At 37.3% G+C, this 72,089-nt stretch overlaps 2 protein-coding genes across 5 annotated transcripts in view; one reads left to right on the top strand and one right to left on the bottom strand.

Moving 5' to 3' along the window:
- Positions 1–145, bottom strand: part of LOC111141342 (NADH:ubiquinone oxidoreductase subunit B3) — an 8,194-nt gene extending 8,049 nt beyond the window's left edge. Inside the window, exon 1 of one of the 2 annotated variants that reach the window (XM_022493817.1) lies at positions 6–145. The gene's annotated coding sequence lies outside the window, so the exon portion shown is untranslated. The remainder of the gene's footprint in view (positions 1–5) is intronic. The other variant, XM_022493824.1, reaches the window with a different exon arrangement.
- Positions 146–23,980: 23,835 nt separating this feature from the next.
- LOC111145521 (family with sequence similarity 126 member B) lies at positions 23,981–69,619 on the top strand. 3 transcript variants are annotated; one of them, XM_022500420.1, is made up of 12 exons: positions 23,981–24,067; positions 31,986–32,063; positions 32,776–32,877; positions 37,860–38,039; positions 42,593–42,673; positions 44,260–44,375; positions 49,806–49,901; positions 53,650–53,766; positions 58,228–58,315; positions 61,915–62,074; positions 62,821–62,988; positions 67,278–69,597. In XM_022500420.1, exons 2-12 carry the CDS (start codon positions 32,013–32,015, stop codon positions 67,874–67,876), a joined length of 1,758 nt encoding a protein of 585 aa, XP_022356128.1. In that variant the 5' UTR covers positions 23,981–24,067; positions 31,986–32,012; the 3' UTR covers positions 67,877–69,597. The 3 variants fall into 3 exon arrangements, with proteins under 3 accessions (XP_022356128.1, XP_022356147.1, XP_022356139.1); XM_022500439.1 differs by lacking the exon at positions 62,821–62,988 and having other exon boundaries at positions 67,278–69,619; XM_022500431.1 differs by lacking the exon at positions 23,981–24,067 and having other exon boundaries at positions 31,831–32,063.
- Positions 69,620–72,089: the final 2,470 nt, after the last annotated feature.

The raw sequence follows: 72,089 nt of genomic DNA, 5'->3' as shown, positions 1-72,089 counted from the left end.
TTTACCTGACAGCAATCTGACCTCTCACGACACTCAAGAGTCAATCTTCCAGCCGGCGCCAAGCGGAAACGGAAGTTGTCCCCTGCAGTGCCTTACGGCAGGAAAGCGGAGGTGCCATTTAACGTTCCGCACTAGGTCACGGATTCCTGGACCGAGTGCGGAGTACATGAAGGGTGCTAGAAGTCGACATTTTTTCCGCGCATCTGTGCATAGGGGGTCCGACTGAGGTAAGAATAATTGTAGAGGAGAGAATGGGAGGGAAGAGGCTATGTTTTCCTTGCTGGGAGACCGGAATCCTTAGACACTGCACAGAGGGGAGGGCCGCGAGCATGCTCCAGCCAGTAAGTGAGGCAGTTGTTAGAGCGTGGAAGAGGCCAATGGGAAGGCTGGTTGTTGCGCTGCAGTTGGCAGGCTGCTGCGGGAGGCGGTGGCAGTGAGAAGCCGGAGGCAGCGGGGTGACAGGTAGGCGGCGGCGCTGTCTTTGGGGGACGCGGAGTGCTAGATCAGGAGGGATTTTCTCCTCGGGCTGCGGGAACCGTAGAGAGGATGTGACGAGGGTGGTCTTGGAAGGCGGTAGCTGGAGTGTTGGTGGTTCCGGAACCTCGCGTAGACCAGGTAGCAGCTTGGAAGGGTCGTGAGGAGAAATCCGCTGAGGCTGGTGGAGGCTGACCCTTGCGGGGCGACGTGGGGGCCTAGGGCGTGAGGGGCTGCGGTGGCAATGGCAGAGAGAGGAGAGAGGCGGGAGCCAGAAGCCAGACGACATCGTGAGGGATGGAGGAGTTCCTTGCACGAAGCTCTAAGAAAAGGACGCGGCATTGCAGGCACCGGAGAGAAATCCTGGAATTGCTTCTTATGGCCATTTCTCGGGGTGGGAAGGGTGTGTGGAGAAGAAACATAATTTACTGGCGGTCAGATCCTTCAAACTCTTTATAGCTATACATTATGTAACCCTTGGCTGTTATTTACCCAAACAACTAGGTTGTCGCCCTTGGAAGAGGAGGTCTTGCAACCTGGTGATGTGTTAGAATAGTTTTTTCCTTGGTTTGAGCTCTTACTACGTCGGCAGGCTCCTATCGGTGAAGAAGCATGAAGGATAGTCAGGAAGCTTATCCCAAATACGGACTTGGGTTGAGAGAAATGTTAGTTTGAGACTAGTAGCCAGGTTCATGTTTTGTAGTTCATGAATTTGTTTTGAGGGTGACGGCTGATTATAAGTATATATATATATATTTTTATCTTCAGGAAAGTGGAGAGCCTCAAAAATCTATTGTAGGAGGTAAGTGCAAGTTGGAAAATGACTAGAAAATTAGTTGTTAGACCCCCCCCCCCAATATTGTGGATGTTAGGGACTGTGAAAATAATGTGGTGGTTTGAAGGGGGATAGGGTGGGGAGAAGAAGTCATCTTTTAAATAATTTGCTTATTAGGTCTGATAAACTAGTTATGAATTATTTCTTAGGTTTAGGAATTACGCTCTTTGAACCACTCCAGCTGAGGTAAAATGTATTTACAGACACAACGAACTGTAAATTATTATCTTTTGTCTGAGTTTTTATAATTGTTTGCACAACGGAATGTAGAGTAAAACAGGAATTTCATTCAGTATTTGTATGGAAGGACGAACTACATTTAAAATTAGATTTTATAGCACACTGGAAAACTTTAAAAGAAGCATTATAAATTGATAACGTGTAAGCTGATTGAAATGTAGCCTTTACCTGAGAAGATGAGGACTAATGTAGTAGAGCAAGTGTGTAATTTTCCTTTTTGTGTTAATGATAATTTATACTAGTATATCCCAAAACCTAAATTAAAAGATTCATTTTGTTGTAAGAATCATTTGGCAAAAAGAGGTGGAGTTTGTTCTGAAATGTTAGTATGGAGATATTTATCAAGACTTAAGTTAAAAATTTTGATACTTTTGGTGTTTCACTCTTTATCTTCCTATCTTTTTGCAGGAGTGGTACTATCTAGTCAGAAAGAATACTTTCTGTTTTAGGTAGAATTCTGTAGTACCTGTGAACAAATCTCTGCTTTTGTGCAGGGTGGTGTGAGTGTGTGTGTGCGTGTGTGTGTCTCTGTGTGTATGTGTTTCTTCTTATGTAACCGGCCTACTAGGGCTGTCTTAGAGAACTAATGGCTGAGTTTGAATGACCAGTAGGTGTCATTGTAGAACGCAACGAAGTTGCAGATTGAGTGGGAAATTACCCAGTGATTTAAGAAACAGTCGTCAGAATTAGAATGTAATAATAATTGGCTTATTATTTATGCATCATTAGAAGCCCCGTTTTCTGACATATTTCAGTATTGGAGATGTTTATAAGGAATTTGAAACACTGGCTGTAAAGAAGTATCATTTTTGCTTTAAAATAGACCTTATTCAAAGCTTCTTAAATCCATCTCTTAAGCCATCTTGACATGCAGTAGGGACTTAAGATTGATTGTTTTTAATTCTCAGCTTTGGTGTTTAACAGTAGTTTATTAAATTCTATAATGATTAAGATTTTCAGCTTGACTGAGCTTTATAATAGAAAAAACCAATGCTGTTACATAATAAAAAGCTAAAATGATAAAACATGGACAGAAAGTCTCTGAACAAGTTATCAGCTGGACCAAAAAAAGTACTTTGCTGTTGTTCTTTTAATTCAGGAACAGAGGAATTTCTGTCTTTCATTCCCTGTGGTTTCTTAGCTTTTTTGATGTCCAAAATAGCTTTTTTATATTTTTATCTGGCTAGTAGACTATGTGCCTTTCTCAGGATGATGAACTGAGTATTTGTCATTGTCTAAAATATAGCATCATGAATTCTGGAGGGAGCTGACACAAAAGCTCTGAAGGTGGCTTACAACTGGTGTGAATATAGCCCTTAACCTGCAGAGCCTTCTAAGCTCTTAGCTCTTTGTAGCTCTGTTCCTTTGTCTGCTGTTGATACAGTGTTAAAAAATAGAGTTGGACCTAATTCACAAATTCTCCTGAAGGTGGAGAGTTACATATGTATCAGAATAACCTGGGAGTTAAAAAAAATAGGCATACACATATACCTATTATATTACCTCCACTTCCCTTCAGAATCTTAGTGGTAGGAGGAATGTGAAGGGAGGTAGATATATCGTGAAGGAAAAAAAGATCTCCTAGGTAATATGGTTCATCGCTGGCGTCCACTTTAGAATTAGTGATCTAATTTATGGCTCTCATGTTTATGGGATGAAATAGCAACAGTATTCACTTGAAAGAAAGGGCTACTAAATCTATCAATATTTTTATAGTTCAATAAAATTTCACCATTTTAATGTCATAGCCAGGCTAGATTTTCTGACCAGGAGCTAAAGTTGTCAACATAAAAATTGTCCTGAATGTTTTGGATTCGTTTTTACTTGACAGTTAGCTGCTTTCCATAAACCAAACTAATTTCTTCCACAATTCAGACCTGTGCTAATTTGTACAGATGTTGAGTCATATCTTGTTCTCTTAATGTCTCTGAAAGCTATCTAGTTTTAGAATTAAATAGCACTGGAAAATACAAATTGGGAGTTTTCTTGATTAAAGTTCTTTTGGGATATTGCTATGATACAATGAAGATACACATTTATCTTTTTTTTTTTTTAAAGATTTTATTTATTTATTTGGCAGACAGAGATCACAAGTAGGCAGAGAGGCAGGCAGAGAGAGGAGGATGCAGGCTCCCTGTGGAGCAGAGAGCCCGATTCGGGGCCCGATCCCAGGACTCTGGGATCATGACCTGAGCCGAAGGCAGAGGCTTTAACCCACTGAGCCACCCAGGTGCCCCCACATTTATCTTTTGTGTAAATATTTACTAATATATATGTTAATATATGTTAAAACTTGAAACTGTGAGTGTGTTGAATATAGGCCCTTTTTAGAAATTCATGATCCATTTGGGAAGGGTATGTGCTATGGTGAGTGCTGTGAATTGTGTAAGACTGATTCACAGACCTGTACCCCTGAAGCAAATAATACATTATATGTTAATAAAAAAAAAATGAAAGAAATTCATGGTCCATCTTTAACAAAGTCTAAACTTTTCTGTTTGGGTCTCTGCCATGGAGACAAGTATAAGAAAAAGTAGATGAGTAGACTAATTTTGGAGAAAGATGTAAAAACTCAATTATGTAATATATTAAGAGGTATGACTTTGATCCCTTACAGAATTATAGTTCTTTCTAGGTTTGAAATATAACTGCTAAAAAATTCATAAAATATGGTAAGTGACACCAATTTATTGAATGGCAAAGCATGGGTTACAAAACATTTATTTTGTTCTATGTAAAACACTTAACTCCCAGAAGTGTTTGAATTCAGTTTATCTGTCACTTTTGTTATTATGGCCCCTTAACTCTTTTTTTTTAAATTGAGGTATAATTGACATAATCCTTGATTCCTGATAGTGCTTGGTTCATAATTAATACAGACTTTTTTGTTAGCTACCAAGATTTGTCAGTTTACTTCTTTAAATTCCTTTCCCCATATATTTTTTTTTAAAGATTTTATTTATTTATTTGTCAGAGAGAGAGAGGGATAGAGAGCGAGCACAGGCAGACAGAGTGGCAGGCAGAGGCAGAGGGAGAAGCAGGCTCCCTGCCGAGCAAGGAGCCCGATGTGGGACTCGATCCCAGGACGCTGGGATCATGACCTGAGCCGAAGGCAGCTGCTCAACCAACTGAGCCACCCAGGTGTCCCTCCCCATATATTTTTTGAAAAAATGTGTGGAGGGAGTTGGATGTTGAGTGGCGAATGAAACTAATCTTTTTATATGTCCTTTTGTATGGAGGATTAAAAACACTTTTTTAATCAGACTTTATATTTTAGAGCAGTTTTAGGTTAACAGTAAAATTGAGTGGAAGGTACAACAATATACCACATACCCACCCCACACACATGTATAGCCTCCTCCATTATCAGTCTACCCCATAGAGTGGTACATTTGTTACAATTGATGAACCTAAATTGATACATCATTATCATCCAAAGTCCATAGCTTACAGTAGGGTTTGGTCTTGGCCTTGTACATTGGACAAATGAAAAGTGACAGGTATCCACCATTATGATATTAAACAGAGTAGTAGTGAGGCTTTTTAACCAGCAAATATTCCTTTTGTAGTTTTTTTCTTTCTAAATGAAAAAGGGAGTAGGGAGTATACCTCTGTACTTTCTACTTGATGATTGTAAAATCTGAAGTTAGTATGAACTTGCAGTCTGTCACAGCACTTACTATTTATTGTTTGTGGAAAAAACCTAGAAGGAACAAATGTTTCTGTTCAGAATTCTGTGGTCAAATCTCTTCTCATTCTGTACCTTGTTCCTCTGATTTTATTCGCTCAGTTAGCATCTAAATGTGATGATACTTAAGTCTGTCTTTAATCCAGAGCTTTTCCTTGATCTCTGGTTCTTGTTTTATAATCTAATTGCCTGCTGGATGAGGATGACTTGCAGGTCCCTCAAATACAGTATGTCTTAAAGTGAATTCATATTTTATCTTTTATCATCTTATGTGCTGAAGCTGGAACCTGGTATTATCTTTGACACTTTATTCATATATCCTTCATCTCAACAATGCTGGCTTCTGTTGACTGTACCTTCTTACTACTTTTTAAATTTCATTTACTTCTCTCAATTTCTACAGTCTTTAGAAGTACGAAGAGTTAGGACTTAGAGGTGTACTGTCTGGATTAGAATTCTGGCTTCACATTTGTAGCCTCAATTTCTTTGTCATTAAAAACAGAGTAGTACAACTGCACAGTTGCATTCTTGGGCATTTATTCCAGAGAAATTGAAACTTATATTCACATAAAAATCTGTACATGAATGTTTATAGCAACTTAATTCCTAATAACCCTAAACTGGAAACAACTCAGATGTTCTTCAAGGGAGTGGAGTGTCAAATTATTTTCTATTTTCTTGATATAAGGATGGAAAACAGTCCAAAGAAAATGGTACATTCACTAAGAATTTGAAACATTGAGACTTAACAAGTACAAATAACGTTAAGTATAATATAAAGTTGTTAAATGGCAAGCGAGGTAGGGCAGGTTCAAAATATTTATGAAGTACAGTAGTCTGTATAATATATGGGAAATCAACCTTATTTGATAGTTGTGCATACAACAATATTACCTGAAAACTTGGAGGGTTATTCTGTAGAAAGGTTACTGAACAGTTTTTAAACAGCTGATTTAACATCTTTCATCAAAATATTTATTTTTCCTAACCTCTTATTTTCATATAATTTGGTCTTGGCAGTGACAGTTTTATAAGCCATGTTACTTTTCTAGAACATAAGTCCTAAATGTTGGCAAGAAATTACAGTACTGCATTATGAAATCTTGTCACTGTACCAAACTACTATAAACACCCCTCCAGCTGAGCTATAATGGTGCTGTACCTTCTTAGAGTATAGGCTCCTTGTTTTATCTTGCTTCTTAGTCTGTCCCGTTTCTGTGGAAATGTCTTACATTTTATCATCATCAAGTTGAAGCAGAGCTGAGACGGCTGTTGGCATCTTAGACCACACATTGTTGCTGAGTCTCTTTTTCACCTTATCAATGAGGAATTGTGTTTAGCTGCTAGAAACAGATAAGAAATAATCATTGCTTAAACAAGATAGAAGTTCATTTCTTTGTCTTGTAGGAAAAAAAATCAGAAATTGGCAGTTTAGGACTAACAAGGCACGTCCACAAAGTTATCAAGGATCCAGGCTCCTCCTGTCTTTTTCCTATGCCATTTTTAGCATGTGGCTTCCATTCTCAAGGACACAGGATGGTTACTGGATATCCTGTCATCACATCCAAGTTCATGGCAAAGGGAAGGAAGAAGAAAGGCAGAGAACAAAAGGGCAACCTCTCATCTTTTAAGAAGCCTTTCTAGAATTATTCACACAGTACTTCCTCTGATCTCATTTACCAGAACTTAGTCATTTGGCCATATTTGGTTACAAGTGAGGTTCAGAAATAGTTGAGCATTTATACTATATCAGTGGGGGTGCAGGTAGGCATCTGTATTGGGTGGGAACCAGGAGTCTGCCATGCTTGCTTCTCTCTCTGCCGAGTCTGCTGCTGACTGCCCAGTTGTTGCTGTTAAGGGGTTCATCCAGTATACTTGAATAAGTGCTATGTGCTAGGCCTTGTTAGGAACTGGAAATGCAAACACAACGGAGGAGTAGTCCCTGCCCTAGAGAAGCTGTAGTTTAAGAATAGGACTAATAAGCCTGTACACATGTTTCTGGGAATGAAAAGTATTAAGTACTGTGTACTGTTAGGACTAGTTACTACTGTGATTCTGCCTACTGCATCGATTTACAAGAGACTTAAGATGGAGAGGGAGAGGTCATTGCTTTGAAAGAATAATAGTAATGAAAAGAAATCAGCTGTTCCCTGCTTCCTAGGGGAGAGGAATGAAGGCTGTTTCCCTTCTCCATACGCCAGAGAAAGAGGTCCTAAAGGAATCACTCTAGGGACACCTGGGTGGCTTAGTTGGTTAAGCATCTGCCTTCAGCACTGGTCATGATCCCAGGGTCCTAGGCCTGAGCCCCACGTCGAGCTCCTTGCCCAGCAGGGAGCCTCTTTCTCCCTCTGCTTGCTACTCCCCTGATTTTGTGCTCTCTCTCTCTCCCTGACAAATGGATGAATAAAATCTTCTTTTAAAAAATTAAAAAATATTAGAATCACTCTTGATGTTTTGTGTGCTTAAGAAGAGAGACTACTGGGGCACGTGGGTGGCTCAGTGGGTTAAAGCCTCTGCTTCCAGCTCAGGTCATGATCTCAGGGTCCTGGGATCGAGCCCCGCATCTGGCTCTGCTCAGCAGGGAGCCTGCTTCCTCCTCTCTCTCTCTCTGCCTGCTTCTCTGCCTACTTGTGATCTGTCAAATAAATAAAATCTTTAAAAAAAAAAAAAAAAAAAAAAAAGAAGAGAGACTGTTGTTGGAAACTTTTGTTTTTCCAGCATGAGGCAGAAGCTCTTTAGCCAGAGATATGTGTCATGAAGTAGTGATGAGTATCAATGATACTTTGGTGTCTGCAACAACTGTAATTTGATGTGAAACCCCCTGTGATACCTGTTTGTGACCCAAGACACAGAAAATGCTGTGCATTTTTTTGTTTTGTTGTTTTGCTTACATTTATAATAAAATGAAATGATAAATCTTAGAGATTAATAGTAAGAATGATATGGGGTGCTTGGGTGGCTCAGTTTGGTTAAGTGACCAACTTTTGGTTTTGGCTAGGGTCATGATCTCTGGGTTGGTGAGATGGAGCCCCATGTCAGGCTCCATGCTCAGTAGGCAGTCTGCTTGAAGATTCTCTCCCCCTGCCCCTCCCCCCACTCGTGCATGCTCTCTCTCTAAAATAAATACATAAATCTTTAAAAAAAACCATAAAAACAGAAAGAATGATACAGTTTTCTTCCTATCAAAGTTTATGAGTTTGATTCACAGATTCCAGGAGGTCTGTGGATTCTAGGTTGAGAATTTGTGAATGAGGGGGAAAGCAGGGCTTTGAATGGATACTGGGTTGTATGCTAAGAAAGGCTTTGAAGAGAAAGTGACTGTTTGAGTCTTGAAAGAGTAAGGTGGTTGGCTAGAGGGTAGTATGAAAGGCATTCTAGAGAGGAGGAGAGTAGCTTAAGAAAATGCATGGAGGTGTGAGATAGCTTGCCGTGTCATGGAATTATAGGTTAACATTGATGAGGGACATCTTTGTCGAGCCAGGGCATAATTTCTGTTCCTACTGACTGGGCCAGTTTTTTCATGAGCAGATTAAGCAAGTACAGTGACAGAGCTTGTGTAGCCAGTCCTTAGATAGGTACCTCTGGTCGTCTTTCTGCTCAGGCATGGTGAACATGTAAATCTGCCTACTGGGAGGATTTCCCTTTTATCATGTGTTTCAGGACCACCTCTGTGTCAGGGTAATGCCTGCATCTCCTGTGGAACCATGTGTAAACCAGGCCAGAATTTTTCTTTCTTGATCATACGGGACTCTGCAAGTTCATAGATTAAGGGAATGTTGACATTTAATAGGTTATTTGAGCCATTTGTGTGCCATGGGTATTTGAGTAGGGTATTTGCTATTTGTTTTTAAGGTTTATTTGTGCTTTCAGGGCCGTGCTAACCTTGCGTATAACCTTTCATAGTCAGAATCAGCAACTTCTGTAGTGGTAATAACCAGTTTCAAATAATGATTTCAAATTTTAAAAAAGAAAAAGATTTGTGTTTTCTCATGTAAAGCGTTGCAAGTCTGGGTGACTGCAGGGCAGCTATTTCCCATATGATGGGTATGCAGTACATCTTTATATTTTTCTCTGCTTCTGTTGTCATAGTGGCAAGGGAAGAACAAGCTAGAGAGTACCTACTGGCAATTAAATGCCTCTACAGGAATCATTTCTGCTCTCTGGTCAAAGCAAGTCATGGGGTCACATCTGAATTAAAGAAGGTAGAGAACAATCATCTCATGTGCCCTAAAGGATAGGAAGAGCTAATGTCTGGTACAGTATCACTTCCACTTAATGATGGAGATGCTGTTAGCACATTCCACTTTATGGCTTGGTGGGTTACAACACCCAGTTCTTTAGGATAGATCAGGTCAAATGGCCACTTTGGTGCCCCATGGTCATTCTCTATCAGGACCCAAAAGCCAGGCAAGGAGTTCTTTCTCAAAAGTAGCATAATCATCTAAGAAGAGGGCAAAGCTTTATTCTAAAGCAGTGATTCTCAGGGCACCTGGGTGGCTCAGTTGGTTAAGTGCCCGACTCTTGGTTTTTGGCTCAGGTCATGATCTCAGGGTCATGGGATTGAGCCCCTGTCAGGCTCCACACACAGCATGGAGTTGACTTGGGATTCTCCTTCTTCACTTGCTCATGCTGTCCGTCTCTCTCCCTCTCTCTTTCTCTCTCTCTCTCTCTCTCTATATATATATATATATATATAATATTTTTAAAGCAGTGATTCTCAACCAGGGGCAATATTGCTTCCCAAGAGATATTTGGCGATGTTTGTAGACATTTTATCACAACTTGGGAGTGGTACTACTTGTATCGAGTGGGGGAAGAGCCAGAGATCCTGGTAAACATCCTGCCACAGGACAGCCCCTTACAACTTTAGGAGTGACCAATCTGCTAATTGTACCAATGTTGAAAAACCCTCTTCTCTGTGGGGCTTTATGCCTAGTGGTTTGTGTTGTGATTCTCTTATCAGGGCCTACTGGTAGCTTCATACAGCTGCTTTATCATCTACCAGAGACATTTCAAACACCACTGAGTTTGCTGGATCTTAAGGCCCAAATAACAGAGTGTCTTGCCCTGCCACATTGGCCTGCGTCACTGCCTTGTCACATTCTGGGCCCCATTTAAAGCTAGCAGCTTGATTGGCTTTTCAAGAAATGGGACAGAGCAGCGCTTTAAAATAATGGTTTATTTTGTTTCCAGAATTTAAAGAGGTCCACCAAGGACCATGTTTCTTTCTAAGTGGTGGTGATGGACTAAGTCATGACAGCATGACCTTAATTTTGAAGAGAATGTCTTGGCATATTCTAGACACTAGATCCCTAGAGACTTCATCAAGGTCTCAGGTCCTTAAATTATTGTGTGATTCTCCACTCTCTGGCATGCCTATATCTTTCCAAGGTATCTTACTAACCAGGTAAAATAAGCATGATGTTCTCAGTGTAATGAACAAGTATAATATCCTGTGGGTTCGTGAGATGTTCAGAGGTCTTGTAGTCTAGACTGATAAGACATGGCTTCACCACTACTAGCCAAGTGACCTTGTGCAAGTGATTTAACCTGTTAGTGACAGCTTCTTCATCTAGAAGTTGGGGATAAGGACAGTGCCAACCATATGGGGTTTTTATAAACAGATGAATTTTTAAAAATGCTTAGAGGATGCCTGGCTGGCTCAGTCAGTAGGGCATGTGACTCTGGATCTCAGGGTTCTGAGTTTGAGCCCCACATTGGGTGTAGAGATTACTTAAAAATAAAATCTCCTGGGGCGCCTGGGTGGCTCAGTAGGTTAAAGCCTCTGTCTTCTGCTTAGGTCATGATCCCAGGGTCCTGGGATTGAGCCCCACATCGGGCTCCCTGCTCAAGTGGGGAGCCTGCTTCCCCCTTTCTCTCTACCTGCCTCTCTGCCTACTTGTGATCTCTGTCAAATAAATAAAATCTTAAAAAAAAAAAGTAAAATAAAATCTCCTCTCCTAAATAAAATCTTAAAAAATAAATATGCTCTTAAAAAATAAATATGCTTAGAATAGTGTCCCGCATATAATAAATGCTGTATAAGTATTAACTAATAAAATAATACTAGTAATAATATAAAATCTTTATGGAGAAAATGTAAGCGGGTTTTTTTTTTTTTTTAAGATTTCGTTTATTTGAGAGAGAGCCAGAGCAGCGGGCAGGGGTAGAGGGAGATGGAGAAGCAAACTTCCTGCTGAGCAGGGAGCCTGACATGGGACTCAATCCCAGACTGACATGGGACTTGATTCCAGGACCCAGGGATCATGATGAGCCGAAGGCAGAGGCTTAACTGACTGACCCACCTAGGTACCCTAAGGTGGGTATGTTTTTAACTTTAGCATAGGGAAGGAATTCATTAAAAAACAAAAAGCAGGGGCGCCTGTGTGGCTCAGTGAGTTAAGGCTCTGCCTTCGGCTCAGGTCATGATCTCGGGGTCCTGGGATCAAGCCCCACATCCGGCTCTCTGCTCGGCGGGGAGCCTGCTTCCTCCTCTCTGCCTGCCTCTCTGCCTACTTGTGATCTCTGTCTGTCAAATAAATAAATAAAATCTTAAAAAACAAAACAAAACAAAAGCATAATGCTATAAAGAAAAAAAGATTGACAGATGTGACTGTTTTCTTAATTTGTAAATCTAAAGTTTAAAGGTAAACTCCTTTGTGTATACATTTAATTATATTTAAAATTAGAAACAGTATATCTGTTTTCTTGTAGTATTCCAAAAGAAGTAATGGTCATGATAAGGAGAAAAGAAGAAATATTTAGGCACTTAGATGCCCACCTCTACTCTATCCTCCTTTACCCAATTTCCTGCTTTCTCTTTTTCCTGATAGTAGCTCTGGATTATAGTTAAAAATGATTAACTCATGGGGTGCCTGGGTGGCTCGGTCCGGTAAGCCTCTGCCTTGAGCTCAGGGTCCTAATTCCAGGGTCCTGGGATCAAGTCCCACATTGGGCTCCTTGCTCAGTGAGGAGCGTGCCTCTCCCTCAAATATTTTTTGCCTTCAGGAAGAGCTTCTCCTGAACTTTGTCAGTTAACTAGGTAAGAAAGAGAATTATTTAGAGGTAAGAATGCCACTAAACCTAGATACTGCTGCCTTCCTTGACTCTTTAAATACCAAGTATTTTTAAAAGTTATTTGTTATTTGAAAGATTTTTTTCTAAAATTCATCGCAATTTCCTGGAATAAGTTGTATTTAAGGCATGCCCATCTTTACACCCAGAATATGGTCTCTGTTAGTTCCCACTGAAAGGAGCAAGGCTTCCTTAGAGAAGTGTTTGATCCTGTCTAGGGCAAGAGCTGTACAAGATGAACCTGTGACTTCTAGTTGTATCAGGAAGTTGGAAGACTATTGTCATTTACTAGGTTTATGTCAAAAGAGCTTTTGAGCTATGTTGGGGGTTCCCATGACCAGTTCCAAGTTTCATGATTTGTTAGAATCACTCATAGGTCATTATACTCAGTTATACTTTATTACTGTGAAATGATAAAAATTAGCAAAACAAAAGACATACAAGGTGAAATCTGGAGGAAACCAGGTGTGAGCTTAACAAGAGTCCTTTCCCAGTGGAGTTGAACAGGATGTTCTTAATTTCTCCAGTAATGAGTTGTGACAACATGTGTAAGATGTTGCCTACCAGGGAAGATCTTTTGAGCCTAGATGTCCGTGGTTTTTATTGGGGTATCAGTCATACATACCATAGTTAATGAAGTTTCAGACCTCCTAAAGAAAACCTGATTTTACCATAGTCCTGTTGTTCATATAGACTACTTTGACAGACTGATGCAGTTTGATTCAAGGCCACAAGAATGCAAAACACTTACCACAACGTTTCAGGAGTTCATTTTCCAGGAGCTGTTAGAATTGAATGTGTTGACCCAAAATTATGTTGAAGGCTAACCCCCATTCCCTCAGAATTTGACCCTATTTGGAAATAGGGTCGTTGCAAATGTAATTAGATAAGATGAAGTCATACTGGAGGAGGGTGGACCTTTAATCCAGTATGAGTGGTGTCTTTCTAAGAAGAGGAGAGAAGACACAGGCGCAGTAAGAAGATAGCAGTGTGACAACAGAGACAGCGGTTGGCCAGGGAGTACCAAGGATTGCTGGCAACTCCAGAACCTGAAAAGACAAGGAAGGTTTCTCTGCAAGTTTCAGAGGAAGTATGGCCCTGCTGACATCTTGATTTTAGATTTCTAGCGCCCAGCAGAACTGTGAGATAATAAATTTATGCTGTTTTAATCCATGCAGTTTGTGGTACTGTGTTATGGCAGCCTTAGGAAAGTAATACACTAACCAGTGGCCACAGTAACAAACCCTTTTTGGGAATGTGCAAGGTTTGAACAGGTAGGCTTGCTGAATTATTGCCTTGACAGGAGTCAAGCATGAAAAGGCTTCCACTGGGCAAAGTTGGGACAGTTTGAGTATTGGTAAGAATAATAACTATAGTGGGTTGAAACATACCAAGTATATTTAGCCCATGAGTTTATAATGATACTTAAAGCAAAACTAATTGCCTACCAGTAGAGGATCCTTGTTAACCAACTCATTTTGGAAGCTGGTTAAAAAAAAAAAAAAGGGAAAAACATTAAGCATTTATCCCATCTTTCCTGTAAAAATGCTATTTATTACTAAGTAACCAAGTACTAGATAGAGAAATTTCTCTTTCTAGAAATATTCCAACTAATTAAAGAAGAAAGAATAATAGAATTAGGTAATTATTTATAACCATTTGGTAATCTCTAAGGAACCTTAGGCTGCTAATATCACAGAACGTGACAACCAGATGTTATAAAGTTACAGACAATATGAATGGTTCCCACTCCCTGAAAATAAACCTAATCTGGTCAAATTGCTATATCCAACCACAATCTGAGAGCTACAGAAGGCAGAGGAATATATTAAATCATCATAAGGGTGTAGTCAGCCAAATCCAGACATGTGGAAAATGGTAAATAACTGTTTTCTTCAACAAATAAATTACAAGATAGATAGACACAACTGTAGATTAAAAGAGATTTAAGAGATGTCATCCAGGGGCGCCTGGGTGGCTCAGTTGTTAAACGTCTGACTTCAGCTCAGGTCATGATCCGAGGGTCCTGGGATCCAGCCCCGAATCAGGCTCTCTGCTTGGCAGAAGGCCTGCTTCTCCTTCTCCCACTCACCCTGCTTGTATTCTCTCTCTCTCTCTCTCTCAAATAATAAATAAAATCTTAAAAAAAAAAAAAAAAGAGATGTCATCCAGTCCTGATATGTGAACTTCATTTGGATACTGATTCGGTGTTTTAAAAAATTGGCATAATTGTAAATTTGAACATCAATTGGGTATTTAATTATATTAAGGAATTACTTTAAAATTTCTTATATGTAACGATATTGTGGCTATTTTTAAAAAATATTTTTTAAAATTTTATTTGAGAGCGCATGTGAGAAAGCAGAAGTTGTGGGGAGGGAGACAGAGGAAGAGGAGTAAATCGGGCTTCCCACTGAGCAGGGAGCCTAACATGGGGCTAAATCCCAGGGACCTGAGCCGAAGGCAGATGCTTAACCAACTGAGCCACCCAGGCATCCCTCTTTTTTTTTTTTTCTCTTGTTTTTTAATGTAAGCATTTATAACTCCAAATTTCCTCGTTAGCACTGCTTTTGTTGCATCTCATAAGTTTTGTATATTGTGTGTTTATTTTCATTTGTCTCAAGTATTTTGCAATTTATTTTGTGATTTCTTCTTTGACTTCTTGGTTGTTTTAAAGTGTGTTGTTTAATTTGCACAATTTTGTGGATTTTCCCAATTTTCTTCATTTCTGACTTCTTCCTATTATGATCACAGGAAGTACTATGTGTGATACCTGTTTTTCTTAAATCTACTGAAACTTAACTTGTGGCCTAGCATGTTTTCCATCCTGGAAAATGACCCAGTTATACTTGAAGAATTTATCTGCTTTTGTTGGGTATAGTGTTCTGTATGCATGTGTTAGATCTTGTTGGATTATTGTGTTGTTTACATCCTCTGTTTGCCTTTTTTCCTTTTGTGGGGTACTGAAGTCTCCAGATATTATAGAACTATTTCTCTCTTCACTTCTGTCAGTTTTGCCTCATATATTTTGATGGTCTCTCATTAGGTGCATAAATATTTGTTATGTCTTCTTGCTGTATTGATCTTTTATAAGTCCTCCTTTGTCTCTTTTTTGAATTAAAGGTTATTTTATCAGTTATTAGTATAGCCATCTTTGATCTCTTTTAGTTACTATTTGCATGGATTATCTTTTTGTATTCTTCTACTTTCAATCTGTTTGTGTCCTTGGATCTCAAGTGACTCTTGTAGACAGCATATTGTTGGATCATGTGTTTTTATTGTTCTGCAAAACTTTAGTCTTTTTGAAGAATTTAATCCACTTACATTGATTGTAATTACTGATAAGGATTTCTATAGTTTTGCTATTTGTTTTCTGTATATTTTATCACTTTTTTGTTCCTCATTTCTGTATTACTTTTGCATTTAGTTGATTTTTTTAGTGAAATATTTACATTTCTCATTTTCTTTTGTGTATATTCTGCAGCTGTGTGTGTGTGTTTGTGGTTACTATGGGGATTGCATTTAACATCCTAAAGTTAAAACACTGTAATTTGAATTTATACTAACTTCAATAACATACAAAAATTCTGCTTCTTTACTGGTCTGTTCCCACCCCTTTCAGTTGTTGATTGTATCTTTGTACATTGTGTGCTCCAAAACATAAGCAAATTCTTTTACTCCATGCAGTTGACAACAAAGTAAACATCAAGGTTGGTAACTGTACATGACCTCTGAAATTACTCATATCAGAGAGATCTTATGATAATTGTCTTTCTCTGATTGACTTATTTCACTTAGCAAAATACCCTCTAGTTCTATCCATATTGTTGCAAATGGCAGCATTCCCCCCCCTTTTTTTGATGGCTGTGTAACGTTCCATTGTGTATATACCACATCTTCTTTACCCATATCCATTTCTCTCTCTCTTTTTTTTTTCCAAGATTTTATTTATTTATTTGACAGACAGAGATCACAAGTAGGCAGAGAGGCAGGCAGAGAGAGAGAGAGAGAGAGAGGAGGAAGCAGGCTCCCTGCTGAGCAGAGAGCCCAACATGGGGCTCCATCCCAGGACCCTGGGATCATGACCTGAGCCGAAGGCAAAGGCTTTAACCTACTGAGCCACCCAGGCACCCCTATCCATTTCTCTCTTGATGGACACCTGGGCTCTTTCCATAGTTTGGCTATTGTGGACATTGCTGGGTGCAAGTGCTCCTTCAGATCACAAAGATATAAATGTTATATCTTTGGGGTAAATACTTGGTAGTGCTAGTGCTAAGTTGAACTGTTTTCAACTTTTTGAGGAAGCTCCATGCTGTTTTTCAGAGTGGTACACCAGCTTGCAGTCCCATCAACAGTGTAAGAGGAATCCCCTTTCTCCACATCCTGACCAACATCTGTCATTTCCTGACTGGCTAATTTTAGTCATCCTGACAGGTATGAGGTGGTATCTCATTGTGGTTTTGATTTTTATTTCCCTGATGCCAAACGATGAGCATTTTTTCATGTGTCTGTTGACTGTTTGTATGTCTTCTTTGGAGAAATGTCTGTTCAGGTCTTCTACCCATTTCTTGATTGGATTATTTGTTCATGGGGTGTTGAGTTAGATAAACTCTTTATAGATTTTGGATACTAGCCCTTTATCTGATAAGACATTTGCAAATATCTTCTCCCATTCCCCTGGTCATCTTTTGATTTTTTTGACTGTTTCCTTTGCTGTGCAGAAGCTTTTTTTTTTTTTTTTTTTTTTTTTTAAGATTTTATTTATTTATTTGAGAAAGAGACAGAGAGAGCATGAGAGGGGAGAAGGCCGGGGGAAGAAGCAAACTGCCTGTGGAGCTGGGAGCCCGATGTGGGACTCGATCCCAGGACTCCGGGATCATGACCCGAGCTGAAGGCAGTTGCTCAACCAACTGAGCCACCCAGGCACGCTTTGTGCAGAAGCTTTTTACCTTGATGAGGTCCTAATAGTTCATTTTTGCCTTTGTCTCCCTTGCCTTTGAAGATGTGTCTATCAAGAAGTTGCTGCAGCCATGGTCACAGAGGTTGCTGCCTGTGTTCTCCTCTAGGATTTTGATGGATTCCTGTCTCATGTTTAGGTCTTTCATCCATTTTAAGTCTATAAAACATATGATATAAGGAAATGGTCCAGTTTCGTTTTTCTGCATGTGGCTGTCTTGAGTTTTCCTAACATCACTTGTTGAAAAGATTGTCTTTTTTCCACTGGATATTGTTTCCTCCTTTGTCAAAGATTAGTTGACTGAATAGGTGAGGGTCCATTTCTGAGTTCTGTATTCTGTTCCATTGACTTAATGTGTCTGCTTTTGATCCAGTACAATACTGTCTTGATGATTACAGCTTTGTAATAGAGGTTGAAATCCAGAATTGTGGTGCCATCAGCTTAGGTTTTCTTTTTCAACATTCCTTTGGCTATTCAGGATCTTTTCTGGTTCCATACAAATTTTAGGATTATTTGTTCCAGCTCTGTGAAAAAAGTGGATGGTGTTTTGTTGGGGATTGTATTGAATGTATAGATTGCTCTGGGTAGCATAGACATTTTAACAATATTTTTTCTTCCAATCCATGAGCATGGAACGTTTTTCCATATTTGTGTCTTCAATATCTTTCATGACTGCTTGATAGTTTTCTCAGTACAGATCCTTTGCCTCTTCAGTTAGGTTTATTTTTAGGTATCTTATGATTTTGGGTGTGATTGTAAGTGGGATTGACTCCTCAGTTTCTCTTCTCTCTCAGTGTCAGTGTGTATAAATGCAACTGATTCCTGTGCATTAATTTTATATCCTGCCACTTGCTGAATTCCCGTATGAGTCCTAACAATTTTGGGGTGTTGCCTTTAGGGTTTTCCACACAAAGTAACATGTCATCTGCAAAGAGTGAGAGTTTGACTTCTTTGCTGATTTGGATGCCTTTTATTTATTTTTGTTGTCTGATTGCCGAGCCTAGGATTTCTGGTACTATGTTGAACAACAGTGGTGTTAGTGGACATCCCTGCAGTGTTCCTGATCTTAGGGAAAAGCTCTCAGCCTTTCCACATCAAGAATGGTATTTGCTGTGGGCTTTTTGTAGATGGCTTTTATGATATTGAGGTATGTTCCCTCTGTCCCTACACTGTGAAGAGTTTTAATCAAGAAAGGATCCTGTACTTTGTCAAATGCTTTCTCTGCATCAATTGAGAGGTTCATATGGTTCTTGTCCTTTCTTTTATTAATGTAGTGTATCTCATTGATTGATTTGTGGATGTTGAACCACCCTTGCAGCCCAGGAATAAATCCCACGTGGTGGTGGTGAATAATCCCTTTAATATGTTGTTGGATCCTATTGGCTAGTATCTTGTGAGAATTTTTGCATCCATGTTTATCAGTGCTGTTGGTCTGTAATTCTCCTTTTTGATGGGGTCTTTGTCTGGTTTTGGAATCAAGGTGATGCTGGGCTCATAGGAAGAGTTTGGAAGTTTTTCTTCCATTTCTGTTTTTTGAAATAGCTTCAGAAGAATAGATATTAGTTCTTTTTTTTTTTTTAAAGATTTTATTTATTTATTTGAAAGACTGAGATTATAAGTAGGCAAAGAGGCAGGCAGAGAGAAAAAGGGGGAAGCAGGCTTCCTGCTGAGCAGAGAGCCCCATATGAGGCTCGATCCCAGGACTTTGGGATCATGACCTGAGCTAAAGGCAGAGGCTTTGACCCACTGAGCCACCCAGGCACCCCTAGGTATTAGTTCTTTAAATGTTTGTTAGAATTCCCCTTGGAAGCCATCCAGCCCTAACTCTTGTTTGTTGGGAGATTTTTGATTACTGCTTCAGTTTCCTTGCTGGTTTTGGGTCTGTTCAGGTTTTCTATTTCTTCCTGTTTCAGTTCAGGTAGTTTATATGTCTCTAAGAATACATCTGTTTCTTCAGATTGCCTAGTTTGTTGGCATATATTTGCTTATGATATATTCTTATAGTTGTTTGTATTTCTTTGGTATTGGTTGTGATCTCTCCTCTTTCATTCATGATTTTATTTATTCAAGTCCTTTCTCTTTTCTTCTTGATCTTGGTAAGTCTGGATAGGGGTTTATCAATCTTATTCTTTCAAAGAACCAGCTCCTAGTTTTGTTGATCTGTTCTACTGGCCTTTGGCTTCTATTTCATTGATTTCTACACTGATACTCATTCATTCATTCATTTAAAAGATTTTATTTATTTATTTGACATAGAGAGAGAGATCACAAGTAGGCAGAGAGGCAGGCAGAGAGGGAGGGGGAAGCAGGCCCTCTGCTGCACAGAGAGCCCGATGTGGGGCTCCATTCCAAGGCCCTGACATCGTGACCTGAGCTGAAGGCAGAGGCTTAACCCACTAAGCCACCCAGGCACCCCTCTGCTCTGATCTTTATTATTTCTCTTTTCCTTCTGGTTTTAGGCTTTATTTGCTGTTCTTTCTCCAGCTCCTTTAGGTATAATTTTAGGTTGTGTATTTGAGACCTTTTTTGATCTTGACAGATGTTTGTATTGCCATATACTTCCCCCTTAGGACTGTCTTTGCTGTATTCCAAAGGTTTTGAACAGTTGTGTTTTCATTTTTTTACTTCCATTATTTTTTAAATTCTTTAACTTTCTGGTTGACCCATTCATTCTTTAGTAGGATGCTCTTTAACCTCTATGTATTTGAGTTCTTTCCAAATTTCCTCTTGTGATTGAGTTCAAGTTTCAAAGCATTGTGGTCTGAAAATATGCAGGGAATGATCCCAGTCTTTTTATTCTGATAGAGATCTGATTTGTGACCCTGTATGTGATCTGTTCTGGAGAATGTTCCATGTGCGCTTGAGAAGAATGGGGATTCTGTTGCTTTTCGATGGAATGCTCCGAATATATCTGTGAAGTCCATCTGGTCCAATGTGTCATTCAAAGCCCTTGTTTCCTTGTGATCTGCTTAGATGATCTGTCCATTGCAGTGAGGGGGTTTTTAAAGTCCCCTACTATTATTGTATTATAATCAGTGTGTTTCTTTAATTTTGTTAGTAATTGATTTATATAATTGCTCCCATGTTAAGGGCATAAATATTTACAATTGTTGGATCTTCTTGTTGGATAGATCCTCTAATTATGATATAATGTTCTTCCTCATCTCTTGTTACAATCTTTGGTTTAAAATCTAATTTGTCCAATATAAAGATTGCCACCCCAGCTTTCTTTTGGTGTCCATTAGCATGATATATGGCTTTCCACCCCCTCACTTTCAATCTGGATATGTCTTTGGGTCTAAAATGAGTCTCTTGCAAATGGCATACCTATGAGTCTTGCTTTTTATCCAGTCTGATACCCTTTATCTTTTAATTGGGGCATTTAGCCCATTTACATTCAGAGTTACTATTGAAAGATGGGAATTTAGTGCCATTGTATTACCTTTGAAGTCACCATTTCTGTATATTGTCTGCGTTCCTTTCTGTTCTTTGTTATTTTGGGGCTCTCTCTTCTCTTAAAGGATCCCCTTTAATATTTCTTGCAGGGCTGGTTTAGTGATCACAAATTCTTTTAGTTCTTTTTTGTCCTGGAAGGTTTTTACGCTCTCCTTCTATTTTTTTTTTTTTTTAAGATTTTATTTATTTATTTGACAGACAGAGATCACAAGTAGGCAGAGAAACAGGCAGAGAGAGAGGAGGAAGCAGGCTCCCCGCTGAGCAGAGAGCGCGATGCGGGGCTTGATCCCAGGACCCTGGGATCATGACCTGAGCTGAAAACAGAGGCTTTAACCCACTGAGCCACCCAGGCACCCCTCTCCTATTTTGAATGACAGCCTTGCTGGATCAAGTATTCTTGGCTGCATATTTTTCTCATTAGGACCCCTCCACCTAAATTTTTTTTTTTAAGATTTTATTTATTTATTTGAGAGAGAGTGAGAGAGACTATGAGAGGGGAGAAGGTCAGAAGGAGAAGCAGACTCCCCATGGAGCTGGGAGCCCATTGCGGGACTCAATCCCAGGACTCTGGGATCACAACGTGAGCCGAAGGCAGTGGCTTATCCAACTGAGCCAAACAGGTGCCCCCCACTCCCTAAATTTTTAAAGGATGTTTTTGCTAGGTAGTTAAAGGATATTTACTGTATTCTAGATTAGTAGTTATTTTCTTTTGTCCTTTAACTGTCATTCTGTTATATCCTGGTTTCTTTTGTTTCTGTTGAGAAATTTGCTGTCAGTCTTACTGTTTCTTTGAAGGTCAACTAAAGTTTTTCTTGAATTTCTATGACTTTTTTTTTTTTTTTTTTTTAGAGAGAGATCACAAGTAGGCAGAGAAGCAGGCAGAGAGAGAGGGGGAAGCAGGCTCCCTGCTGTGCAGAGAGCCCGATGTGGGGCTCGATCCCAGGACCCTAAGATCGTGACCCGAGCTGAAGGCAGAGGCTTAACCCACTGAGCCACCCAGGCGCCCCTCTATGACTTTTTCTTTTCCTTCACTCCTTCCTTTCATAGTTTAATTATGATATTGTAGGCATGGTTTTCCTTGAGTATATTCTGCTTGGAGTTGGCAGAGTATCTTGAATCTCTGATTCTTTCATCAGTTTTGTAAAATTCTGTTATTCTCTCTTTGAATATTGGTTATATATCTCCTCTCTTGTCTGGGACCTCGGTTGTATGTATATTAGACATTTTGAGCATGTCTTCCATTTCTCTTAAACCTCTCCTCTAACTTTCCCCCTACCTTCTACTCTTCTTTCTGTCTTCTTTCCTACTTTCTTTCTCTAGCTATAGTTCAGTATTTCTTACTGACTTAGTCTAATAATTGTATGGTCTGCTGTGTCCAGTTTGCTATAAATCCAATATATTGAGTTCTTAATTACATATATTCTGTTTTTCAGTTCTACAATGTACATTTAATTATTTCTATATATCCTAACTCATTGGTGAAATTTTTCATTTCGTCAGTTTTGTCCATTTTTTCCTCTATTTTCTTTAGTATGTTATTCAGAATTATTTACAGTTGTTGTCCTTGTGTGTTAAATCTTACTCGATCATCTGTGGATCTGACTCTGTGTAGTTTTCTCTTAATTATTGGTCATATATTTGTCACTTAGCATATTTAGTAATTTTTTATTGTATGGCAGACCTTATGTATGAAAGAACATTGACTATGAAAGAACATATTTAGTAATTTTTTGAAAGTAATTTCAAAAGAATATGAAAGAACATATTTAGTAATTTTTTTATTGTATGCCAGACCTTATGTATGAAAGAACAGTAGAGGCTTCAGATAGTGTTACCTTCCTGATATGTTTTTTTCTGTTGTTCAAATGTCTGAGGGGCTTATTTTTTCCAGTTTATCAGGAGTTGAGCTGTGTTAAAGTATAATAAAACTCCATTTCCTATACTTATTTTTTCTTTCTTAAATTGAGAACCTAGTGAATATCTGTTTCATTAACCCTGGAAGATTGTTGGAGACCCATCTCTACAGAGATTCCCAGTATAGCTTTCAAGACTGCCAGCTTACACTGCTTCAAAATCTGACAGTTGTCTTGGTGGCTCAGAATTCCCAAGGTACAAAAAGAGTTTCCTTGGGGTTCCTGGCTGGCTCAGTTGGTAAAGCATGGGACTCTTGATCCTCAGAGTTGAGTTCAAGCCCCATGTTGGGTGTAGAGATTACTTAAAAATAAAATATTAAGAAAAGGGAGACAATGAATTTCCTTGAAATCAAATATCCCTTCTCAAAGTATGACCAGCTCCTGGTGTATCTTTCCAGAGATACTATATTAGTCCTTTTCAAGTTTTTTTAACCCACAGAAATCAGGAAATGAAAATCGTATGTGACAGTCAGTAGATAAGAGCTAACAAGTCAGCTGCTATCATTCTATTAGGAGGCCCTAATGCATCTTTAGTTTGAAAAACATCAGAGACTTTGCAGATGATAATGTAACTTAACTCCAAGAGAATTTTATTGCATTATTTGTATTTTTTTAAATCACATTTCATTAATGAACATTTTGGGGTATTTTAGAATTTAAAGTTGTGGTACAGTTCTGAGTCAGAATGGTAGAGCATAATGTCAGCAACTACTTGAAAATAGTTTTTACTTTATGAGGAAACTATACTTTTAGCAATTTGAAAAGGATTCTCTCTGATCAAAAAAGCTTTTGTATGTTTTGTACTCAAATTTCAAGTAATAGCATTTTCTGTGTTCTTTTAAAAAAATGATAAAATTTCAGTTCTGTTAATCTTATCCAAAATGATTTTGTAGCCATTGATACGTCTTAAGTTTGATGTTATACTGCATATTGAAATTTTAATGAGTGTTTGTACATGTATGTACGAGAGTGATATCACCGTAACATGTTTCAAAAGTTGGATTCATAGAATTTTTGACTGAAAAGGACTTAGTTTTATAGATAATTCAAGTGAAGCTCCAGAATATTTAGGTTACCTACTTAAGGTCTTATGGATAATTAATGGGAAATTTGAAACTAAAAGTGAGACTCCTTTTCCCCAAATCTAGTATTTTTAAAATTAGGTTTGATGATGGTACACAAGTATATGCTGGTTATTATAGAAAGTTTTTTAATCCCTCATTATTTATAAAAATAGATAATTGTGTTATGTTTTTTATTAAAGTTGTTTTTGTTACATTTCTAAGAATACCATCTCAGTATTTCATAGTTTTCAATTTTTTTTTTTTTAATAGCGCTGGAAAATTTGTCTCAACAAATGAATTCCACACTTGAATTCTGCCGCATTCCTGTGCCACCTCCTCCTTTAGAAAACTGATCTTAGAACAGAGGTAAAATTATGGAATTTAACTTTTTAAAGGATAAAGAATGAGTTTTCCACACAATTAGACATGTTAGAATTTTTGGTTATCTTTGGTGGGTAGCTTCTACTTATTTAGCAGTTTTACCTAAGAGACTTGAAATAATCGCATCTTAATTATTGCCCTGAGTTTTACTTTTGAAAGTGTTTCCTTTTTAATAGTTGTGCCTTTTAACCTTGTTGCCAGATCTTTACAGTTATTGAATAATTGAATATATTCAGCAAAATCATATTATATAGCTACACTGAGATAAGTGATGTCCAATAGAATTTCTGTGATGATGTCCATGTTCTGTGTCTGTGCTCTCCAGTATGGGAGACAATAGCCACATGTAGCTCCTGAGCACTTGAAATGTAGCTAGTGCAATGAAGGAATTGAATCTTTAACTATTATTTTATTTAAATTCATTTAAATTTAAATAGCCACATGTAGCTAGTGGCTATCATATTGAATGGTGCACTGTGGTTTTTTCTTAAAGAAGTTGTTATTTATAATAATCATGTGTCTTTGAATGCTTAAATTTCAGAATTATACCTTGAAATATTTTCATAGTTGTTGGCCTAGTTTGTAAAACCACTTTTTACTATTTCATATGTTTCCCTGATAATTGTATAGCTTTGTTTATCCAATAACGTTGGTCTACTAGAAATGCTTGAGAGCAGTTTTCATAATTAGTTTTTCTCACTGATGTATTATTTAATCTTTAAAAAAAAACCTTTGAGAAAAATAAAATATGATGAAAACAGGGAGGAAGGCAAACCATAAGAGATGCTAAAGTCTAGGAAATACACTGAGGTTTGCTGGAGGGAGGTAGGTGGGGGAGAAGAGGTAATTGGATGATGCACATTAAGGAGGGCACTTGATATCATGAGCACTGGGCGTCACATGCACTGATGAATCACTAAATTCTACCCTGGTAACTAGTAATAGACTATATGTTAACTAAATTGCATTTAAGTAAAGGAAAAAAAAAAAAAAAACTTTGACGTAGGTACTTCTGTTATTCCCTCTTTATTATTTATTTATTTAGTTAGTTAAAATTTTATTTATTTTTTTGACAGAGAGAGACACGGTGAGAGAGGGAACACAAGCAGGGGAAGTGGGAGAGGGAGAAGCAGGCTCCCCGCTGAGCAGGGAGCCCAGTGCAGGGCTTGATCCCAGGGCCCTGGGTCATCACCTGAGCCAAAGGCAGATGCTTAATGACTAAGCCACCCAGATACCCCATTATCCCCTTTTTATAAATGAGGAATTTGAGGCCATAAATCAGTAAAATCAATATAATTAATAAGTTACTTTTCCTCGGATACATACTTTGTACAAAGGTCATAGAATTGGAATTCAAACTCAGGCAATCTAGTGCCCATACTGTAACCATTAGGCTGTACTGCCTCTTATAATCTCATTTTCTGTAAATTGACAGTTTCTTGGGGAGAAAAAAAAAATACATGCTTACTGTCAGCTAAGACATAGTCTCTACACATGTACGCAATGGAAAGCTTATTATACTTGGATGAGTCCTGTGATTTTGCTTTCTGGCAAGTAGTTATTGACTTCTTTCAGATCATGTTCCAGCAGTTTATTATTTTGCTCATTATGTTGTCTTCAGAGCTTGCTAATAAAAGTTGCCATTACCATGGTCACCAAAAGGATAACTATTTTCTGTGATATCTTTTTTACTGTTAAATACTATGAAATTGAGGCAGTATGGCCTGAATTGAGCTGCAAGCTGGAATATCGGCTTGAGTTTTGCTTTTAAGATTTCACTATTTTTTTAAGTAGTCTCTAGGCCCAACATGGGGCTCAAATTTGTGACCCTGAGATTGAGTTGCATGCTTTACTGATTGCACCAGTCAGGGAGCCCTTAATGTTTGCTTTTAAATATAGTTTTTATATCCCAGGTAAGGGGATGGATATAATATGCAACAGAAAAAAACTTCAAAATTATGTATTGTATGGATAAGTAAAGAGAAAACCTGCAGTACATCTGTAATTGTATTCACAGCTACCTCTAGATACTAAGATACTGGGATAGTTCAGAAATCCATATTTACAAATTTCTCTGTAACTATACAATTCTATTTTCAAATAAAGGTACTAAAATATATTTTTAGGATTTTAAATGTAGTAAGTAACTTACCCTTGTAGAAAACTGAAGCCCAGAGGGTTTAAGTGATTTGTCCAAAGTCATATAAGCCATGTGATGTGGTTCATTGATTAAATAAACACGCATAATTATCTGCCATAAGTCCAGATACCTTACTGTGCTTGTTAGCTTTGAGTACATAGTGAACATTCAGATGGGAGCGAAACCGACATGGATCCTGTTTTCATGTAACTTGCTATCTATCTTGTTGGGGAAGATAGACAATAACTAATAAGTAATAAGATCTAAGAAGCGAGGTACAAAATCCAAAGCACTAGGAAATGAACATATTTGTTGGAATGGAGAATACTAGAAAAGGGAGAAAGGAATGCTGTTTAGATAAAGTTGTTAAGACTGGCTGGCTGAGACTGACAGGACTGGAGAAGCCGGCTATGTAAATAACAGTAGTAGGACAGCATTCTAGGCTGGCACAGTGTATACAGAATCCCTGCGGTAAAGGGGTGCACAAAGCTATGGAAAAAACGGAAAGGTGAGTATGGCCAGGATATAGGAGGCTGTGTGGGGAATAGTATGAGTTATAAGAAAGGGACCAAGGTACATTTTTCAACTGTTGGTTTTAGAGTAGACATTAAATTAAAATCTGAGTTCTGCCAGTTAAACCGTGTTACCTTGTGTGGGTCATTTGACCTCTTTACACTTTAATTTTCTTGTCTATTATTTGGGAATAACAGAGGCCATATTAAAGTAGCATATAGTATCAGGAAAATTAAGTATATAATACTTGTAGCAAACATTTATAGTGGTTATTTTGTGATAAGAACTGTTCTAAGTATATAATAATTGTATGAAATTAGTACTGTGCTGCTGTTTTCCTTTTCGAACTGAGAGGAGGCACAGAGGAATTAAGTATAGCTAGGAAGGGGGTAAGAGGGCTTACACATAGCTGTAGTAAGTGACCTTAAACTTAGTCTGTTTCCAGAGTTCATGCTCAAAGTGTGTTCTAGAGATCCCTTAAGTAGGTTTGTAGGGTCAAACAGTATTTGCTGCCTTCATTGTCATTCTCTGATAAATATACAGTGAAGGTTTTCATCAGCCAGTTAAATGCAGAAGTAATTATGAGATTTGCAAAATATGTAAAACAATAAACACTACTTTCCTTACCAAATTTGGTTTTTTGGTTTGTTTTTTTTTTTAAAGATTTTATTTATTTGTCAGAGAGAGAGCACAAGCAGGCAGAGTGGCCAGCAGAGGCAGAGAGAGAAGCAGGCTCTGCTCCGAGGAAGGAACCCGATACAGGATTTGATTACAGGACCCTGGGATCATGACCTGAGCTGAAGGCAGCCCCTTAACCCACCGAGCCACCCAGGCATCCCACCAAATTTGTTTTTGCTATGGAAAAATAAAATTTCGATTTAAAACATTTATGTAAAAAAATATGGGGCACCTGGGTGGCTCAGTGGGTTAAGCCTCTGCCCTTGGCTCAGGTCATGATCTCAGGGTCCTGGGATGGAGCCCTGCATCAGGCTCCCTGCTCGGCGGGGAGCCTGCTTCCCCTCCTCTCTCTCTGCCTGCTTCTCTGCCTACTTGGCGATCTGTCTGTCAAATAAAATCTTTAAAAAAAATAAAAAAGAGAAATCCAGTAATAGAGATACAAGAGTTTATTTTTCAGTTCCATTTTGTCTATTGGAAATAAGTCCTTTTTGTCACCACTAAAATGAAATTATGCTTTTCTTCCTTACATGGTAATAAATTTATCATTAAGTATTTACCTCCTTTTCTGGAGCACTCTTCAGAGAGTGTGTAAATTTCTGTTTTTCCCCTTAATCTTGTGGTCCACTGAGCTTGTTGGAAATAATGAAGTGATAAAGAGACGTTACAAGTTATGTTAACAAAACAGCCCCTTTTGTTTATACCTTCATAAGAGACTTGAGAGGAATGGAGATGTTAGCGGGAGAAACTAATGTTGGTTTTGCTTTACTATACTTCATTTGAAGTTTAATAAAAATGTAACCCAGATTACCTATCTTCCAGGTACTTTGTAAGTAAAAAACATTCTTCTTGTCAATTGCTGTTCAGGTGTTTTAATTTCCAGACACTTGGTAGGAACTCTCAGAGCAAATACTGTAGCAAGCCTGGAATTTTTAGTCTTCATACTATTGGGAAATTTGTATCTAGCTTTGAAAAGGGATACCAGTCCTTTCTCTGCATTGTAGCCAGATGAGCTTTTCTTTTCTTTCTTTCTTTCTTTCTTTCTTTTTTTTTTTTTTTAAGATTTTATTTATTTACTTGACAGAGGGAGAGCGAGCTGAGGCAGGCAGAGAGGCAGGCAGAGGGAAGGAAAGAAGCAGGCTTCCCGCCGAGCAGCGAGCCCGATGCAGGACTTGATCCCAGGACCCTGGGATTATGACCTGAGCCAAAGACAGCTGCTTAAGCGACTGAGCCACCCAGGCGTCCCAGATGAGTTTTTCAAGCCTTGAATTTTATTATTCATCTGCTTAATAACCTTAGCCCTTTCCACACTTAATGCAGACTACAAATTCCCATTTATACCATTTCCCCACCTTCAACTCTTGTCCCTTGCTTTCTGTGTTCCTGGTCTTCTTTTAGATTCTGTAACTTCTAGGTTTCTTCTTGTGATAGGGCCTGTATATAGGTCATTGCCTTTTTCTAGAATGTTCTTTTCCAAATTCCTTAACTCTATTGATCTTTGTTACCTCAACTTACCTTAGAGAAGTCTTTTTTGATTCCTTCATCAATATTAGGTTCCTTTTATTATGCTTTTGTGTGTCTTTTCTTCTTACTCTTCATCTCTTTCCAAAATTTGTGTTTAGTTTCCTACACTAGATAAATGATCTGTTATATAGTGAAACTATGTCTGGTTTTGTTTATCATTGTATTACCAACTATAAGCATAATGGCTGTTATAGTTGGTGTTTAAGAAATATTTATGGTATGGATCAATGAATATCTGACTGACTCTTGCCTTTGCTTTTTATTCAGTTGCTTCCTTGAGTTCTGAGAAACTATCAGAGGCAGCTACTTTAGGATATTTAGACAGTTGTTCATAAAAAATTTTTTATTGAGGTATAATTTGCATAGAGTAAGAAGCACATTAATCATAGTTATATAATGGAATACATTTTTAGGTGAAGAACTAGGTTTCAGAAAGTATTTACTACCACTTAGTTGGTATAAAAGAAAAAAAGGAGTTCTGACATTGATTTGAATAATCATTGTAATAAATGTATGAAACTTAGAAAATGACTTTTTTGAAGGGCATTATCTTTTGGATGTATGGTTGTGCTCTGTTTTGTGAAGTTATTTTTTTATTATAATTTTTTATTTTTTTATTAACGCACAATGTATTATTAGCCCCAGGGGTACAGATCTGTGAATTGCCAGGTCTACACATTTTGCACTCACCATAGCACTACCCTCCCCAATGTCCATAACCACCCCCCCCCCCCCCCCCCCCCCCCCCACCCCTCTGTTTGTTTTGTGAGATTAAGAGTCTCTTATGGTTTGTCTCCCTCCCTATCCCATCTTCTTTCACTTATTCTTCTCCTATCCCCCCAAATCTCCCATGTTGCCTCTCAATTTCCTCATATCAGGGAGATCATATGATCATTGTCTTTCTCTGATTGACTTATTTCGCTAAGCATGATACCCTCTAGTTCCATCCACGTCGTTGCGAAGTTATTTTTAAGAGTCTCATTTCTTCAGCAAGAGTCTGTAACTTGGGTGTCCATGTCTATTAATAATGGCTTTAGTTGATCTGAACTCCCAGAAATTGCTTGCAAAATTGAGTATGTATAGGTATAGCATTTTAATTTTTATGTAGTGTTCATTAATCCTTTTTGTTTAAGACAAAAGCTTGTTGTTGAACATTTCAAACTTACAACAAAGTGATGATAATAGTGCAGTGAAATTCGTGTACCAGTTATTCAGCTTGAGTGGGTATTAATTCATGGCCAATCGTATTTCATCTATACCTAATTCACTTTCCTTACTTGGTTCCCCATGCCCCTGCCCCTGTCCTGATTATTTTAAGGCAAATGCCAGACATTATTTCACCAGTAAATATGTTAGTATGTAACTCTAAGAGACAAGCACTATTTAAAAAAAAAAAAAGAAGTAACTATAATACCATTAACAAATATAAAATAGCCTATAATAATTCCTTAATATAATCAAATAACCAGTCATGTTCAGCTTTTTCCAGTTGTGTCATGTTCTTTTTAATTGTTTGAATCAGAGTCCAAAAGAGATTTATTCTTTGGCTATTGATTTTTTTTAATCTCTCTTAATCTGTAGGTTTCCCTACTGTCTCTTTTTTCTCCGGCAATTTATTTTGACTAAATTCATCAGTCTCTCTTTACAGCATTTGCTACTTGAAAATAAAGGACATGTCTTACTCTTTGTACTCCTCCCTTATACTTGGTATAGTGCATTATATAGAGACATTGAAGAATCCTTTTGGAATTGAAGGGTAGAATAAGGAAATCTGATTCTTTTTTTTAAGGTAGAAATTCAGTGTGAAATTTGACACAGTCTTAGGAAATATTATCTTTTTAATAAAGAAACTTTTTTATTTCAGTTGCTTTGAAGATGTTTCCTTCCCCCTCAAAGAAGTTCTTTATTTCATCTAGTTCTTTTGAGCCTTTATTTATTATTTTTTTAAGATTTTATTTATTTATTTGACAGAGATCACAAGTAGGCAGAGAGGCAGGCAGAGAGAGAGGGGGAAGCAGGCTCCTCGCTGAGCAGAGAGCCCGAAGCGGGACTCCATCCCAGGACCCCAAGATCACGACTGGAGCTGAAGGCAGAGGCTTTAACCCACTGAGCCACCCAGGCGCCCCTCTTTTGAGCCTTTAAATTTAATTAAAAACGAAGACCTTTTAATTGTCTTCCTCACTTTAAAAATAATACATGTTTTTTTTTTTTCTATAATTCAAGGTTACATGATTAGAGTATCCTCAATATTCCTTCTCTCAGAGGTAGACAGTTTAATTTAGTATATATGTGCCAGGCTTTTTTCACATTTTATATGTGTTTTTAATGGAATTATAGTTTATATAATTGTACAACTTGCTTTTTGTACTTGGACATCTTTCCATTATAGAAAACATATAAATCAATTTTCTTCAAAGGCCTTATTTGTATAGTACATATACATTTATAATCAGTTTGCTGAATATGTGACCCTTGATTTCTAGCTTTTCTGTCTTTGTCATTCATAATCTGTCACATGGTTTGTTCTGTGATATGTAACTAATTCCAGTTGTGTATTTGGTAGAGGCTCTAAAGGTAGACTTTTCATTCGTCTTGGGTAACGTGCAGTTTGATTTCACTAAACTTATTTTTGCCACTTTGAAATATGATTGTCGAGGAAAATATAAATGTATTAGGGACAGGGTGCCTGGGTGACTCAGTTGTTATGTGTCTGCCTTCGGCTCAGGTCATGATCTCAGTGTCCTGGGATCCAGCCTCACATCGGGCTCCCTGCTCAGTGGAGAGTCTGCCTCCCCATCTCTGCCTACTTGTGATCTTTCTCTCTGTGTCAAATAGATAAATAAAATCTTTAAAAAAAAGTATTAGGGAAATAGGTTTCAAATGTACCACTAAAAATAGAATTTATTTCTTAAATATAAATTTGTTTTAATTGAGCTCCAGTCTGAAGTATGTGCTAGGTTAGTTTCTTTGTTGAAGAAAGGTGCACATTGTTTACCTTTGGTAGTTTAAGTACCCAATGCTATCCTCAAGTTCAGTACTTTTTTCTTTCAGAAATAAAAGAGGAATAGAGGGTAGAAGATGCTGGGATCTGAACGTGGTGTTGTGGAAGAATGGTTATCAGAATTCAAGGTAAGTTGGATTGAGGATAAGAACGTGTCATATGATTCTGTATGTCAGTAATTCAAACAATAAATCCAAGTGTTCTGTGGAGAAACTGAAATAAATGCTATGATATGAAGTAGAAATGGCACAATATGAAATAATGTGTTTCTATATTTGTAACACTTTAAAAAGGCACTAAGGTGAATAATGACTAGAAGGTAATATATAAAAATGAAAATAGGATTGCTGAGAGGTTATATGAATTTTTAAATACATTCAATAAAAGGGGAAGCTTCCAAGTTTTAATAAGGCACAGATGTAGGATTTGTGCCTTACATTTTTATTTCCTGTAATTAAAAATCACCCATTGATTTGATTTAAAACTGTAATTTCTGAATACTATAGAAATAAATGTTTTGTAAACATAAAATCCAAGAATTAAAATATATCCTACACTTTTTTTTTTTAGAGTAGATTATTTGGGGTGACCTATTTCAGCAAATCTTGATATAATGTGTGATTTCTAATCATTTTTCTTGGTTGAGTAGTTTGAAGAACTATATACTATAACATTCCAAGTTAATTTGTTTTTTTAATTCTCGTGGTTATTTCTTGTATTATTTTTACTTTTCTTAGTTGACTCTATCATAAATCTTTTCAAGAGGAACTGAGGATAAACAAATTTCCTCATTTTCCAAATACTAAGTTTGCTTTTGATTTCCTTGGATATTTCTTTTAGGCATTACCTGACACTCAGATCACCAATTATGCAGCAACTTTACACCGGAAAAAAACACTGGTACCAGCCCTCTATAAAGTTATTCAGGATTCAAATAATGAGGTAGGAAAGTTTGTAAGAAAAACAGTTTTAACATAGTAAGATGAAATATGTGTACTAAAATGCATATCTAAGTTTTGTAGTTCTCCCTTCTCTTTTTAAAAATCCTTCTTATGGGACTGGAAAACTTTCTGCTGTGTTTCATTCTGATAGTTGCTTTGGCTTCCCTTTGCCCGCCCTCTTATTATTTTAAATGTTTTGATCAGGTTTGTTTCTATTCAGGACTGTATGTTTTGATTCTTGATTTGAATAACCATCATCTCATTGGGTTACTTATTTAATTTGAAACTTCTCTGTTTCCTGTTTGGAATGCTTCCTTTTCTGGAATCCGAATTTTAGCCATACACTGATTCAAAGTTTTTTATTTTAAGTATTGTTTGCAGTTGTTCTATTGATGATACAGAACTGTGTATATTTCTCCTATCTGTGAACTCAAGCTGGTGACATGAAATGATGCTGCTAGTAAATTAGCTTGAAATGATTGGAGAAAGCACTATTTAAGTAGTAAAGATCAGTAAACTTAGAAAAAGAGTTTCCTATTACTCACCTTTGCGATTGAAGGGGGAAATGCAGCTGTTTTATCATATGTTAATTTATGCAAAATACACACATTATCTTTCCATTAACACAATAGTATGACACAGTTTTATCACCACTGGATTCGTGTATGCTTTAAAATGAAAATGAAAGGAACACACAGGAAAGTAGCTTCTTATCTTCCCAGATACAGCCTCCAAGAGTGCCTCTGCTGTGTACTGGAATGAGTTTGAAGAAGTTCAGGTAATCATCTCCTAACCAGCAGCTTAATTTAAAGTGCATCTTAATTTTTGTCCTACCACTAAAAGCTTGCTTATTGACCTCCTTCTCTCCTGTCTCCTAAACGCGGATCGGCTCTCAGTTGGGCTTGTATCTGTTGCTCTTTGTAGCGGCAGCTGCGGGATCATTTGCTGCTTTTTCTCTTGCTGTGTATTTATGAATGTTTTACAACTTTAGGTGTGGTAATATGTATTAAATATATATTCGTATCCTTTTTGGTTAGGAGTTTTCAGAATTCTGTTTGAATAATGAATGTGTGTATTTCCTGCCCCTTGTTTTGCACTGTCTTAACATTTAAGCTTTGCTTGTTAAAATTTGTTTTATGCTTTCTCTTTAGATTGTAAGCTCTTCACGGGCAGTGGTCTTATATTCTATATTTATTACTTTCCTAGAATATATTTTGTCATGTACATGATAAACGCTTAAATATTAATTAGAAGAATAGTAAAACACAAAATGACATTCTGAAATGCTATCGTATTCGTTAGGACTCAAAAGTATTTAAAAAGGATTGGTTTCCTTTTTTCCTTTATACTTTAGAAGATATGACATTAAAAAAGTTATTCACATTTCTTTATAATGTAATACTTTGCAATACTTATGTGTGAGACCTTGTCATGGCTAGAACTGGGAAAAATTACAGCTTGAGCGCTTCAGGCTCAACAGTGGTCACTGTAATCATCCAGTTACCAGAGCAGATCTGTTTTTCCACGTCTTCTCTTGTCAGTTCATTAGGTTCTAACCATGTCGTCCTATTTCAGAAAAGCAGAATGTTTAGCTCTATAGCATCACAAACCATTTCTGGACCTTAGTCCTAAAAGGAAGCCCTTTTAGTACTGATTTTGTTATATTCTGAAATACAATCAACTGTTTTATTTAGTTAACAGGAAATTATTTCAGAAAATTATCACATGCCATATATAATATTAATTGAAACATATGACAGTCTTAACAGTTTTGCTTTAAAGACCTTTAAAGTTCTTCAGAAAGTGAATTTCCTAGTTTGGTATTATATATCATATCCAACCTGTACTGCAGCTGAAGTTTTAATCTCTAGATTAACGTATTGCATAGTTTTCCTCCTTTCCCTTGTTCCAGATCCTTTGGACACTTTAGCAGTTCTTCCATTTCAAGGAGCTCTCCATCCAGTCTGTTAATCCTATCACTTTTTCCTGATTTGATTGCCTTTCCTTCTTTCCTCACATATCTCACTTCTTTCTTCATCCAGCTAAATTTTCATGGTACATCATAGTCTATTTCCTTGCAAACATTCTTAGCTCCTTTGCTTCTCATTCCATTAATTTTTCTTCTTTGGGAAAATCTCAACACTGGATAAAACCCAGCTGTTCACCTTCATGCTTATACCTGAGCAGCTGAACATACTTGGAGAAATCAGCTGCAACAACAACTTTGTTGACTTTCTCCGCTTTTATCTTTTATTGATTTAGTTTTTGAGAGAGAGAGAGAGAGAGAGAGAGAGAGAGAGAGAATGAATCAGAAGCAGACTCTGGCTCAACAGGGAGTCTGCCACAGAGCAGATACGGGTCCCATGACCTGAGCTGAAATCAAGAGTCAGATGCTTAACCAACTGAGCCACCCAGGCACCCCAGTCCTGCATTTAAAGTGCATAAAGTCGGGGCGCCTGAGTGGCTCAGTTGGTTAAGTGTCCTAACTCTTGATTTTGGTTGAAGTTATGATCTCAGGGTGCTGGGATTGAGGCTTCCCATTGGATCCCGTGCTCAGCGGGGAGTTTGCTTGAGGATTCTCTCTTTCCATTTCCCTCTCTCTAAAATAAATCTTTTTTTAAAAAATGTAGGACTAAAAATCTCAGTCACATAATACTGTCCTGCAGTCTTGCTTTACCTTCTTGGTACACTGTCCCCACTGTGGGTTTTACACATTCCCTTTCCTCATTAGTCTTACCCTCCTTTCCGTCATCTTCAGCTTGCTTTCTATAGCATTAAAAAAGAAGGAGGTAATTGGGAACTCTCTTTTCATATCTATCACTTTACCAGCTTCTCCACCTGCATTCTCCTGCCTTTTCTGCTGCGATGGATGAAGTGTCCCAGTTTGCATCGAAGACTGTCTTCCACTTGGGCCTGGATCACAGCTTCTCTGGCCACCTCAAAGATTGTTCCTGCAATTACACCTTTTCTTGCCCTCATCATTGATTTCTCACCAAAATTATTGGATTGCCAGCTACTCCTCCTCCCCCTTAAAAAAAAAAAAAAAAAAAGAGTAAAAATTTTGGTTTTGCTATGCCTAATTAAAATGTGGTTTCTTACATGCCATTGTGGTTCTTGCTGCTGAGGAAGGGAACTTAAGGTCTTTATAACAGAAGCAAATTGTAATTGGGGTGACTGGCTGACTCATTCGGTCAAGTGTGTGACTCTTGATCTCAAGGTCATGAGTTTGAGCCCCACGTGTGGTGTAGAGTTTACTTAAAATAAAAAGGAAAAAAATTGTAGTTGTACCATGGCTAATAAAATTTAGAGACAGCAATTTTGGAGTCTCTACTGAAGAGAAAAATAATTTGAAACACGGATATATATTTTTAATAAATAAATTTATGAGAACAGTGATCTTTAATTCCCCAAAAGAGCTGATTGATTTTGTCAGTACTTTAAAAAGATGTCAGCAGTTGACTGTTTTCAGAAATTACTTCATCACTGACACTAAGTGGAATATGCTCTCTGTAATTAAACAATCTTCACCTTCTACCCTCCACCTTTATTCTAGTATAAGAAATGTGGTGTAGTGGGAGTCAGCTTGGTGTTGGAAGACCTGAATTTTAAGTGTCTTCTTCTACCACTACTTTTGTGACTTTGGGCAAATTGTCTGACTGGTTGAGATTTCTGTGTAAGGGGAAAATTGGAATTCTTTAAAGAGTTTAAATATTACTGGGGTGCCTGGCTGGCTCAGTTGGAAGAGTATGTGACTCTTGATGTTGGGGCTGTAAGTTCAAGCCCGTGCTGGATGTAGAGATTACTTAAAAATAAAAAAATCTTTAAAAATATACTATAGTAGTGATTTCAAATAAAGAGACTTAGTAGTTTCTAGATACTAGGGTGTTTGTATTTTTAAATTTTTTTTTAGCTTTCCTTAAGAGCTAAGCTTAATTCCTCTAAATACATTAACTGTATGATTAACATTGGATTTGTTTACTTTTTTTTTTTTGGATTTGTTTACTTTTAATTTACAGTTGTGAAAATATTGACTTATTCTAGAGTGTTAGATTATTACATACATATATAACTACATTTAAGCAGATTTCCAAATGTGTATGCATTATTTAATCATTCAGAGTTAAGCATATAAATAGAGCTAAACATATAAATACTTAATGATTCATTTTTTAAATTAAAATTTAAACGTAATTTTATAGTTTCCTGTCAGTGTTTTGTTTGCACTGTAAAATCATACCCAGTTTTGTATAGACTGTAGTTATTTCAACAAAACCATCTAGATTGGTAGTAGGAAAAAGGGAGAGGTTTATTTAAACAACTTGTTTTCTTTAGTTTTCAAGGTGATGAAGATCCTCATAAGTCATAGGGAAACTGTATGAAAAATTAAACACTGGAAAAGCTGTTTCTCTATACTTGCCTTCTTTTCAAAAATCTTTCAAATACATGTAATTAAAATTTAAGTCAGTCTTAAAACATAAAAGTAATTTGTTTTACTTGTATTTAAAATATTAGCTATCACTTTGGATGTCTAAATATTATAAATTGCAAAATCCCTTTCTTGATTTTATTTAAATCATAGTCTATGTTGAGATTTAAAGATTATTTCCAACAAGAGCATTTGAAGTTATTTTCTTCCAATATGGAATATCCTCCAAATGGAGGATAGGAAGGGCTAGTAATAATAGAAAAGGAAACTTACTAAATACAAATGTAGTACATTGGTGAAGTAATTAATAAGTTTAATGATACAGTGTATTGAAAAATATGTTGATATGGGCACAAAATTCTTATAGCTAGTAGATTGGTCAGTTTAATATGTAGTCTGTACATAAAGATTAAGGTTTGGGTCCCATTGATTCAACAATGCAAAAATTAATATTGAGAATTTATTTTTAAAATATACATGTATATATGCATCAAAAACAAAAACACAGTGACAGCCAAAAGAATGGAAATAGCTAATGCACTTTATTTTTCTTTTAGCTTCTGGAGCCTGTCTGCCACCAGCTGTTTGAGCTCTATCGTAGCTCTGAAGTTCGACTTAAGAGGTTCACACTGCAGTTCTTGCCAGAATTGATGTGGGTTTATTTACGGCTCACAGTTAGCCGAGACAGACAGAGTAATGGTTGCATTGAAGCACTTCTGTTAGGAATTTATAATTTGGTAAGTTGAAAATGATAGTTTGGGAAATTTTAAGTATATTTTATTTAAAGTCTTTTGAGGTAATACTTTAATACTTACAGGCACCTGGGTGGCTCAGTGGGTTGAACATCCGACTCTTGATTTTGGCTCAGGTGGTGATCTCAGGGTCATGACATCAAGCCCCACGTCTAGGATTCTCTCCCTCTCCCATTATCCCTCACCTCCTCACTTATGTGCATGCACACTCTGTCTCTCTCTCTCAAAAAAAACAAAAAAAAACAAAAAACAAACAAACAAAAAACAAAACCAGACACCAAAAGAATACTTACAAAAAAAATGAATTGAGAGGTTTACTGAATAATTTATTTAAGTTAATATAATTGAGTCTAGAGAGACTTAATAAGTATTTGCTGATAATGGTATTTTATAAAGTAGGTGAAATTACTGGAATTGATAGTGTTAATATTTTGTGACTTTAAGTTTCTTTATTTGACCAATGTTTCTGAATGTGCTGCATTTAAAATTTTTGAAATTATTTCTAATAATCATTTGATAATATGTTTTTGATACTCTACTGTTTGAAACTCTTTTTCTAAGAGATTCTTAATTACCATAAACCTTATTCTGGGTTTTTTTCTTCAAGTGTCCAGTTAGAACATTGGTATTGAAATTCCTGCTCTTGCCGGGCGCGATGGCGCGCGCCTGTAGTCCCAGCTACTCGGGAGGCTGAGGCAGGAGGATCGCTTGAGCCCAGGAGTTCTGGGCTGTGGTGCGCTATGCCGATCGGGTGTCTGCACTAAGTTCGGCATCAATATGGTGACCTCCCGGGAGCGGGGGACCACCAGGTTGCCTAAGGAGGGGTGAACCGGCCCAGGTCGGAAACGGAGCAGGTCGAAATTCCTGCTCTTTTTCTCTGTATTCAGTACTCATAGTAAACAAGCACTCCACATAATAAAATTAAGTTTACTAGTTGAGAGGTAATAAAGTACCTCATAAAACATTGAGTCTCCCAGTAAATAAATACTCTTCTATACCAGTGCTTAGTCTTCAAAGTATTATCCCTTAAAAAGTCATTAGAAAACATTTCTTTTTTTTTTTTTAATTTTTATTTATTTATTTGACAGCGATCACAAGTAGGCAGAGAGGCAGGTAAAGAGGGGGAAGCAGGCTCCCCGCTGAGCAGACAGCCTGATGTGGGGCTTGATCCCAGGACCCTGAGATCATGACCTGAGGTGAAGGCCGAGGCTTTACCCACTGAGCCACCCAGGCGCCCCTAGAAAACATTTCTATCACTGTAACATATATCTGGAGGAAGCAGTATGGCCTTTGGAATCACTTGTATTTTGTTTAAAACCAGACCTAGCCATTTATTGGCTGCATTAAATTTGGGCATGCTACTTAATATCTTCACTTCAGTTGCCTCATCTGTAAAACAGAAATAAAACATGGTTAGTTGAATTAAAAACAAATAGAATCTGCATGTTGCTTGAGGAATTTAATAAATGTCATTAGCAGCAGCAGCGGCAGCACTAGTATGAAAATTAAGGGTGAATTTGTTAACATGAAAAACTAGTCTAGGTAGAAAAGTCTGTTTCTAACTTGCCTGATTGTTTTTTCTTTTAAAGCAGGAAATTTAGGGGTGCCTGGGTGGCTCAGTTATTAAGAGTATGCCTTTGGCTCGGGTCATGATCCCAGGGTCCTGGGATTGATTCCCACTTAGGGCTCCCTGCTTGGTGGGAGGCCTACTTTTTCCTCTCCTACTCCCCCTGCTTCTGTTCCGTTTGTGTCTCTCTCCCTCTGTCAGATAAATAAGTAAAATCTTTAAAATAAATAAATAAAGCAGGAAATTTGTTTCATATATTACCCACTCCTCTAGTGTTTAGCACAGGCACTTAATAGATGTTTATTGATTTAATAATTAAATTTAGTGTTTTAGATTATGCTGAAAATTAAGTTATCCTTTAATTTGTTAGTGTACTAAAATTTACTAGTGGGACAAATGAAGCAAATATTTTTATAGCAGAATACTGACAAGTTCTTGACAGTGCTTGTTGGTGTTGGATCTTTTAGCATCTTAGAAATAGGTACTATAAAGTAAATGCTCAATTATATCTCAGAAGTGTAACCAGGCTTCTTTCTTCTATTTCCCTTTCTGTCTGTGTTCTCTCTCCTCTGTGGCCCTCAGTTTTTCTTATTGCACTGGGTTTCTTTCATATATTTCTTTCTCCTCCTGCCCTCCCCAGAACTTCTCCCTTGCTTCACATAGCCCCAGGGGAAGTTGTATATTGCCCTCAACTTAAACAAATTTCAGAACATCCTTCTTCAGAGATATATGTAAATATAAATAAAAATTATTTGGTTTAATTTGAAATTTAGGAATAAAAATTAAAGTTTTATTGCCTAACTTAAATTAGGTCCGTTCACCTTACTGTAGACTTTCTCTGAGTCATAATGGCCCAAATGTGGTAGTAACTAGTTTGACTATACAGTCATAAAATGACCTCCCTAAGGAATTTTTTTTTTTTTAAAGATTTTATTTATTTATTTGTCAGGGACAGAGGGAGAGCGAGCGAGCACAGGCAGACAGAGAGGCAGGCAGAGGCAGAGGGAGAAGCAGGCTCCCTGCCGAGCAAGGAGCCCGATGTGGGACTCGATCCCAGGAAACTGGGATCATGACCTGAGCCGAAGGCAGCCGCTCAACCAACTGAGCCACCCAGGCTTCCCGACCCTAAGGAATTTTTAAACCCATTTTCCTGCCAAAATTGGAGGTACGGCCATTGTTCACATATAATTGGTACTCTCCTGTGACATATTAAACTCAGAAATGAGTCCTACAGGGAAGTTCTTATGGGTTTGTGTTTTGTTGGCTAGTTTTTATTGTTGTTTCTTCCTTTTGTGCTGTGTAACTGCTCAGTCTCTCTCTAACTTCTAGGTACGCTGTGGGGGGCAGCCTTCTCTCTCTGGGTTTTATGCTAGTTATGTATACTAATAAGAGTTGTCAAAAAAAAAAAAAACAGACTAAAATGAGGCAGTGGAGAAAAGGAGTGATGCCGGAGGATTTCAGCCCTCTATTTGCTAGCGTCTTGTAGGCAGATCTTTATTGATAACTGTAGAAAGCTGGAAGTGCCAGAGACTGTAGAAATGAAGGACACCATTGTCCTTTTCATTGAATGATAAAATGCTTTTTTTTTTTTTTTTTAAGATTTTATTTATTTGTCAGAGATAGTGAGCACAAGCAGGGGTAGCAGCAGATAGAGGGAGAAGCAGGCTCCCGGCTGAGCAGGGAACCCGATATAGGACTTGATCCCAGGACCCAGGGGTCATGACCTGAGCCAAAGGCAAACACTTAAATGATTGAGCCACCCAGTCGTCCCAGATAAAATGCTTTTAAAAGAAAGCACAAGAATTTTTTTGCAGTTCAGTAGAAATTACCTAATTATGAACTTAATCACAGGGACTAATATTCATTATGTTAATATTTAACTTAATTCAGGTCATTAGTCTTTTGCTAAATAATTGTGACAGTTTCTTTTAGTCAGGATTCATCCTGTGTTAAAATATTATGTTTTTCTCATTTTTAAGTGTATTTCTTGGCTAAAACATATATAATCTGTTTTGACTCAGATCTAATCACTTAATCTCCCTGTCCTGTCTGTATATTTAACATGAAAATTGATTTGTGTACCTGCTTCATGTCTTTGCTGTCACATTGCATTTGATTTAGCTATAGTATTGTGCTCCATATCTCTCAAAGGGTAACTCAACTACTAAACTGTGTAAATTTGGTTAGAAAAGATACACTAGGGTAGTAATATTCTTTTTTTTTTTTTTTTTAAGATTTTGTTTGTTAGAGAGAGGGTGTGAGCACAAGCAGGGGGAGTGTCAGGCAAGGGGAGAAGCAGACTCCCCACTGAGCAAGGAGCTCAATGTGGGACTTGATCTCCCAGGATCCTGGGATCATGACCTGAGCCAAAGGCAGATGCTTAATCGACTGAGCCACCCAGACACCCCCAAGCCTGAGTATTTTTATACTAGGTTTGATGAAGAGTGGGAAGTTGTGGGAAAATGTGATGGGACATAAAGGGAATGATTAAGGGTAAACTTGGGAGAAACTTAGTAAGGCCTATTTGTTTGGATTCCTCTTAAAGTTTCTTGTTCTTCAGAGAAAAGGATGCATCTTTCTTCTTGGAGGGCACCTCTCAAATGAGGGTCTTTTTTTTTTTAAAGATTTTATTTATTTATGTGAGAGAAGACAGGGGGGTGGGGTGGGGGGGGACAATGGGAGAGGGAGAAGTAGGCTCCTTGCTGAGCAAGGAGCACCTCCCCCTCCCATGCAGGCTCGATGCAGGCTCCATCCCCGGGCTCCATCCTAGCACCCTGGGATCGTGACCTGAGCCAAAGGCAGATGCTTAACCAACTGAGCCACCCAGGTATCCCTATTCTTTATATACTACTGTTTCTAAAAATTTTCCTTAGTTGCCAATGATATATTAGGTAAATTAAGAAAGAAGTTACTATTTTTTACAGTATAGTCCTGTGATTATTTATCTTTGTATATTATTTTTTAACTATAGGAAATTGCTGATAAAGATGGAAACAATAAAGTTCTGTCTTTTACTATCCCTTCTTTATCCAAGCCTTCAATATACCATGAGGTAAGTAAGATTAGAAAGGTAGAATTATTTAAAATTATATTGAGTAAGAGATGAAAGTCAATTTTTTACCAGAGATAAATGCTCCTAACACATCTTTATGGATTTGCTTTTTTTAAAGTAGTTGTTTATAACTAGTGATCTAAAGCCAAGCTCTTATCAAGGGAGGTAGAAAGTAATTGTTGGAAAAATTTTCCTCTAGTTCTTGTTTCTTTCTTATTCTTCCATCGCTGTCATTTTCACTTTTTTATTAGTCTTTTATGAATTCTTAAAAATATTCTTTCAGTTTTTAAAGTCTCCCATAATTGGAAAATTGTTTTAGATTAATTTTTTATTATTTTTTAGGAAAATGTCTACTTAGAAGGATATTAACACTATAATTATTTATATATATATATAATTGTAGCTGTTCATTAACATTATACATTATACATTATACTTCTGAGTTTTGCTTATATTTATTTGGTTGAAGAATGAGAGAACACTAATAATCATATAGGTAGGAGACTCCTGTTGAACTGTAATCCCAGATCTAAGGGTGTATGTTTATATTTAAGGATATATGTTATGAATCAAGTTTCTGGTCTATAGTGACCTTTAGTGTATAAAGTATAAGGAAAGCATTTAAAGAAACTTCACCAGCAATTGAAAAATTATATTCCGTTTTCTTACTAACAGTACCAGACAGTATCCAGTTGTCTTACAGCTCCATGCAGCTATTTATTTTCTTAATTAATTCTCCTGGGACTTCATTTTATATTGGAAATAGAATGCCTCCAATAGAATGGGCTTGTTTTAGCATAGAATATTTCTAAGTAATAGATTTTAATTAAGTTCTGTGTATCATGTTATGTAATAAAATGGAGGATAGTGAAACAGTTATGAATGGTTGCTTCTAACCTCAGAAACATGAAATCAGTTATGTCACTATTAAACATTTGATCATAGTCTTCATTATTGTTTGTGTTAAATAATTCTCTGTGCTTTTCTTTTTTCTTTCAAGTTTTTATTTTAATTCCAGTTAGTTAACATACAGTGTTACTAGTTTGAGATGTACAGTATAATGACTCAACCATTCCATACTGCACCCAGTGCTCATCATGACAAATATATCCTTAATCCCCTTCACCCATTTAACCCATGCACCTTTCTTTTTCATTATTGAATGGGATTGATAAGAATATCCACCTACCTGAAGTTAGACAAACTACAGAATTTAAATGCACAGTCTCAGAACTGCTGTGTGCTCTGGGGTGCAGACAAAATTGATGTATTTGAGAAAAATAAAAAATAATGAAAGTGGTATATTTGTAACCTTTAGTCTTTCCAGCAACTTTTCTTATTCTTTGTCCTAAATATAGATTGATCCTGTAATCTTTCAAAAAATAAAGCAGTATATTTTTAGTTTTATATATTAAATATAATTTCCAAAAAGAACTATAGAATGTATGCAACTGAAAAATGGAAAGGTTTTGAACAAGAAATGGGCTCAATGTTAAAGCAAAATTAAATATCCTTACATGATACAGATTTTTACTTCATTTTAGAGATACTGTGTCTCTTAAAGATACTTTATCTTTTTTTTGTAGCCCTCAACAATTGGATCCATGGCTTTGACAGAAGGGGCTTTGTGTCAGCATGATCTCATCAGGGTTGTTTATAGTGATCTTCATCCTCAAAGGGAAACATTCACTGCACAAAACCGGTAATGGTCAAAACTATAGACCGTAATAGTTATTAATCTGTGCTTAATAGTTAACTATAATTATTTTGGTTCAAGTTTGATGAGATAAGAGACAAGAGGTTTAAGATGTCATACTAGATAAAATCTTTAAAAAAATAAGATGTCATAATAGTGAAATACATTATAATGGTTAAATACCTGTCCATCTAATGCACGGTACTGTGTGTGATCATCTTGCATAAGGTAATGTAAAAACTAAAACTGTGGGCATAAAGTCAGCTAAGCCAAGGTTTGTTTTCTAGTACTACAGCTTAGAAGCTTGTCCTCTCAGGCAGTGTACCTACTTTCTACACTTTGCTTTCTTCATTGCAGAATGGGTGAATGAGAGTACCTACCTTCCTGAAGTTAGATAAACTGCAAAGTTTGAATGCCTGGGCCCCAAGACTGCCCTCAGTTCTGACACCAACTGCAGGTTTGGGGAGTTCCCATAACCACTCCTAGGTTTGATAACTTGTTAGGACTCAAAACTCACTGAATGAAAGCTGTTATATTCAGAGTTAAGGTTTATTACAAGGAAAGGATATGGATTAAAATAAGCCAAAGGGAGAGATGCATAGGACAGAATCTGGAGGGTTCCAAATGCAGAGCTTCTGTTGTCCTCACCCATGGAGTCAGGATGCACTACCCTCCCAGCATCAACATGTGACAGTATGCCTAGAGTCAGGTTCAGTATCCAGAGTTCTCACTGTGCTCCGTTATTGTAGGTACGACTGATTAGACTGACTGCTTGCAAGGTTGATCTCAGCCTCCTGGTTGGTTGAGGCTGTATGACCCACCCTAAATCACATGGTGATTTGTTGGTTGTTAGTTTCAAAGATTTATTTACTTTAGAGAGAGAGAGAGAGCCCTGGGGGGGTGGGATAGAAGGAGAGAGAGAGAGAGAGAGAAAATCCTAAGCAGACTCTTCCCTGAGCACTGGGCTCAATCCCAGGACCCTGAGATCATGACATGAACTGAATCAGGAGCTGGCCACTTAACCAGTCAACTGACTGGGCCACCCAGGCACTCCATGGTGGTTGTTTCTAATGTGGCTAGTCCTTACCCTAAACAAAGACACTTCTGTCAGGTATGACATAGGTTTCTTCCTAGCAAGGGGGCAAAGGCCAGACTTCTTTGGGCAAGGCCAAATTCTTTACTATACAGATAATGCCTTGGCTTTTGACCTGGGCTCTTTCAAACAAAAACAGTTATGTTTACCTGGGCATCTACTTTTAGTATTAGCAAATACTTTTAGCATTTCTGTGACAGATAAAAGACATCAGTATGATCCTTATGAATGTGCCCAACATTTGAAGAGCCAGTGTATGTTAGGAATAGATTTGAAGAAGCAATTAATTTGTTCTATAAAACCACTATGTACATTTTCATATTTTTGTATCATTTTGATTCTTTTCCACCCCATCCTATCCCTCATCTACTACTATTTGTACCTTATGATCAACTTGAGCAGAAATACTGATCATAGAAATTAGCCGATGATAAACTAGGTCCAGTCCCTCAAACCAGTCATTTTCTTAGCATTCATCCTAAGGAGGCTTTAACTCAATTTACTAGTACATCAATATGAGTATTAAAGCTTACCAACCATGCCTGTGTTACAGCATATCACAGAATGGCAGTAGGTGTGACCTGAAGAATGAGTCAGACACTGGCACATAACTGAAGTCGCAGTCATTAACTGTTATTGCAGTTTGTTCTTCTCTCAGGTTACCACAATGTCTCGTAGAACAGTGCCACTCAGATTTGCAGGCTTCTGTTCGACTTTATCAGGTGTAAAAGCAGGAGTGGTCTCACCAACAAATGGTTTCATCCTTTTAAGAATCTGACATAGGGGTGCCTGGGTGGCTCAGTGGGTTAAGCATCTGCCTTTTGCTCAGGTCATGATCTTGGAGTCCTGGGATCAAGCTCTGTATCAGGCTCCCCGCTCAGCAGAGAACCTTCTCCCTCCCCCTGTTCTGTGCTCTTGCTTGCCCTCTCTCTCCCCCCTCTCAAATAAATAAAAATAAAATCTTTTAAAAAAATATATTTTATTTATTTAAGAGATAGAGAACATGAATGGGGGGAAGGGGAAATGGGACAAGCAGATTCCCCACTGAGCAGGGAGCCTGACTCGGGCTTGATCCCAGGACTCTTGAGATCATGACCTGAGCCAAAGGCAGAGGCTTAACCTGCTGAGCCACCCAGGCGCCCCTCTAGGTAGACCCTTTTTTTTTTTTTTTTTAATTTCTTTTCAGCGTAACAGTATTCATTGTTTTTGCACCACACCCAGTGCTCCATGCAATTCGTGCCCTCCTTAATACCCACCACCTGGCTCCCCCAACCTCCCGCCCCCCCTAGGTAGACCCATTTTTGACTTAGAAACTCATGTCTTTTAGACGGGAAAATTTTCTTGAATTGTTTTTAATTAGTTCAGCCTCTCCGTTTTATCTGATCTTTTATTATTTGTCTCTTTTTATTTCTTTGGTCTTATACTATCTGTCTTCTGGTGGTTTTATTATTTGGATGTTGGAAATCTTGGAGTGGTCCTCTTTTCTCTCCCATCTGCTGTATTTTTTTCCATTTGCTCTATTTTCTGTGATATTTCCTCAACTTCATCCACCAGTCTTCTTGAGTTCTTAATTTTTGACATTATATTTTGTATATCTAGCTTTTTTGGTTTTCTAAGTGTTCTTTTAAAATAGATCCTGGTTGTTGTTTTTCCCCAAAACGTCTCTTATATTTTTGAGACTATTAATGATAATTTACTTTGTATAAAGTTTTTTTTTTTTTTTAATTTACATACCTGACAGAGAGCAAGAGAGCACAGCAGGGGGAGCAGGAAGCAGAAGGAGAGGGAGAAGCAGGCTCATTCTAAGCAGGAAACCCAACAGAGGGCAGTCCCAGGACCCTGAGATCATGACCCGAGCTGAAGGCAGACGCTCAACGGACTGCGCCGCCCAAGCACCCTGTTGAAAGTTTTTTTTCCCTTTTTGTATTTCTTTATTTTGATCTCATTTTCATGTTAGTGGGGTTCCTCAGATGTCTGATAATCTTCCCCATACATCCCCGGAAGATGAAGGAAAGGAAATAAACTATACACAGCTCTGACCTTGTGAGTAGGGCCAGTCGACTGTAAACTTCACTGAACCATTCAGTTGGAGAACTTCCCAAATCTCTGCCTCTTAAGTCTTTCCTCTTAGGGTGGTCAAATTCCCGAGAGAAAACTCTTTCTGGGCCCTCAGAGGGCTTGCCTAGCATCTGGTGGTCAAGAAGGGAAGAAGAGCTTCAGGTTTTTCTTTTCTTTTTTTTTTTAAAGATTTTATTTATTTATTTGACAGACGGAGATCACAAGCAGGCAGAGAGGCAGGCAGAGAGAGAGGATAAAGCAGGCTCCCTGCTGAGCAGAGAGCCCGATGTGGGGCTCGATTCCAGGACCCTGGGATCATGACCTGAGCTGAAGGCAGAGGCTTTAACCCACTGAGCTACCCAGGTGCCCCAGGTTTCAATATCCAGTAAGAAATATTTAATTTTCCTGTTTTCAGTATGGTATCCCTTCCCCCAACCCTCACTCCAAACCACAATTGTGCTTGGTGGTTCTCAAGTAGAAACTTCTTTTATCCTTTAAAAAAATAAATCTTCAGTAAACCTTACAGCATAGAGGAGAAGAGATCTGAAGATATGACTGCTTCCAAGTCAGACTTTCAACTCAGTTTTTAACTTTTGATTTTGAAATAATTTCAGACTTACAAAAAATGTTTAAAAAATAGTACAAAGAGTTTCCTTTTACTCTTTACCACCTATGGGAAGCTTTTTAGAAGAACAACTTTCCTGGGTCATGCCCTCAAAGATTCTAATTGGGTCAGTCTGGGTTGAGGCACAGGAGTATATCATTCCAGAATACCCTTAAGTAACAGTAGTGTGCATCCAGGTTAAGGAATCACTTCCTTAGAGACTGTATAGATTAAGAAATCTTTACTCAGGGACACCTGGGTGGCTCAGTCAGTTAAGCATCTGCCTTCAGCTCAGTTCATGGTCTCGGGGTCCCTGCTCAGGCTCAGGCTCCCTGCTAAGCAGGGAGTCGGCTTCTTCCTCTCCCCTCTCCCCTCTGCCCTTCTCCCTGCTAATGTGTGCACGTGTGCTCTTTCTTTCCGTGTCTCAAATAAGAAAAAAAATCCCTGGTTAAAAAAAAAAAGAGGGGCGCCTGGGTGGCTCAGTGGGTTAAGCCTCTGCCTTCAGCTCAGGTCATGATCCCAGGGTCCTGGGATCGAGCCCCACATCGGGCTCTCTGCTCAGCAGGGAGCCTGCTTCCACCTCCCTCTCTGCCTGCCTCTCTGCCTACTTTACGATCTGTCTGTCACATAAATAAATAAAATCTTTCAAAAAAAAAGTAATAAAAATAAAAAAAGAGAAATCTTTACTCATTAAATAAAATCATTTATTCATTCAATAAAAGTTTATTGAGCAATTATAATGTATTAGACACTGTGCTTGACACTAGAGATAGAGGTGATAAATGAGTAAAGTTGCTTGTTATTAAATAGGTAAAACATCAGTAAAGACAAAGATATGATTCCCTGCCATAAATGCTGTATCTAATACATATTAGATACACAACAAAGGGAACTCTTTCCTTTAGTCAGGAAAATTAAGAATGATATTATGTCTAAGTTAAGAATTTGAGCCAACACTTGAAACCTAAACCAGAATTTCCCAAGTGAAAAATTAAGTTCTAGTAAGAAAGGGCAGCCTCCATAAAAGCAAGGAGTTATGAAAAGTTATGATATATTCATGGAGTGGTAAGAAGATTGAGGTAGTATGGTGTATTAGGCAGTGGAGGGAAGTAAGGTTGGAGAGGTAGGTTGAGGGTGGATCTTATATTTTTAAAAGATTTATTTACTTATTTTTAGAAAGTACAAGGAAGAGGGCAAGGGAGAGAGAACCTCAAGCAGACTGCATGCTGAACACGGAACCTGATGTGGGGCTCAAGCTTATTACCCCAAGGCCATGACCCAAGCCAAAATCAAGAGTTGGACGCCCAGCCGGCTGAGTTGGCACAACTCAGTCCAGGCACTCACAACTGGTCCAGGCACCCCAAGGGTGGATTTTAAAGGCCTTCTATGCCATGAATGGTTTGGATTTTATCATGTAGTCAATGGGAACAGTGGATTAATGTAATAAGGAATCATCTGTTCAAGCACAATGGTTTATTTTTGGTGGAAGAAAATCTAGATGGTAGCAAGGAATGTGATCTTTAATAAGGAAAAAAAAACAGAAAAACCATTGAGGAGGATATCACAGCAATCTGATTGAGAACTCAGGAAGGTCACTATTACGTGCATTCTTGTTATAACTACCCAACAAAGAAATCAGTTTCCATTAGAAATAATTTTCGTTTGTTTTATTTTTTTCTAGGTTTGAAGTCTTGAGTTTCCTCATGTTGTGTTATAATTCTGCTATTGTGTATATGCCTGCTTCATCTTACCAGTCTCTTTGTCGGATGGGCTCCAGGTGAGAAGAATAATTATCATCAGCTTTCATATTAATTTATTTGACAAATAGTTATTGAGCACATATTCTGTGGTTAAGTGTTGTTCTAATTTGTTGTGATAAAACAGTAAACAAAACTCTGGAAGCTTACATTCCTGTAGGAATCCTTATCATCCCTCATGTATCATGACTTTTGAAAATATTTCAGCATTAAAAAAGTATTTTCTAGCTGAACATCAATCCAAAATGTTGTAAGTTTAGGGTGGTTGAGTGATAGACCTAATCACTGCCTGTATGCCAAGTTTTATAAATCATTTGGAGAGTTTTGAATAAATAGTCCTATATATGGAGAAAGTCTAAAGGAATGTGAATTTTTTCATTTATATATTTCACAAATAACAATGCTTTGGATAAGATTAGCAATAACACCAATTATCTGTATGTCTCATTTGTATTTGTGTGTTCTAGTCATTCCTAAATCAGAATTTCTAATAATTTGGACAGAGCTAAGCTGAATTGAAAAGTAAACATCCACTGTAGGAAAAAAAAAGTTAAGTAATATAAATTAGTTTGGAGTCAGAGTAGCTTTTGAGTTAGAGAATTTCAGTTATAGAAGGAACCCTTAGTTCATTCCGTCCAGTTGGTTTTTTTAATTAACATATAATGTATTATTTGCCACAGGGGTACAGGTCTGTGAATCATCAGGCTTACACATTTCACAGCACTCACCGCAGCATATGCCCTCCCCAGTGTCCATAACCCAGCCACCCTATCCCTACCCCACCACCCGCCAGCAACCCTCAGTTTGTTTTGTGAGTTTAAGAGTCTCTTATGGTTTGTCTCCCTCCCGATCCGATCTTGTTTCATTTTATCCCTCCCTACCACCCAGGACCTCCTTCCCTGCCTCTCAAATTCCTCATATCAGAGAGATCATATGATAATTGTCTTCCTCTGATTGATTATTTCGCTTAGCAAATACCCTCTAGTCCCTTCCACATTGTTGCAAATGGCAAGATTTCATTTCTTTGGATGGCTGCATAGTTTCCATTGTGTATATATGTACCACATCTTCTTTATCCATTCATCTGTTGATTGTCCCGTTGATTTTTACTTGAGGAGACTGAGCCCCTCAAAAAAGGTCAAATGCTGTATTAGTTTCCTATTGCCTCCTAACAAGTTGCCACATACCATGAACTTAGCAGCTCAAATAGTGCGTATTTATTATTTCCACAGTTTCTGTGGGTGAGGAGTCTAGGCATGCATTAGCTGGGTCCTCTGCTTAGGGTATTAGAAAGCTGTGGTTAAGATGTCAGCGAGAAGTGCAGTTTTATCTGAGGCTCAGTTGAGGTGTTTATATGCTTTTGTTAACAGAATTCAGTTCTTTTAGTTGCAGGTTGGCAGTCTGCTGAAGGCTGGCCTCACTTCTTTGTCTTCCCAGCATAGGCAACCTATGGCGACTCCAGTTTTTAAGACCTGGCAGTACAATCTTGTTATATAACATAATCATATAATCATGTACGTGTAGTCATGGAAATCCGATTATGTTTGCCATATTCTGGCTGGAAGCAAGTCACAGTTCCCACCTGTACTCAATACTAGGGGATATACAGAGTGTGAATACCAGGACAGAGGGATCATAGGAATTCATGGCCGCCCCAGGAGATTGTCCACCCATAAATGCTTTGTTCAAGTTCATGCTATTGTGTTAACTGGGAAGAGAGTAGGGTCCTATTTATAATAAAACTGTTTTTGCTAATTGGGGAAAAGCCATTTAGCTAAAAGTTTGATTTTATTGATTCTCTTAAAATAGCTGTATTATTTTCACTTGCCTACAATAACATGATGAATGACTAACAAAATTTTTGTCTCTAACCTGGTTACTGTTATCAGGAGAGTACACTATTTAAGCACTTACTGCCTATCTATAGTTAGGTCTATAAGGGACTATTGTTGATTCATTAAAACAAAACCTGCCAAATCTATAATTTTTGTGGCACTTAATAGACTTTTAAAAATAGATTTTCTTAATAGGAAAAATGATAGAGTTTAGTGATCCTCCCACTTTCGTTCATATATCCCATAAAGAATTTTAAAAATCTGTATAGCTCTCATACATTTGAAGTTAACATTTAAATTTTTCATTTTATCTTAACTAGTTGCAAATGGTATGATTGCTAGTATGTAAATATTGACATAATAAAATAATTGCTAGGTTAGTATTTTAAATGTGTATAATGTAAATACCAACCATCATCCATATGAAGAATAGGTGAACAGGCTTTGAATAGTCTGACATTATATTATTTCTTTTTCTCCTTAAAATTGAATTCCCTACCACTTTACTCATATTTTATCTTAATGCTATATTATGCTTTACAAGTCGTTTTTTTTTTTTTTTTTCTTCTTCAATTTAATCATTGTTGTAGGTTTTATTTGTACCTCTGGGGTTTTTTGTGGGTTTTTTGGTTGGTTTGGTTTGGTTTGGTTCGGTTGGTGTTGTTTTTAAGTAGACTCCATATCCAGCATGGAGCTTGAACTCACAACCCTAGGATCAGGAGTCACATGGTCCACTGACTGTGCCAGCCAGATGCCCCTATGCTTCCAAGTCTTTTATTGATCTTTTCATTGTATATTTCTGCTACAAAAATATATATGTAAATTGAGATTTTAATCTTACTTATTTATTTATTTGACAGATAGAGATCACAAGTAGGCAGAGAGGCAGGCAGAGAGAGGGGGGAAGCAGGCTCCCCGCTGAGCAGAGAGCCCGATGCGGGGCTCAATCCCAGGACGCCAGGATCATGACCTGAACTGAGGGCAGAGGCTTTAACCCATTGAGCCATCCAGGTGCCCTGTAAATTGAGATTTTAAAAAAATTTCCAGAGGGGCACGTGGGTGGCTCAGTGGGTGGCTCAGCCTCTGCCTTTGGCTCAGGTCATGATCCCAGGGTCCTGGGATCGAGCCCCACATCAGGCTCTCTGCTCAGCGGGGAGCCTGCTTCCCCCACCTCTCTCTGCCTGCCTCTGTGCCTACTTGTGATCTCTCTCTCTCTGTGTCAAATAAATAATCAATTAAAAAAATTTGAGATCATAATGCATTAAACATTGAAAAGTTTCTTTGGACTCACCATTATAATTTTTCAAACAAATTAATTGATTAAAATAATATAGGTACATTACAACTTTTGATAATTACTCAACATAACTTTTAGAAGCATCTCTTAATGAGATGAAGACAAAGAATTGTTGTGGCACTTTAATTTAAAAATGGCCTCACTGGGCTCCTGGCTGGCTCAGTTGGTATAGCGTGCAACTCTTGATCTTCGGGTTTTGAATTTAAGCCCTATGTTAGGTATAGAAATTACTTAAAAATAAAATCTTTTAAAAAATGGCCTCATAGACATCAGGTATTTTGAAATGTCCCTTTGTTTTGAGATTTCTGTATCTCCCACTCATTCATCCTGATGAAATTTGGGATGTATAGAAGTTATACATTTTTTAAGAGGGAGAAAGATGACAGACACAGCTATTTGAGAAAAATTATTGCTTTTATTGATATAGTTCTTTAGAGTGTATACTTTGTGAGGGCACAGATTCTATTTTTATCTTTTTGCCTGTTGATAACTATCTGCCTAGGCCAGGACAGTGACTGGTACATAAGCAGGTAGTCAATAAATATGAGGAATGAATAACTGAATGAATGAATTTATGAAAGGAAAAATGTTTAATGAATCAGGAAATCACACATGGCAAATGCCGTATTTTCCTAGGGTTTGTGTGAGTGGGTTTCCACGGCAACACGAAAAACACTGGAAAGAACTCTGTGGTCGAATAGTATTGGATCCTGAATTCATGGTGCAACTTCTCACAGGGGTTTATTATGCCATGTAAGTAGATAGACTATGAAACTGAGTGAATTCTTGTAATGTTTGGAAACTTACTGTTTCTCTTTTTCCTTATCAGCTGCACAACACTGAATCTTGTTCCATGGTGGACACCTTATCTTCTTTTTCCAATATGAATTCCTTTTAGTATTTTTTTAATGAATATATACTTGTTATTTGAAAGCAGTATGATGATTAAAAACAATTTTTGAATTGAGATATAATTGACATATAAGACTGTTAATTTTGGGTGTACAATATAATGATTAGATAATTTTATATTGTGAAATGATCACCACAATAAGTTTAATTAGGATCCATCACTATGTATAAAAATTTTTTTCTTGTGATGAGAACTTTTTAAGATTTTTTTTTTTTTTAAATTCATTTGTCAGAGAGAGAGCACAAGCAGGGGAGAAGCAGGCTCCCTGTTGAGCAAGGAGCTTGATGCAGGACTTGATCCCAGAACCCTGGGACCATCACCTGAGTCGAAGGCAGATGCTTAACCTACTGAGCCACCCAGACATCCCGAGAACTTTTTAAAATCTACTCTCTTAGCAACTTCAAATAACACAGTACAGTGTGGTTAACTCTAGTCACCATACTGTGTGTTATATCCCAGACTGATTTATCTTACATCTAGAAGTTTGTACCTTTTCACCACTTTCACTCTTTATACCAACCCCATCCCCACCCCCACCTCTGGCAGCCACCAGTCTGTTTTCTGTATCTGTGATTTTGGGTTTTTTTTCTTTTAGATTTCACATATAAGTGAGCTCTGATAGTATTTATCTTTCTGTTTGACCTACTATACTCAGCATAATGCCCTCGAGATCTGTCTAGTTGTTGCAGATGGCAGGATTTCTTTCTTTTTTATGGCTGAATAATACTCATGTGTGTTTGTACACAGTATATTTTCTTTATCCATTCATCTGTCAGTGAACACTTGTTGTTTCCATGTCTTGGTTACTGTAAATAATGCTGCAATGAATGGGCTGCAGATCTTTTAGAGTTAGTGATTTTGTTTCCTTTGGATGTATACCAGAAGTGGAATTGCTAGATCATACGGTAATTTCATTTTTAATTTTTTGAGGGACCTCCATACTGTTCGCCATACTGTCTGCACCAGTTTACATTTTCCCCAGTAGTGCACAGGATTTCCTCTCTCCGCATCTTCGGCATCACTTATTTCTTTATTTGTAAAAGCCATTCTTACGGGTATGAGATAATATCTCATCGTGGTTTTGCTTTGCATTTTCCTGATGATTAGTAATGTCAGTTACATTTTCATGTGCTTGTTAGCCATCTGTATGTGCTCTTTGGAAAATGTCTGTTTGGGTCTTCTGCCCATTTTTTAATCAGATTATTTTTTTAAATGTTAAGTTGTATAAGTTCTTTATATATTTTGGATATTGACCCATTATTGGATATATCATCACAAATACTTCTCCATTAGTAGATTGCCTTTTCGTTTTGTTGGTGTTTTCCTTTTCTGTACAAAAGCTTTTTTATTTTGGTGTAGTCTCAGTAGTTTATTTTTGCTTTTGTTTCTCTTGCCTGAGGAGGGTCATAGGAGAGTGTTGCTAAGGCTGATGCCTGTGTTTCTTCTTAGAGTTTTATGGTTTCAGGTCTCACATTTAGGTTTTTCATCCACGTTAGGTTGATTTTTGTGTGTGATATGAGATAGAGGTCCAGTTTCATTCTTTTGTATGTAGCTATTCAGTTTCCCAATACCATTTATTGAAGAGACTTTCCTTTCCTGGTTGTATAATCTTGGCTCCTTTTTTGTAAATTCACTGACCATGTATGTGTGGGTTTATTTCTTGGCTTCTGTTCCATCTGATCTACCTGTTTTATATGTCAGTACTATACTATTTTGATACTATAGCTTTGTAATATAGTTCAAGATCAGGAAACGTGATGCCTCCAACTGTGTTCTTTTTTCTCAAGTTTATTTTTGTTATTCAGGGTCTTATGTGGTTCCATACAAATTTTAAGATTATTTCTATTTCTGTGAAAAATACCATTGGAATTTTGATGGGGATTATTGTGAATCTGTATATTGCTTTGGGTAGTATGGACGTTTTAGCGTTATTAATTCTTCCAGTCCATGAGTACACAGTCTCTTTCCATTTATTTGTGTGTTTTTCTATTTCTCTCATCAGTGTCTTTATGAAAACTTCAGGTATACAGTACATGATCTTTCATCTTCTCGTTGAAATTTATTCCTAGGTGTTATTTTAATGCAATTGTGAATGGAATTTTTTTCTTAATTTCTCTTTCTAATGGTTTACTATTAGTGTATAGAAATGCCACAAAATTTTGTGTATTAATTTTCTGTTCTGCAATTTTACTGTATGTATTAGTTCTAATTTTTTTTTTTAGTTCTAGTTTTTTTTTTTTTTGCTTTAAAAAACTTTTTATTACAATTAAAATTACACAAAAGCAAATCAATTCATTTCAATCAAAATAACTCATGTTTACATCATATTTAATAAACTGTACAAAAATACATAAAATGTTTTCACATTGTGCTTCAATCATCATCTTCTTCCTCTTCATCACTGATCACATACTTTTTATGCTTTTTACTCGCTTTATCATCATCTTCTGCTTTTCTCTTTCCAGAAGGTTCCCCTTCCTCATCACTGGTCAGTTTCTTGGCTTTGAGTAATCTTTGAGCCTTATCTTCTTCTGATCCCTCATCACTGTCTGACGAATAGATTCTGGCTCGTTCCTCTCGAATGCCCCCTTTATATCGGTTTTTAATGGCAGCCAAGCTGATGGACTCCTCGCCTTCCTCCTCCTCATCATAGCGATCAGGTTCTAGGTAACTAGCACTCAGCCCCCGCTGGTGCTGTTTCTCTCTCATTCGGCGCTGCTGAGATTCCTGACGAATAGAAGCCCTCAAACGTTCTTCTTCTTTCTTAATCATCTCTGTGCGCTGACATTCAGGATCACGACCAGCCATCGGTAAGATTCTAATCTTCTGTGTCTTCGAGTTTTTTCGTGACATTGTTAGGGTTTCCTGTAAATAATCACATTATCTGCAAATAGAGACAGTTTTACTCTGTTCTGATTTTGGTGCCTTTCCTCTCGCCCCTTTGGCCTAATTTGCTCTGGCTAGAATTTCTAGTACTATGTTGAATTTTTAGAAGTGGGAGAGTAGGCATCCTTGTCTTGTTCCTGATCTTAGAGAACCTTTCAGATTTTCACCATTGAGTATGATGTTAGCTGTGGGCTTGTCATATATGACTTCTAGATATGTCCCTCTACAACCACTTCACTGAGTTTTTATCATGAATAGATGTTGAATTTTGTCAAAAATGTTTTTTTCATCTGTTGAGATATATGCTTTTTATCCTTCATTTTGTTAAAATGGTGTATCATGTTGATTGAATTGCAGATTTTGAACCGTACTTGCACCCAAAGGTAAATCCCACTTGACCATCGTGTATAATCATTTTAAAGTATTGTTGAATTTGATTTGCTTATATTTTGTTGAGGATTTTGCATCTGTGTTCACCAGGGATATTGGCCTATAATTTTATTTTCTTGTAGTGTTCTTGTCTGGTTTGGTATCAGGATAATGCTGACCTTGAAAAATGAATGTGGAAGTATTCCCTTCTCTTCTGTTGTTTGGAAGAGTTTGAGAAGGATTGGTACCAATTCTTCTTTAAATGTTGGTAGAATTCACCTGTAAAGCCTTCCAGTCTTCTGGACTTCTGTTTGTTGGTAGGTTTTTGGTCAGTGCTTCAGTTTCCTTACCAGTAATTGGTCCATTCAGATTTTCTATTTCTTCATGATTCAGTCCTGCTAGGTTGTATGTTTCTAGGAATTTATCCTTCTTCTACGTTGTCCAGTCTGTTGGTGTGTAATTGTTCATATTCCTTTTAGTACTTTTTAAAATAGCCCAAATATAACTAGTCAATAAATTGGTGTCTGGAAATTGGTCAGGCTTTCCTTCTGGAAAACTGTCTTTCTACATAGTTCATAACCCAAGTTTTCATAAATGCATTTAAGTAGATTACCCTAAATATCAGCACATGATAAAAACTAGTTTGTGAAGAGATATTTGTAAACAATTTTAAACATTAGTATTTGAAATCTTCACTTTGTTGTTTTTTGTGTGTGCGGTTTTTTGTTTGTTTTTTTTTTAAGTATGCTCCACACTCAATGTGGAGCCCAGCTGGTGCTTGAACTCATGACCCTGAGATCAAGACCTGAGCTGAGATCAAGAGTTGAACTGTTACCCGACAGAGCCACCCAGGGTGCCCCTCTTCATTTGTTCTTGTAACCAAAAGTGGGATAGTTTAGAAATGAAATGATGCAAAACTTAATGTGAAAATCTCATTTTAGAACCAAAATAGGATTTGGACCTATAGGTAGGACTTGAAACAATGAAAACGTTATTGTTAAATATTAGAAGAATTTGCTAAAGATAAACAGTTGGCTTCTCCACAGGTATAATGGGCAGTGGGACCTTGGCCAAGAAGTCCTTGATGACATCATTTATAGAGCTCAGCTAGAACTCTTTTCTCAACCACTGTTGGTAAGTTATTATATTTATTCTTTATGAAACATACCTGTGCCTGAAAGCGGCACTAGTGAGTGAAAATATTCAGTATATAACATATGAGGCAATCTAAATCATTGAGGGAGAAAGGTTTATTCCATAACAATTGGTTAACTGTTGGAGAGAAAACAAAATTGATTTAGATCCTCTACTACCACATACAAAAATAAAAATAAAGTTCAGATAAATTAAAGAATTAAATGTTTTAAAATCCTTTAAGAAAAGGAGGAGGAAAAGGTTAGAAGCATTTACTCAAATTTCTAAAGATGGAAGGATTTTCTAAGCTTAAGTGATAGGACAAGTCACCAAAAAAGGGTTGGGCTCTTTTTTTTGACCAGATCAGCATCTAAATTCAAAACCTCCAGTTTGGATTTTTTTTTAGACCTCCAGTTTTTTAATTTATTTTATTTTGTTTTTTAAAAGATTATTTATTTATTTATTTGACAGAGAGATCACAAATAGGGAGAGAGGGAAGGAGGCTCCCTGCTGAGCAGAGAGCTCGATGCGCGGCTGGATCCCAGGACCCTGAAACCATGACCTGAACAAAAGGCAGAAGCCTAATGCACTGAGCCACCCAGGCGCCCTAAACCTCCAAATTTTTTAAAAACAAAATTAATATGTATTGCAAAAACTGAGAAAAAGATTCTCAATAGGCATGACAAGAAAGCCAATTAATATTTTGTTCTAAATAAAAAGATCTCGTACTCTTCCACAAAATAAATATATTTCTAAAAAAATCTTTCTATTACCAGTAGCAGTATAACACAACTCTGAACATTCCTTTGCAGAAGCAGTTCAGTAACGTGTTTTTTTTCTTTAATCTGCCACCCCATGTCTAGCAACACATCCCAGAAAACTACTTTGAATTTTTAAAAATGTATTATAAGCACAACATTAGTGTTATTTCTAATTGCAGAGGAATCAAAACAAAAGGTGTTTCACAGCAGAGAATGATTATGTTTACTTGATGAAATTATATATTCGGGGCACCTGGGTGACTCAGCGGGTTAGGCCTCTGCCTTCGGCTCAGGTCATGATCCCAGAGTCCTTGGATCGAGCCCCACATTGGGCTCTCTGCTCAGCAGGGAGCCTGCTTCCTCCTCTCTCTCTCTGTCTACCTCTCTGCCTACTTGTGATCTCTGTCTGTCAAATAAATAAATAAAATCTTAAAAAAAAAAAGAAATTATATATTCAAAAATTTTGTACTAAAGAAAAATGCTAGCTTATGTTAAGTGGTCAAGCAGTTTACAACTATTTTTTAATCTGGACAAGACAGAAGCAACATACAAAGGCTTACGGTTATCTCGGTGGTTCAACTCTGGATGGTTTTTCTTTGTAAGTTTTGTATTTTCTAAGGTTTTTATAGTAGTATAATGGTATTTTAAGAATATGTTTTTTCATTTGTAAACTTAAAGAGTACAATTTTTTAGTCAAGTTTATTTCTAGATTTTAATTGTAATTATATTAGTTTACACTTCTTAAAAAGATTTATTCTCTTATTTCAGAGAGAGCACAAGCGGGAGGTCAGAGGGAGAGGGTGATGGATTTTCAGGCACACTCTGCGCTGAGTGCAGAGCCATGAGATTGTGACCTGAGCTGAAACCAAGAGTTGGGCACTCAACCAAGCATGTCACCCAGGTGCCCCAAGAGTACAAGGTTTTTTTTGTTTTGTTTTAAAGATTTTATTTATTTATTTGTCAGAGAGAAAGAGAGAGCACAAGCAGGCAGAGTGGCAGGCAGAGGCAGAGAGAGAAGCAGCCTCCCCAGTGAGCAAGGAGCCTGATGGCAGGACTCAATTCCAGGACCCTGGGATCATGACCTGAGCCAAAGGCAGTGGCTTAACTGACTGTGCCACCCAGGCGTCCCCAGGAGTACAAGTTTTAAAGCCATTTTCTTTTTATTATTTTTTATACTTTAACTATTAATTTAGTGAGGTAGCATTTACAATAATTTGCTAACAAACAACACTCCTTTCTTAAAATCTAGAGCAGGTGATAACAGCTAAAATAGTTGGCAGGTAGAGAAACAGGCTTCATCTTTATTCCTGATGAAAGCTAAATTGAAAGACTTACCTCCCCACCTCTTGGTCTGTATGTTGGAATAGCCCTCTGGAGAAGTTTGAGTTGGCAGAGCTGGCACACTTGTCCAGGTTGCTGCATTTTACTTGTCCTTTCCAAGTGGAGAGGAAAGGAGAAAGTTCTTCAGCTCAAGATCTTTGCTAGATTAACACTACCCAATTAAGAAACATGCGTCAGTCGATGATAGTTACTTTCCAGCCAGATATTTTCCTTTTTTGTGGAGGGAGCAGAAAGCAAAATCCCAGACATGTTCAGGGAAAATTTCTCCTTTTGGAAACAAAGGAGTGGAAAGAAAGCTAATTTTTTTTTAAGAGAAATAAAATTTTGCATGTCATTTTTCATTTGAAGAATCAGAAACTTCTAAATTTTCTTTAACAGGGTTCAGATGTTAGGTAATTTTTCTTTCTTTGGAATGCCTTTTCTCTTTGAAGATTTTATTTATTTATTTGACAGACAGAAATCACAAGTAGGCAGAGAGGAAGGCAGAGAGAGAGGAGGAAACAGGCTCCCCGCTGAGCAGAGAGCCCAATGTGGGGCTTGATCCCAGGACCCTGGGATCATGACCTGAGCCAGAGGCAGAGGCTTTAACCCACTGAGCCACCCAGGCACCCCAGAATGCCTTCTCTTTTTGAAAGTGAACAAGTTTAAGGAATCTCTGGGGTATGTGACTCCAAATTTTACAAGTAAATTCTCATTTTATTTATTTATTTTTTTTTTAGGTTTTTATTTATTTATTTGACCGACAGAGGTCACAAGTAGGCAGAGAGGCAGGCAGAGAGAGAGGGAGAAGCAGGCTCCCCGCCGAGCAGAGATCCCGATGCGGGGCTCGATCCCAGGACCCTGCGATCATGACCTGAGCCGAAGGCAGAGGCTTTAATCCACTGAGCCACCCAGGCGCCCCAGTAAATTCTCATTTTAAAAGCCTGCCTGAAGGAATACAGAACAGGGGTGTGTGGGTGGCTCACTTGATTAAGCTCACTTGATTAAATGTCCAATTCTTGATTTTGGCTCAGGACATCAGGGTTGTAAGATTGAGCCCTGTGTCTGGCTCACATGCTGGGCATGGAATCTGCTTAAGATTCTCTCTCTCGGGGCGCCTGGGTGGCTCAGCGGGTTAAAGCCTCTGCCTTCAGCTCAGGTCATGATCTCAGGGTCCTGGGATCGAGCCCCGCATCAGGCTCTCTGCTCCGCGGGGAGTCTGCTTCCTCCTCTCTCTGCCTGCCTCTCTGCCTACTTGTGATTTCTATCTGTCAAATAAGTAAACAAAATTAAAAAAAAAAAAAAAAAGATTCTCTCTCTCCCTGCCCATCTCCCCCCATTAAAAAACAAAAACAAAGGAACAATGGAGGCACCTACTTTTCTAACACATTGTGTACTTTTACATTTTATAGTACCATTTTATATACATATTCAAAAATTTATGGAAACGTGAAGTGTAAAATAAGCATAAATTATATATTTGGTGTAAATATGTATAGACTTTATATTATATTTTAGGTTGCCAATGCCATGAAGAACTCATTACCATTTGATGCTCCTGATTCTTCACAAGAAGGCCAGAAGGTACTTAAAGTGGAAGTCACTCCAACAGTGCCGAGGATTTCTCGGACTGCGATTACAACAGCTTCAATCCGTCGTCATAGATGGAGGAGAGAAGGTGAGTATAAAATTCCTATGGCCCATTCATGGATTCTAGCAAATTTATCACTGTTTTTATAAACTAAGTTAACACATGATTTTTAGTACTCTGTATAATTAAAGTAAAATTTAATTTTTAAATATAGTGCTAGAAATGTGTTTAAATGCCTGAATTTATTTTGATACAGATACTTTTTTTTTATAAGGTAGAAAGATGTTAATTTAGATTGCTCTGGGAATGTTAAAACAAAAAATAAGATCAAGTTAATTTTTGTCTTTTTTTGAACTAGGAATAAGAATAGGGAAGAAATTTCTTTAAGCCTTTATCATAATGGGAAAAAAGGTGCATGTATGAGCACTGTGGGAAAAAAATCATATAACTGACAAACCAATGGTGAAATACAAGCTATCTATAAAAGAGTTGATTATTGTATTTTCGATCTTTATCTTTGCTTTTCCTTTTTTTGGAGGTGCTGAATCCAGCAGTATTTCATAGGCATATGGTACTTGAATAGTCAAGCTGTCTTGCCTAAGATCTATTAATTGCCACTTTAATGATCCCTATTTTCCTGTGCTATTCATTTGCGAACCTCACATTGTTCATCTGCCGCCTTATGTGTGTGCATGCTGTGCACACACATGTAACTATATAAATAGTGTTTGTTTTTATCATATCCATATATACATTCTCTTATCTGCCTGGGTCAAAATGCTCAGAAAATAGAGCAGCACAAAAGCACTAAAATTTTATATGTTGAATCCCAGATGGCTTTGACTTCTCAAACGAGGCTGACTCGAGTATTCCTGGCTCCCCGATCCAACACGGCTCCACTGACCTAGGGATCAAACGTGTTCAAGAGGGGGAGGTGCTGGTGCGCAGGACCCCTGAGCACGGCTCACCGGAGCCCAACTCAGCAGCAGCCACAACAGAGGGTAGGACAGAGATGAGGAGGCAGAAGTCAGTGAGGCAGTTGCTGGAGAAGGATCCTGGCTCTCTATCCCCAAGCAGAACATCTTTTCATTCTAGTGTGTGTTTCCACTATCCTAGGGTGTATTAGCTCCTCCTTGCAAAGCACACCTCCCCATATGCCTAGCGCCAGGTCAAGTACGATCTTTAGTTACCATTTGTGCTGGCCTGGAGTCTGCATTCTGTGTAATCAAAGAGCAGCTTGGCATGGCTACTAACAAGGCAGAGGCCTGTCTCCAAAAGGTCTGCAAATGCTTGGGATTTTTTCATTACTGAGCATGTTTATTCTAACATTAGGAAAGGAAAAATGCACCCAATGGACATGAGCCTTTAGTCAATATAAATTGATTTCAATTATATAATAATTTATTCCTTAAAAATACATGAAGAAAGTTTTAAAACATAAATACATTATCCTTGAGAAATTGGATTAAAGTGGAGCTGGCCGATTTATCTCTAATTCCAAGTTGGTCAGTTAACGAGAATTTCTTACTTCTTTGACAGAGTAAACCAGTATTTATCACTTTTTATAATCTGTGGGTCAAGTTACTTGGGTCTGACTAACGAACTACTAGCTTCTTCCCTCTATAAATGTGCTATACTGGTCCACACTACATTTTGTCATTTATTGTAAATAATGATTGTTTTCTATAGCTCTCAAACAGAATTGAAATATATTAGAGTTCAGGTATCCTAGTAGATCCTTGTTTCTACAATGTAGGTATCTCAAAATGAAAATTTTTTTTTTACCCCCAAATCACTACCACTACCACCACCACCATCACCACCACCATCTGTAAAAGAATACTTCTCTCCAATAGAAAACTATTTATTTGCTGTTTTACATGTGATGCCCATAGGAGTTGACTTTGTGAAAGAGCGAACTGTGGCCTAATGGTTTTTCATTATTTAATGTATTGCTACTATGGAAACTTCATACTAATTAATAAAATATAGCCAATAGTTTAAAAATAGGTTATATATTTTTACATAAGACCAAACATACATGAAGCAGTTACCTTCCACCTTAAGGAAGTGTCTTACTCTTTGGTGCATTGGAAATTTGAGCATGCTCAGTAAGAATCTAAATCTGCCGTCTGTTCCCTTGCCCATTTGCCCACATTGACCTTAACTTTATTTAACAGTGTTGCATGTGCATGATCTAGGGACCCAAAGGAGTTGATGCTGTTTTACAAGATCCTGTGAAAGATGTAACCTTCCCTTTTCATTTTCTGTCTTTCTCTGAGGTAGTCAGAAGAAATAAAAATAAGTATATGCATAGATGCCAAACCCAGAGTCGGCCTACATTGAACAAAAGCCTGTTTCTCAACATTCCTGGTGACTAAATGAGCCTCTTGCTATATCCACTACCATTATTAGAATGTTGGATTATTTGTGCTAAATGTAGTACTATGTTATGATAGTTAAGACTTGATAAAATTCTAGAGTGTGGGATTACGTTGAAGCATTTCTTCCAATTCATCAAAAGTTATATAGTTTGAAAAAGGAACCAAAATAGTAGTTCTTTTAAAATATCCTATTAAGGGGTGCCCGGCTGGCTCATTGGTAGAGCCATGCAACTCTTGATCTCGGGGTTGTGAGTTCACGCCCCACACTGGGTGTAGAGATCACTTAATAAAATCCTTAAAAAAATAAAAAGTAAAATATCTAATTTAATATTAAAATACCATATTTTAATATCTCCTATCACTCATAAAAATTTCAGTTTGTGAGGGTGGGGTATCACCACAAGGAAGAAGGAGTAGTTTCTTTCAGTGTGTTTGACATTTCTCAAAAATCACTTTTACTTTTAATCTGGATTAATTGTATCATTAAATCAATATTAATAGGAGCTAAATTTATAAGGAAAGGCAGACTGAATAGAAAAGTTCACTACAGGGGTGCACGGTGGCTCAGTTGGTTAAGCACCTGGCTCTTAATTTTGGCTCAAGTCATGATCTCAAGGTCCTGAGAATGAGCTCTATATCAGGCTTCCCATTTCGTGGGGAGTCTGCTTATCTCTCTCTCTCCTTTTGCCTTTCTTTCCACTCACACACTTTCTCTTTCAAATAAATAAATCTTTAAAAAGAAAGAATGAAAGTAAGTTCATTAAAGATCCTTTTTTGTTATCTTCCCTATAGATCATGAGTAGTAGTATTACCCAGGGAGAAAATTAGAAAGGAAAAAAAAGTTGTAAGACATAATTGCCTTTTTATTCCTTGAGGTTTTTTAAGTGGAAGGAAATTACTAAAACCTATGAAAAGTTTTAGTGATTCTGAAGTCAGCTGGAGCTTTTGTATTGACATTAATATTTGGCCTTTTAAAAGAATTTTCTAGTATGATGGTTTTAAATCAGTTTACAATTAAAATTATATTTGTTATATGTTGAAATTGAAGAGGAGGCTATAAGCCTATCACCTAGCCTTATCCTGATGGTCGAGTAACGTTTTATTTGTGACTTTTAGGATTTAAAATCATTGCTAAACTGAGGACAATGCTTGTGATTAAAGTATAGTCAGTATTCCACTGTATTGAAACAACATTTCTGAGTGTATAAAATATCAGTAGGTTCTTTTGCATGGTGGCTTTTATGTTACTATCATCTCTTTTATGACCATACTGCTTGGGCATCAGATGTGCATGAGGCAAGATTTAGACGCTAGCACTAAGTCTCTCAGTCTCCTTTCCTCAGTATGTATAGATAATATATCTGATGATACATTTCTGTTCACTCCAGTTTTCTATTACTCATGCCAGTTGTGAACCAGTAAATATCTTATCTTGGGCATTTCGGAGTTCTTTATAGTAACTGTGAGTAAATTGCTAAGATGATAACATGTAAATATAATTTAGAGTTTCATTTTGAGTTACGTTATATACTGTTCCGAAGAAGGGGTTGAGAGAAGTGGTGTCGGCTGCATTTTCATACGGCTTTGCATGATGGTTGAAGATTTTAAACTGCTGGATATAATAACATGCCTTTTGCTTTAAAGATAGACTATTTTGTTCTTTTGAAGGGAGGAAATAACTAATCCATATAAGAAAATATTTTTATTTTTCCAGGTACTATGTTAAATAAAGATTGTGTTTAAATATTTTATGTATATTTTACTTAGATAACCTGTATCTCAAAGTAATATTTGTTTAGAATTCTTTCCTAATATTTTACCTTAACTGTAATATTGATATCTGTATATGGATTCAGATTAAACTTTCTTGCTGTCTGGCAAACATACATAATAATATAGTGAACTGCTATCCATTTTGAAAGAAGCAAGTGTATTACTTTCCAAGAGAGTGTTGATCATACTTTCGATAAGAGAATTAGGCTTTCCGGAAAACCCAAATTGAATGTATTAGATATGCTTCTCCCCTTCTAACAAAAATCCCAAGATAAGGATTATTTCATTAACTGTAGTTTCTGCATAAAATGTAATGGGACACCATTGTATTTTGTGATCATGACAATAATGCATCTCAAGATGAAAAATCCAAATTATTACAGCTGCATAATATAGAAAGTGAAAACTCTTCTTAACTATCCCTGCTAGTTACTCTCTGATAATCAGATATTTTCTTCACATTAATTGGTCGAGAAAAAATGGAAACCAGTTGAGTAGATATCTCCAAAAGACAAAATATAAGTATGAAATTACTAGAAGTGATGTACAGTTTTTTGAGTTAGAAAATCTAGTAATTCCATGTTAAGGGTTTTTAGGCCATGTAGAAGCACTTGGTTGTTGAGTAAATGTAAAATTGTACTGTCCTTAAAAAGGGTTTGGCTTGTAGGGTTCATAATGAGTTTGGCATTATTCTGGGTGACTGCAGTCAGAAGGGGGTCTCTTTTGTATGGTCTTTTTTATGGTAGGCAAAGGAAGATATGAGGAAAATTTTTGATTTTTTTTTTAAATAGATATGGTCACCTCAGACAAGGGTATATTATAAAGATTTTGTAACGAATTGTACTTCACCTAAAGTTGTCTTATATGCCTAAATATTGTGATACTAAGTTCGTTTGTGGATAGTCTTACAAAAGCTGGACTAATTAAAGCTGAACGAACATAGTGAATAATATACTAGGATTCTGTGTAGATTAAGCTTTCTTCCCCTAAGTTATTTAGGAGAAGCGTTGACAACAGGGCCCTTGCCAAACTGTAGCGAAGATTACCCAAAAGATAAGGTCAGTTGAGTTTTTATTCTCAGTTCCTTCTCTGTTAATTTAGCTATTGCTGAGTCTGTCTGATTTGTTTTTTAGGTGCTGAGGGTGTAAATGGAGAAGAGTCGGTAAACCTAAATGATGCAGATGAAGGATTTTCATCAGGGGCTTCCCTCAGCAGTCAGCCATTTGGGACCAAACCATCCTCCTCTTCTCAGAGGGGAAGCTTAAGGAAAGTAGCAACGGGGCGTTCAGCTAAGGATAAAGAAACAGCTTCTGTCATCAAATCCAGTGAGAGCCCTCGAGATGCAGTCATTCGCAGGCAGTATGTACAGCAACCAACTGATCTTAGCGTAGATTCAATCGAGCTGACACCGATGAAGAAACACCTGAGCTTGCCTGCTGGCCAGGTGGTGCCAAAAACCAGTAGTATAAGTCTAATCCGGACAGCCAGTGCTTCCTCAAGCAAATCATTTGACTATGTAAATGGCAGTCAAGCAAGTACCAGCATTGGGGTTGGCACTGAGGGAGTTACTAATTTAGCAGCTAACAAGGTTAATCGATACTCAACTATCAGTCTGCAGGAAGACCGGCTAGGTCAAGCTGGAGAAGGTAAAGAGCACCTCAGCCCAGGAGCCCCCTTAACCAAGCAGTCTCGATCCCCAAGTTTCAATATGCAGCTAATATCCCAGGTGTAGTTCTGACCTCCTCTCTCATCTTTCTGCTTACCCTTTAAATTGAACATTTCATTGTATAAGAAGACACTTCATCCCACATTGTGAAAATATTGGTCATCGTAATCAGGTCTGATTTAGTTTAGGTATCTTCATACTGTATTTTGTATGGAAACAGCAATAAGGTTTTCTTTTTCCTCCTTCCTATATCTTCTCTTCACCTTATTCCTTGTAAATGCGTTTGTGAAGCAGTATAAAATGTATGCATTTTCCATGCCTTCCTTTCTTCTTGGGTGATGTGCAATCCATCGTAGGCTGATCGGTCCCATTTCAACACTGTGAGACTGAGGATATGTTAGAGGAAATGGTGTATATGATCCCTATGAAATGATTCTTTGGCTTTCGTTTAAAAAAGAAAAACAAAACGGGTTTGTTCTCATAATCTATAGAATTATGGAGATTACTGGATCATATTTTTTTCTCTTTTAACCAGGAGTGCCTCAGAGATTCTGCTATGACTTTGGACTTCTCTGAGTCTGTGCAATCATTTTCTTGAGAAGCATGGGGAAAGGTGGTAGACTGCTGCACTTTTTCATTAAAAAGTGGGTGGTTCTTTTTCCCCCCATCTCCTTTATTTCGAGGACACAAATGTTCAGTTACTGAGGCATTTAAATCAAGTTGTAGCCCCCTCCTTTGGAGGGCAGGGCTCAAAGTTGTTTGTGTAATTGATAATGCACTTTCTCAATGGCTCTACAGTCATTATTAACATGTCTTCCCTCCTCCCCTCAAGGACATAGGTCATTTCTGTCCTTAAAGTTTGAACAACTAACAAATCAGAGAATCCAAGGGGCATGTTCTATTTCCCAGGAATGATTGACACTTTGGTGCTGGGGTTTTGTGGCGGGGGGGAGGGGGTGGTTTTTGTTTAGCTTGTGTGGGACTGTATGTGTGAGGGGAAGTTTTGATAGGTTTTTTTCCTTTTCCTTTGTGAGCTGATGATGACTGAAGTAGTACAAGTACGTCTTCAGGTAAAGAGAGGGATTTCTCAACCCACTTTCTGTGATGTCAGACTATTGGAGAAACCCTTTCAGCTGCTTTCTAGATGTACCTAAATTCAGTCAGATATTTTGGATTAAGAAACCTGAATTCCTGATAGATCATATACTCCAAGGAAACACATCAGGGACAGATAATTGGCTGAAAACACTGATGCTTCAACGTGACACACTTTTTTAGAACATTTCTACCAGGGGGTACTGACTTGATTTCTCCTACAAGGACCACACTGCCTTTGTGTTTAATGTAATGCAATTTGTGTACCTTCTAATCATATATCTGCAGAAGTTTCTCATTTTTATAAAACTTTGAAATCATGCCAGTAAGCTAGATGTTGAATGTATGTAAGTAGCATTTGGTAACTATGCTAAGAGGCTACAAAAATGCATTACTAGTAAAAAAAAATTTTTTTTTAGTTCTGATTTGGTTGGGTAAGATTTCATTATAAGTTCTTTTGGGTCTCAGGCTCTAATGCTTGATTGAAAAAAAGAAAATATATCGGTTTTTGAAAATCATTTTATGACTTGAACTGCTATACGTTATCCTTCCACAAAATACATCAGAGGTATTAGCGCTTTGTACATTTAGACATTTTAATTTTATTATTGTGAAAGAAAAATATACTGAATTTTTAGAAAGCAAGTATTCTCCTAATTAACAAAGTTTAAAATATTATCTCTATCAATTAAAATTACAATAGATTTTGATAAATAAAATAACCAGAAAAAATGCCTCTTGTTTTTTTCCACATTGAGAACCTCCCCCTCCTCCTCTTATTTTATTGTAAGAGGGTTTGTTTTGTTTTGTTTTGGAGGGGATTTTCTTTAGAATCTTTTTAAGAACAATGAGATGCTTATTTGAATTTGGTGGTCTGTAACACTTTTCAGCTCTTAGAAAATGGAAAACTAGAACCTGAACTAGTACAACTAGTACTACTACTACAACATTGCCAAAGTCTGGGATAAAGTGAAAAGTTTATAAATAGAAATGTATTGGGGAGTGTGTGTGTGTGTGTGTGTGTGCGCGCGCGCACGTGTGCATGTGTGTTTGTGCATGGGCACGCGCGCACACGCGTGTGCAGGGTGTGTATGTATATATCACAAAAACATATGTTAGATGTCCCTTTTAATTTTAAGGGATGTCAGATAAATGAGTTTGAAAGCAGCCAAAATAAATGAGGTCTGAAGATCTCTAACATATTGAGAAAAGGAAAGTTTCAGGTAGGAAAAGAAAAGAGCATTGTTCTTACCAAGGGGTAAGAGCTTGGCCATGGCTGGAGGTCATTCATTTTATGGCAGAAATGCCTGGTTTATTTAGGAGGCTGGCAGGTTGTTTTGAATTCAAGTTGTGCATTTATTGGCATCTAAATCTAACATGATTTAGTTAAAGCACACACAAAAACCACCTAAAATAGTACCAAATTACAGCAAAAGCTGTAATAAATAAAATAAATCTCTCTTGTTTTGTTAAAAATCTTTGACTTGAAAAGTTGGTTTTGGAGAACTTTCAACTTAGAGGATATCATTTATCTGTGTATATACAGACATATTTTGTATGTATGCATACCCGTTAATGTTTCATAACCCTGTAACATTTTGTTCTTTTAAGTTATGTGATTTGGCCTTAATGAAGTAACATTTCATTTAGCTCAAACTGTGCATTCAGGTCTTGGAACAGGTTTCCTATATAAGATATGTTAAAATTTAGTTCAGTGAAACATAAGTCAAATTTTTAAAGAATTTTTAAATATTCATTTGCATTGTTTATTGTTATTTAAAATAGTTTTCAGATCTATAACAGCTATTACAAATATATATCAGCAATATTCATACTTTATTCTTTAACAACCTGTTGTTCTATACCTATAAGAAAAGGTCTTTCCCTCTATGGAAAAGCTTATTACAGAGAAAATACTTGTTTTCTATAATATATCAATTTGATTGATGCCATCTATGCCAGGTTGAATTAAGAAATACAAAGAAATACCTGAAGCTTTTGGTAACTCTTCTCTATTACATTAATTTTAAATTATGTTACTAGAAATCAACCTAACGTGTAAAGTGTGCAAAGCTAACCTAGAAGTAAGATTTTTAAATATAAAAATATTTTGAGAAGCTGAAGGGGGAAGTGGTTATAATTTAAAACCCTGACCCTTGCCCCCACTCTTACTCTCCCAATTATTCTTCTGTGCCTGTTTATTACAGAGTCAGAATTTTTGTGCTAGATGAGACCCTATAAATAATCTAGCTAGTCGCCCAGTGCTCCCTCCCCACATAACTGTCCTCAGGAAACTGAGGCTCAAAAGCTTGTGACATGATCACAATCACATAACTAAGAAGCAGAGCCAGAATAGAACTCCCGTCTCCCGTCAAATGCGTATTAACACCCCACTGCCTCCCTGTACTCGTACTATGGTAAATGTGGTATGTAACACTCTCCATTTCTGCAGTTTCTTTACAGTTCTGGTCTAGTAGTTGGTGAATACAGCACATTAAGAAAAGTACTTAATCCAGAAAAAATGTAGAGTAATGAACAGATGGGGAAGTGTTAGAAATGTAGGTATCTATACCACAGATGTAAGGATAGATACATTTTTCTTATTCTAATTTATGCCTTACTATTTTCTGCCACATAACAGTTGTATGCTGCCATTTTGTAGTTGATTATATTTCTGGGGATTTATTTAAATGCAAAAATAAACCCAAAGAAATGGCTTTGATCAGTGTTTCTAGCTATTTTAAAAGTAATTGAATCAGCCAGCTTTCACAGTCACCTGGGTAGCAAGTTAATTGTGTTGCACAGTGGAGTATTGCAAAGTAAAGATTAAATAAATTTTACTCCATTAATTTCTAATGTTGAAAAAAATTGAACGTTACTTGTTCTTTAGAATATAGATACAAGCAATATTTCCTTATGTGGTTGATAAAGGTTTATAGTGTGAAGCTTATGATTCCAAAATGGAATGCTGACCATTATGTCATTTAAAGTGTATATACCATATAAAATGTCTTAAATGGGGTAGTCTCAGCTATATAAGCTCAATATTTCCAATGTATATTCTCAAATTCCACTTAATAGCTTTAAATTAATTTTAACTATTTATTAGACACTGGAATACTGAGAATAACTTTCAGATTTTTTTGCACTATTTCTGTGACTATTTTAATGAAGTGAGGTGTTT

The sequence above is a fragment of the Enhydra lutris genome, unplaced genomic scaffold, assembly GCF_002288905.1.
Source record: "Enhydra lutris kenyoni isolate GAN:26980312 unplaced genomic scaffold, ASM228890v2 scaffoldscaffold1, whole genome shotgun sequence".
In the NCBI taxonomy this organism is placed as follows: Eukaryota; Metazoa; Chordata; class Mammalia; order Carnivora; family Mustelidae; genus Enhydra; species Enhydra lutris.
This window is presented reverse-complemented; position numbering and strand designations above follow the sequence as displayed.

Coding starts and splice junctions, on each gene's coding strand:
- LOC111145521 (XM_022500420.1), top strand. CDS start 32,013: ATGCTGGGATCTGAACGTGGTGTTGTGGAAGAATGGTTATCAGAATTC. Junction 38,040..42,592: donor TGTTAGGAATTTATAATTTG/GTAAGTTGAAAA, acceptor TTTTAACTATAG/GAAATTGCTGATAAAGATGG. Junction 44,376..49,805: donor ACATTCACTGCACAAAACCG/GTAATGGTCAAA, acceptor ATTTTTTTCTAG/GTTTGAAGTCTTGAGTTTCC.